General features: G+C 43.8%; 3 protein-coding genes and 2 long non-coding RNA genes across 5 annotated transcripts; 3 read left to right on the top strand and 2 right to left on the bottom strand.

The window, feature by feature from the left end:
- The first annotated feature begins 14,852 nt into the window (after positions 1-14,852).
- On the top strand, positions 14,853-16,237 carry LOC123989186. The gene is made up of 4 exons (XR_006830475.1): positions 14,853-15,221; positions 15,335-15,450; positions 15,544-15,717; positions 15,790-16,237. It is a non-coding gene; the product is annotated as an uncharacterized LOC123989186 (long non-coding RNA).
- Positions 16,238-22,459: 6,222 nt separating this feature from the next.
- On the top strand, positions 22,460-22,808 carry LOC123989182. The gene is made up of 2 exons (XR_006830473.1): positions 22,460-22,689; positions 22,770-22,808. It is a non-coding gene; the product is annotated as an uncharacterized LOC123989182 (long non-coding RNA).
- A 4,240-nt stretch (positions 22,809-27,048) lies between these two features.
- Positions 27,049-28,168, top strand: LOC123989234. Its single transcript, XM_046289940.1, has one exon. It carries the CDS (start codon positions 27,218-27,220, stop codon positions 28,166-28,168), a length of 951 nt encoding a protein of 316 aa, XP_046145896.1. The 5' UTR covers positions 27,049-27,217.
- An 8,776-nt stretch (positions 28,169-36,944) lies between these two features.
- On the bottom strand, positions 36,945-38,988 carry LOC123989233. Its single transcript, XM_046289938.1, is given in 2 exon segments — positions 36,945-38,625; positions 38,627-38,988. Coding segments are annotated over 2 exon segments (2,043 nt in total).
- An 8,332-nt stretch (positions 38,989-47,320) lies between these two features.
- Positions 47,321-48,523, bottom strand: LOC123989232. Its single transcript, XM_046289937.1, has one exon. The coding sequence runs from the start codon at positions 48,521-48,523 to the stop codon at positions 47,321-47,323; it is 1,203 nt and encodes a 400-aa protein (XP_046145893.1).
- Between the last annotated feature and the right edge of the window lie 23,566 nt (positions 48,524-72,089).

The raw sequence follows: 72,089 nt of genomic DNA, 5'->3' as shown, positions 1-72,089 counted from the left end.
GGGCTGACCAATGAAGGCAAGCCCCCCATTCCAACGAAACGGGACCACTGGGTTACGGTATCATCGCTAGGGCACTCCGGGTTCGCTACCCGCACCAGACCGCCACGCAGCCTGGCCCCTGTAGAACTCAACGACGCTGCAGCCACCTTTTCGCCTCTCCGACCCAGGCCAGACCGGCAAGGGAGGCCCCGCCAGGATCCGTAGATCCCACCGGCATCACCCCGGGTCATCTGCGAGGCTACTTCGACAGCAGCAAGCGCCCTCCTTTTAGTCGCCTCCTACGACAGGCAGGGGTTACCGTGCCTGTATTCTATCCCCCAGTCACAGGGGAGGTTTTGATGGGTTTTCCTTCCCTTGGTGTTTGGTGCGCGGGAGCTATTTTATTTCACTCCTACCCTACATGCACTCCGAAAAGTGCATGGCGAGCATTACCGTATCCGCCACCTGGGGACGCGCCACGTCGGGGTATCACCTCCCCGCCCAGCCAGTACACTTGGCCAGGTCCGTGGAACCTAACCTAACCTTTTTTTTTTTTTTTATTATTTTAGGAGAGGAAATGCATTTATGCACGCGCGGATGGTTCCCCTTTCGTCTATTCGGCTAGAGGGGGCCCGGGCAGTGTGGGACTCATACCCGCCCTGAGGGCGCAGCCTGGCGCCCGTTTGGTGGGGGCAAACCCAAGGAGGCAACCCCAAAAGGGGGCTACCTGGCAACCCGACCCCGAAAGGTGGGGCTTAGCCCAAGAGTAGGTCTCAGCCCAGAAGGGGCGACCTTGAGCAGGTAGTCCAGAGGGTCAGTCCTGTGGCTGGGTATACTACCCACTAAAACCTCTCCCCTGTGTGGGCCGCCAGTACCTATTCATCCTTTGGGATATATAACAGGTTACTAACGTATAGCCACAACGGCGCTTTGGCAATTCAATGCATTTCGCATTATTCCGTCCTCCCGCAGAAACGCCATGCGCTAGGCACCATGGGGCATCTGCAGATCCACGCCGTTGCACCTCCGATCTTGCGGCAGGACATTTCAACCTGAGCAGTACACGCAGGAATTTTTCTTCAGCAACGATTGGCACCGGGGCATCCTCCAGGATCGCGCCTTCCCGGCGTGACCGCGCCACCTCTTCGTCCACCTGGTAGGTTGCTGATGATGTGGCTTATCCTAGATGTCATCACGCCCACCTGTCCTGCCACGAGGACAGACCATTTTTCTTCGGCCACGACCAGGAACCGGAGCTCCTGCTCAACGGGTGATCGCGCCATGTCTTCACCAGCCTGCAAAGCGAGATCAGGGCTTCTTCTTCGGCCACGACCAGGAACCGGAGCTCCTGCTCAACGGGTGATCGCGCCATGTGTTCACCTACTTCAGCAGGGCTTGCTCTTCAGCACAGCCAGGGCCTGGGGAGAGTCCTTACCCCGGTTGACTGTGCCACGTCTCCATAGGCTGCTATCCTCGATGACTTGTCCCATACATACTCCACACACACACACACAAACGCTCACGACAAGCATAGCGCATTGAATACCCCAAAATGCAACAATAATAAGTAATAAGTGAATAAATGAAGAATAAGTAAATAAGTAAATCAGTAAGTCCATGAATAAGTCCATGAACAGAACCGATAAACGAACAGTAAATAATGATAAAATGATAAACATAATAGCTATAATGAACATAACTAAACGTGATTAAACGGAACTAGATCACAAAATTCAAAAAATTCACCAAAATCAGCGTATAATATGCATCTGATGCACGGAGCAGTTTATAAAATAGTTAAAATAAACGGGCGAAACAATAATAATAAACATGCGAACATGCGAACATGTGAACTAAACATAAGAAGCATGGTAAGCGAGTAAGCAGACGAGCAGACGAGCATATGTGGACTCGACATAAGCAGAGCAGAGCAATTAACCAACAAAACCTCAAAACCTAAAACGTCAACATCCAGCCAAGCAACCAAGCAGCAGGGAATAATAGTAAAGAGTATTTACTATTTAACCCTAGCACACAATTTGAACACACTATTCAAATAAAATTCAAACAAATTATAAAACTGAAATGAAGATGAACCTGAGCCCAGGATGTAAAAGGTGAAGTAAGACGCCAGACAATAGCAGATAGCAATGCCAGAAGAAGTAAAAATGTCAATAATTATTGTCAAAAATAAAGGTAAAGTATAAAGTATAACCATAGACAGCGGATTCTCATGCGAAGTGGGTACACGCATTACCACAAAATGAAGATCACCACAACAGAATGTACGCTATATAGTATAATAAATAAATGCATGTGCGACAGGGAATTCCTCATAATCATCTATTAAAACTATCAAAGTGACTGAAAGAAGAATTACAGATAATAAGAAGTGAACTGAGAGCTTATAAGAAGTGCTCAAACCAGCGAAGCTGAGAATCCCTCCTGCGAGGCCCACATAGCCAAGATAACCAGGATAATGTAAATGAAAATGAAAAGAGCAACATAAAATTGAACAGGCCAATCAATGGCGCTAACGTCAGACATTGTATACAATACACAATATATTCCTATCACATCAATTAATGGGAAAAGTACTAAATCTTCACAGAAGGGAAGATCAGCTGGGAATAAAAGCAAAAGAAGAAATCGATGGTAAGCATAATGTAACAGTGATAATTGGAATTATTGTTGATAATTGGAATTATTGTTGATAATTGGAATTATTGTTTGAATTTATTGAAACCGCTTAAATTTGTTTGCAGGAACATTTCACGCAACCACGACCTCAAATTCGTTTAATAAGCAAAGATGGTGGAGAAACAATCAAATCATCAAATGAAGGCAGTGAACAATAAATAAATTATTAATTATTGTTAGCAAATCATCAATAAAGATAAGTAGCAATATATATCTCATAACGTGAATGATGATGAATATAATAGAAAGAGATAGAACTATTAACATCGTAAGATACCATGATATTAAATATTAAACCGTAAATCATAATATTAATCCATTTGCAGAAAACCCTACGCCAGCCAATAGAAGTGGAGGCAAAACGTAACGATTAATAGGAGAGGAAATACCCACCTGACATAATATGAGGAGCAACATGAGACGTAAATCAGCATAAACCCAAAGCAAGTCAAATCAATTCAAATAGTTATAAATTGCGTAAATTGTTACTGAATTATCATATCGCTCCGATAAGTATGATATTAACGTTGATACTAATGCAGATACAAGTAAGTCAATCTAATACAACGTGTGATGAACAAAGCTAATCAAATAATAAACACCACATACCACCGTATTTTTTAACTGAACCATAATATAGAAATAAAAGAAAACTAATCCCTAATATGAAGAAAATAGGTCAAAATTATTATGAACATATGTATATATATAATATGTAACAAACACGCCAAATGCAATCAATTTAATTTAATAAAGTATACTAATGTAGATAGTTAATTAAACTCCTTATATTATAGTCAATTTGAATGATACAATTCCATTCAACCCCTTTTAATCCTGTTTAATAAAGAAGACATATGAGTGCTAAAACCAACCAGACATTATTATAAGAAAGTCAAATGAGATCCACGGTCCAGGAGATCAAGAATTTCAAAGAATTTAAGGAATCATGACGCACATATGTATGTATAGAAAACAATAAAGACATTGTATCATGCCAGAAAGACTACTGGAATTTGGAATTAACATTTCCAAATCAAAATCAGAATGGAATTGCAGTTAAGATAAGATAAATCAATGTACAAAAGATTGCATAAAGTACCGTAAATATCCAAAATTCACAGATCCACCAACCGTCACAGCTGCACCAGAATTGTGTTAACCATAATATACAAAACATTATCCCTAAAATTCTACATTCTACAAAATGAGCAGCGAGCGATATTATAGAAACGTGAAACGTAATACATAAATACACAATTGAAGAAAGAAATCCCTGAAACATGTCAGATGACCAAGAATAAGAATAAGAATAAAAATAGTAAGCCGCGAACAATAAACCAATAAGCCAAAGTTAACGCCATACGTATCTAGGAGTGCTAAAGATATATAATATATCTTATAGTCTACAATGAATTAACAATGCCCAGGAACCCAAACAACCTCCGAAAGCTTAGAAACAATGTATGATACTACAAGAGAAACTAAGAAACTAAGAACTAAGAACTAAGAAATGAAGAAATCATAGAAATCAAAATCAAACCCATCCTTAAAATATACAGAAGGATTATAAACGCAATATATGTGCACAATATAAACTCATTAAACCATCCAATCCATACAAACTCTACTAAATTCCATAAATATAAGATCCAAAGTAAGACAGATAGATATAATCACAGCAGGTACGGCGAAATAAAACAAACCCACATTAATAATCAGAGATCAAGTCATTTAATTTAGTTTAATTTAATTTAATATGTCATATGCCGCCACCAGCTACCCTGCTCATTTATTCACACAATTATAATAAAATAATAAGTAAAATAAGAAATATAAGTAGTAGGAAGTTATATATACAATGTCATACAATTCACAATTAATCTAGCACAGAATACTGGCTAGATATAACCTAATATAACCAAAATGACTAATAACTAATAACTGAATTATCCGAATCAACTGAGTAACTGAGCAAAAACTAAAGTAATAATATATAATAATATAATATAATAGCAAGTAAGGAATATATTCAATATATTCAATACATGAATTGATCATAACATAAACGTAAACGGAGACGTAAATTGAGCGTAAATTGAACATAATAAGCATGATAAGCATGGATAAGCATGAATATGATCGTAATATATAATAAAAAATAAAATAATAATATGATGCAATATAATATAATATAATATAAACAAAACACAAAACAGAGCCAATAGCACCACTTGAAACACATAACTTGAAACACATACACTGCAATGAAACACAATGCATCACGGTATAGTGCGCACAGCGCACACCCTCACCACAATCACCTCCGTACGAATAAATACAAAATTTTGAATTAAAATTCAATTAACTCAGTTTAAATGACCATAGATGACCGATGACCATGTCAACTAAGACTCAACCTAACCTAACCTTTTTTTTCTTTTGGTTCAGTTGGAAGAGGAAATGCGTTTGCGCACGCGCGGGTTGGTTCCCCTTTTCGTCTATTTGGCTAGAGGGGACCCGGGCAGTGTGGGACTCATGTCCGCCCTGAGGGGGCAGCCTGGCGCCCGTTTGGTGGGGGCAAACCCAAAGAGGCAACGCCAGAAGGGGGCAACCTGGCAACCCAACCCTTAAGGGTTGAGTTTAGCCCAAGAGTAGGCCACAGCCCTGAAGGGGCGACCTAGACGGGCAGCCCAGAGTGGGCACTCCCGAGGCTGGACATACTACCCACTAAAACCTCTCCCCTAACGTGGGCTGCCGGTACCTTTTCACTCGTCAGAATTTATAAAGTGTACCAACGTATAGCCACAACGGCGCTTTGGCACTTGAACGCATTTCGCGTTATTGCGGCCTCCCGCAAAAACGCCATGCGCTAGGCACATGGGGCATCTGCGGATCCACGCCATTGCACCTCCGATCCAGCGGTAGGACATTTTCAACCTGTACGGTAAGGAACAGGAATTTTTCTTCGGCCACGACCAAGACCGAAGTAAGCCCATTCCGGTGGTCGCGCCATGTGTTCACCTGCCAGGGCAGGAGCTTGCTCTTCGACTCGGCCAGGAACCGGGACATCGTATCTCCACGGCTGACCGTGTCCATCTTCGTCCACCATGGTTGGTTGATAATGATGATGTGGCTTATCCTAGATGTCATCACGCCCACCTGACCTTCCACGAGGACAGGCCATTTTTTTTCAGCAACGATCGGCACCGGGGGGACATCGTCAAGGATCGCACCATCCCGGCGTGACCACGCCACCTCTTCGCCTGCCTAGCACTATTGCCAGGACAGGGGTTCACTCTTCGGCCACGACGAGGAACCGGAGCCCCTGCTCAACGGGTGATCGCGCCATGTGTTCACCTGCTTAACAGGGCTTGCTCTTCAACACGGCTAGGAACTGGGACACCACATTTCCCAGTTGACCGTGCCACATCTTCGTAGGCTGCAATCCTCGATGACTTGTCCCATACATACTTTACACACACACACAAACGCTCTCATGACAAGCATAGTGCTTCGAATGCCCCAAAATGCATCAATAAATAATGAAAAACGAATAATAAATCAATAGGCCCATGAAGCCCATGAACAGAAGAACCCATAAACGAACCATGAATAACCGATGACAGATGAATGCAATAATAAAATAGACATAATAATAACATAATTGAACATGATTAAACGTAATTAAATCTCAAATCACAAAATACAACAGAGAATCAACATGTATATGCATCTAATGCAACAGTGCAATTAATGAAAAAGTTAAAATAAATAAACAAGTAATGAAACAGTTAAAATAAAGAAAGAAACAGTAATAAACAGTATGTTACATACTAATAACCCCCCCCCCCCCCGGTACAATCCTTTTTTCCTCGCTCACCCATATATTAATTGTTATATTATACTTATATTTCTCTATTATTAACCACGCTTTACACGTATATACACGTATACTTACCTTTGATATAACATTATATATATATACACATGCACTCACTGATAATGGGTAGCTCTGTCACATTATACTCACCTTTGTAAAGGGAACCACAGTAGATAGAGAACCCTGAGAAGAGCACCTAGAATTTTCTTATGCATAATCAACATCCGCTCCCATGCTCCTCAAGTAACGTCTGCCACTAATAAACTCGTGTGATAGCTGATGAGTTAGCACCAGAAGATGACCAGCTCTGAGAACGCTGACGGCCGATAAGCCCATCAGTTACTTACCTCAGCATTCTAATACAAATAGAGGGCCCAGGGCCCACTGTCAGTAGTCTTACCAGAGCTGTTCGCCTCGTGCACATCAAGCCTAAAAAGTGATCTACAGTAGTTCTCTACGAGTCTCACCATCTTATAACCATATGTCCCTTTGACGATTCGGCGGACCTACACGAAACGTAACATAAAATTGGTGACAGCGGTGGGATTCTTAAAATTCCCCAGGATAAGCATCATCCTACACTTGTAATTTCTTATTAATCTGTATATCCCTTTTGAGCAACATGCCTAAAGAGGATACACCAAAGCGATCGGCAGGAAACGCCGAACTAACCACAGAAGAAGCGCAAGAGATCCTCGATCAATTAACGCAAAAGGAACGAAGAGTACGTGAGTTAGAACAGCGAATTGAAGAGGAACACCAGGCTTTCGAAAGCAGAGTACGAGAGCAAGAGCTTAGGCTAGACCAAGAAAGGGAAGAATTTATTCAAGAACGTGCTGAAATGATAATAGAGCACGATAAATTAAGAAACATGGTCCAGAACCTAATCTCAGAAGTGAAGGAGTTACGAGCTCATCCGGTAGACTCCGACCGAGCTGGTTACCCACCAATTGCGAACGAGGCACGCGCACGATTAGAAGATCTCGAGCAAGACCCCCTACCTGGCCAGTCGCAATCACCTACCAACAGGGAATTAAATCACGGAATTCATAAGAGGGTAAAGGCGGCTGCGGACGGAATCCAAACGTTCGACGGCGCCCGACACCTAGTAATACCATTCTGTGAATCTTGCTACCGTGCCAGAGACTACCTTCCACACAGTGACGAGCCGTTATTAGTAAGAACAGTGCTTAATAAATTGCGCGGCCCCGCCTATCGAATCGTCGGTCGTTCTCAGTTCAACACGATCAACGAACTCTGTGACAAGATAAGGAAACTTTTCTCCCCTTTCAAAAGTGCCAATTATTATAGAAGTGAACTCAACCGAACCTTCCAGAATCATGGCCAACAGGTCTTAGATTTTGCAATAAAAATTCAAGAATTGCGCGACCTCATTATGGACGGAGATCGCCAGCGATACGGTTCCATTGACACTCGGACCGAATCCGACATACAGAATGAAGCGCTGGAAGCGTTTGTGCAGGGATTACTTCCTGACATAGCAACCAGACTCCGAATAGAAGGCTTCGACTCGCTAGATGATGCCATCGAAAGGGCAATCCGAGTCCATATCGAAATACAGGACGAGCGTGCACGATTTAAAAGATACGACGGATACAGCGACAAGGGGTCTCGATTTAGGAACAACGACAAAAACGCAGATCCGCGAACCCGTTCTACCCCTCCGAAACCCGGAGGGTACGCACCAAATCGATCTACTCCTCGCAACGACAATAACAACTACAGAAGCAGCACTTCGTGCAATCCAAGATACGGCAATCCCAACGAACGTAGACCTAGTAATGACAACTACTCTGGGAACAGACCACTCGAAAAATCATGCCGTTACTGCAAAACTCCCGGTCACACCATCGAGGAATGTCGGAAATTAAAAGCCCGCAAGGAATACGAACGGAACCAGGCACCTCAGGGAAACCGGACAGACCCGTCACCGGGCCGCGCGGAACGGGACCCGCCAGTACAAAACCGCGGGACATACGCAATCTTGAAAGGAAACAACAAGGAAAGCCCCAGGACCGAAATGAGGAAATCACAAGCCGAGAGAGAGGAACCGGAAGAGGAAGTCCTTCCGCCAGACGAGGGAATATTGACCTTGTTATTCGAAGAATAAACGTTAACAATATCAATTTCAACACGGTACCATCGATTAAACTCAGCACGCCCGATACAGTACGGACCACTCACTTTATGATCGATTCAGGATCTGAAATAAGTCTTATCAAGAAATCAGCACTCCTATCTACAATACACCTCGACACCGGCGTACGACCAGCCCTTAGGGAAATCGGTCAAGGGTTAGCCCCGACGCTAGGACGAGTCATTCTTCGCATACTCGGGTACTCAGTCCCATTCCACGTCATACAAGACGATTTTAGCATTCCACACGATGGGATCTTAGGAGCTGATTTTCTTCATGACCATGCAGCAAAGGTCGATTATTCGAATAAAACAATCAGATGGAACGAGTGGACCATCCCTTTTTACTCTCACAACGTTATTACATTGAAACGAAGGTCCGTAACTCCAATAAATATATATGTGCTACACCCGAATGAGAAAACGGGGTACATCGAACTGTACACTTTTAAAAAGGGTGTCTTTTTCGGGCGCTGTGTTGTCACAAATAACTAAGGTTGTACACATGTACTGTGCTACAACATAACTACCAAGGACGAAACTGTCGAGGTACCGGTCGTTGAGTCGATTCCATACACCACTATAGATCAGCCAACGTCTTATGTTAACACTTGCAACACCCGACCAGAAGCAGACGGAACTACGAGAATCGACCTGATCCTAGAACAACTACGTCTGGAACATTTGAACCCTTAAGAGAGGGACCACGTTATTAACTTAATAAGGAACTACCCAGAATGTTTTCACTTACCAGGCGAGCCACTCTCTCATACAAAAGGTGTTAAACACCGCATCGAAACTACTGACGACATACCGATTAACTCTAAGCAATATCGGTTTCCAATAATCCACAAAGAAGAAATAAACCGTCAAGTCCAGGAGTTAATACGTGATGGCATAGTAAAACCATCAACATCACCATATAATTCACCCATTTGGATTGTGCCCAACAAACCCGATTCCACTGGGAAGAAAAGGTGGAGGGTTGTAATTGATTTTAGGGCATTGAACGAAAAAACTGTGGGAGACGCCTACCCACTACCAAACATCACCGAAATTCTCGACCAAGTTGGTGGAGCAAAGTATTTCAGCGTTTTGGATTTAGCCTCTGGTTTTCACCAAATACCTATGGACGAGCAAGACGCCCCAAAAACCGCATTTTCAACGCCGTATGGTTACTACGAGTTTACGCGTATGCCCTTTGGACTGAAAAACGCCCCAGCGACTTTCCAAAGATATATGAATAACTTACTTACCGGCCTTCAGGGCTGGGAACTGTTTATATACATGGACGACTTCGTCGTCTATGCCTCTTCACTCCAGGAACACCAAATTAAATTTACGAGACTTATGGAACGATTAAAAGAAGGAAACGTCAAACTCCAACCCAATAAATGCGAATTTTTAAGTAAAGAGGTCGCATATTTAGGACACATCCTGGGTGAAGTTGGTGTAAAACACGACCCTAAAAAGCTGGAAGCGGTACAACAATTCCCACTACCCAAGAATCCAAAACAAATTAAACAGTTCCTAGGTCTCACCGGATACTATAGAAGATTTATAAAGAACTACTCCAAAATTGCAAAATCATTAACAGATCTATTAAAGAAGGACAGACCATTTAAGTGGACAGAAAACCAGCAAAAGGCCTTTAATACCCTACGCGACACACTATGTAAGGCACCCATCCTACAGTTTCCCGACTTCACTAGACCTTTTATTTTAACAACCGATGCATCTGGCTACGCAATAGGTGGTATCCTGAGCCAGGGAGAGTTAGGAAAAGACCTCCCCATCGCGTACACGTCGAGAGTTCTCAACCCGCACGAACAAAAGTATTCGACTATTGAAAAAGAGTGTTTGGCAGTAGTGTACAGCATCAACCATTTCAGACCCTACTTATATGGAAGGAGGTTTAAGGTAGTCACCGATCATAAGCCCCTAGTATGGCTAAATAACATCAAGGACCCGACATCTAGGCTCTGGAAATGGAAACTAAAGTTATCCGAATACGAATATGAGGTTTGTTATCGGCAGGGAATCACCAATCTCAATGCGGACGCTTTATCCCGCAATCCCCCAGAACCACGGATACTACCCATCGACGTATCTCCATCAGACGACGACGTGCTACACCCATTAAACTGTGAACCAAGACCTTTGACTCCATCTCCAGAATCTCATGGAAATCTTAACAAAAGGAAACGCTCAGAATCACCAACGTCTCTCGAACCACCCGAGAAAGAACCAAGACCTTTGACTCCATCTCCAGAATCCCATCGAAATTCTAACAAAAGGAAACGTCCAGAATCACCAACGTCTCTCGAACCACCCGAGAAAGAACTAAGACAAACTACAGAACCTGATATATCCATGGAAACACAGCCAGGCCCATCAACTTCAAATGACTACCAACCCGAAGACCAGCCACCTCGCGATAATATAGAAGACGAGGAAGAGGATCGAGATTCATCCGAATCCACTGATACCGTGACGGAACCCGAATCAGATGAGTCATTGTTCGATCCTGCATCAGAGCTCGAAGTTTTAAAACTTACTCGTACGAAGGAACCACTAATCCTCCAAAAGGATAACCTTGTCGTATTTTTGACTCATCAGGGCACACCGGCGTGCGAAGACGCTAAAGAACTACAAGCAGCGGGGTTACTTCCTGATCCCACTGACATTCTTCCGGATACACCCAACGTAAAACCTAACGGCAATCATTATATTATATCGGTCCCAATACAGGAAAGACCGACAGCACCGATAACAACAACTCAAGCACTCACCGGGTTACGTATTATTAAGTCCGTGTTGGACGAACTCGATCTCAAAAGCTTTTCGATTAGAGAATCTCATTCCCTTGGAGATGTTTCCTGGTATCTCGTAGATAAGAGATTAAGAGAATTGTTGAAAGATTATCGTATTATAGTTACGTATTGCTTGGGCAGTATTCGAGTTCCTCCAACTGACCAAAGACAGAAAATTATAGCTGAAACTCATGATTCTGTAATTAACGGACACAAAGGAATTATAAAAACGCTAGAAAGAATTCGCCAAAAATATACTTGGCCCGGTATGAAAAATCAACTTCAACAATACGTCCAGTCTTGCAAAATTTGCCAACTAAAGAAATTGACGCGTGTAAAAACAAGGCAACCGATGGTTATCACAGATACACCGAGGCGTGCCTTTGATAAGGTAGCGATCGACATAATGGGTCCTCTAATAATGGGAATATGTACATACTAACAATGCAAGACCTGCTTACCAAGTACTCCATTGCTGTACCCCTTAAAAACACATATTCAATTACTATTGCTGACCAAATTTTGAAACGATTAATTTGTGCATTTGGAGCCCCGAAGGTCATACTAACCGATCAGGGACCCAACCTGATTTCTTCCGTGATAAACTATCTTGCAAAGCGATTCAATATCAAGCAGTGTAAGACTACCGCGTATAGACCACAATCTAATGGCTCCCTTGAAAGATCTCATCATGTTTTAACCGAATATTTGAAGGTACAGACCAATAAGGGCAGAGAATGGGATACTTGGCTTGACCTTGCTATGTTTTCTTATAATACAAGCGTTCATGAGGAAACCCACTATACCCCACACGAATTAGTATTTGGCAGAACTGCCAGAATTCCGAGTTCGGAACCGGAACTTGACAATCGAATAGGGATCACTTATTTTGAATATTTAAACAATTTATTCGAAACGTTAAGTGAAATTCAAGATAAAGCACGCCAAAATCTGATACAGGCTAAGGAGAGATCCAAAAGATGTTATGACGCTAGACTAAATGTTCAAGAATTCCACCCAGGCGAATGGGTTTACGTACTAAAAGAACCAACTAGCAAATTAGACAATCAATACCATGGCCCACATCAGATTTTGGAAGTTTTACCTCCGCGTAACATAAAAATTAGGATTAAGAATAAAGATAAGATCATTCACCACAATAAATGTAAAAAGGCGAAATAAGATCATTACCCACAGGATGTATTCTTGCCTCACCTTTGTCTTCATCGTGCCGATGACACTGCAACCCACGGAAAGCCTCATCGGATTCGACTGTGGAGGACCAACAATGAATCATACGACCGTTTCGCTGCTAGACCTGGAGGAATGCCGTCCTCCCGGCCCCGAGATCAAGACCACCAACGTGTACATACAGTTACTCCAGCTATCTGAGTACGACCACGCTGACGTCACTCAATGCCAAGTCAACATAAAGAGAATTGTTTACTACTGCGGCATGCACTCGCATTTATCAGCCGTCCAGCCGAAAAACACATAAGGAACCAGCTCACGTCATTGTACCGCAGCATCGTTCTACAAAAATGTGAAGCCGAGAACCAAATTTTAAGAAATGCGCTTTCATTAGTCACTCTTGTCCCGGAAGAATTCGCGTACATAGTTACAAAGAAACCCGGCTACATAGCTGTTAACGCCGGCGAAGTCATCCACATCCTCCAATGCATCCCCGCAAACGTCAAAGTAAGGAAGACTGAGGAATGCTACAATGAACTACCAGTGATACACAACAACGAAACCTACTTCCTGGCACCAAAAACAAGAATTCTGACGAGATTTGGCACCAAACGTCAATGCAACCCATTGCTACCAACGATCTACAAGGTAGATGAACAGTGGGTTAAATTAACACCGTCCCCACTGATCACCGCAGCTCCGCAGAAAACTAAACCAATTTCTCAACTAAATTGGAATTATTTAACGCCAACGTCACTAGCTACTAGCGGCATTTATTCGCAGTCAGAACTACAACGTCTACGTGATCACATTATGTTTCCTGCTGAAAAACCTGCCGTCATCCATGAAATCGCACGAGGAGTCACCAACTCGGGTATATCATCAAGCTCCATCTCATTCGTCGATCTGCTCGACGAGCATTCTATAGAAAAGATAGCAAAATCTGCAATTGGCAAGATATGGAATGGATTCACTGAATTTGGATCAATAAGCGCTGCAATTCTCGCACTCTTCATTATCTTCAAATTTCTTAAAGCATTAATAGACACCTTGATAAACGGATACACGTTACACTCGGTATATGGCTGTAGTCTCGATATACTGGGTGCGATATTCTCATCCATCACGCATCTCCTTATCCACCTGGGTCGCAGTCCATCACGGGACACAACAGCGGCAGCAACCACAACAGCAACACCAACAAAACATAGTGAGCCCAGTGAGCCTGATCTAGAAGACGCTGGTCCCTCGTCAACAGCGATCAATCTACAGAAATTGAAAATATATTGTTCGGAGTGAGTGTGCGACTTTAAAGCGACTAGAATTACATTTTCTTCTCATATGGGAAATAAATTTTGGACATAGTGCCCAAAATTTATTTCTCCCGGGGAGGGAGGTGTTACATACTAATAACCCCCCCGGTACAAACCTTTTTTCCTCGCTCACCCATATATTAATCGTTATATTATACTTATATTTCTCTATTATTAACCACGCTTTACACGTATATACACGTATACTTACCTTTGATATAACATTATATATATATACACATGCACTCACTGATATTGGGTAGCTCTGCCACATTATACTCACCTTTGTAAAGGGAACCACTGTAGATAGCGAACCCTGAGAAGAGCACCTAGAATTTTCTTATGTATAATCAACATCCGCTCCCATGCTCCTCAAGTAACGTCTGCCACTAATAAACTCGTGTGATAGCTGATGAGTTAGCACCAGAAGATGACCAGCTCTGAGAACGCTGACGGCCGATAAGCCCATCAGGTACTTACCTCAGCATCCCTTCTAATACAAATAGAGGGCCCAGGGCCCACTCTCAGTAGTCTTACCAGAGCCGTTCGTCTCGTGCACATCAAGCCTAAAAAGTGATCTACAGTAGTTCTCTACGAGTCTCGCCATCTTATAACCATATGTCCCTTTGACAATTCGGCGGACCCACACGAAACGTAACAAGTAATAAATAAATAAGTAAATAATAAATAAATATGAGAACATGAGAACATGTGAACGAAACATAGGAGGCATTGTAAGCGAGTAAGCAAACAAGCACATGTGAACTCGGCATAAGCAAGGCAAAGGCGTATAAACAAAACCTCCAAAACCTCAAACGTCAAACATACAACCAAGCAACCAAGCAGCAGGAAATGAAATGAATAGTAAATAGTAAAGAGTATTTAATATTTAGCACCAACACACAATATAATCACGTAGTTCAAAATAAATTCAAGATGAACTAGAAATTGAAATGAAAATGAATCTGAACCAAGGATGTAAAGAATGTAAGTAAAGTAAAAGACGGTAGACAACAGACAGCAAATATCAGTCATAAGAGAAAAAGTAAACATAGAACGCTGATAATTATTGTCAGAAGTAAAGGGCAAAGTATAAAATATAACCAGAAACAGCGGATTCTGTTGCAAAGTAGGCACACGCATCACCACAAATGAAGAAACAGGATCACCATAAAGAAAGAAAGGGTACGCCAAATATGTAGCATAATGAATAAATGTATGTAATGAATAAATGTATGTAATGAATAAATGCATGTGTGACAGGGAACTCCTCATAATCATCTATTAAAACTATCAAGGTGACTGAAAGAAGAATTACAGATAATAAGAACTGAACTGAGAGCTTATATGATGTGCTCGAGCCAGCGAAGCTGAGAATCCCTCCTGCGAGGCCAAGATAGCCAAGATAACCAAGGTAATGTAAATTCAAGTCTACTAAGATTATGATTATAATTATTTAAACTACTAGACTGTGCCACGTGTAACCAAGCAACCCTGCAATGAACAGATGTACTTAGAGGACGAGCAACATAAAATTGAGCAGACCAATCAGTGGCGCTAACGCCAAACTTCGTATACAATACATAATATATTCCTATTACATCGATTAATGAGAAAGGTATCACATCTTCAAAGAAGGGGAAGATCGGCTGGAAATAAAAGCAGAAAGAAGAAATAGATGGTGAGCATAATGTAACGCTAATAATTGAAATTATTGTTTGAAATTGTTGAAACTGCTTAAATTTGCTTGCAGGAACATTCCACAGAACCACGACCTCACACTCGATTAATAAGCAAAGATGGTGGAGAAACAAAATGATCAGATGGAGGCAATGAACAATAAATAGGGGACTTATAGCAGTCGGCAGGCCAAGAGACAATAAAATAAAGCAACGACAGGTGTGACACAAATTAAAATAATCAAGTAAGAGTAGACAGTAATTACAAGAATAGAAATGTAAAGAGAAGAATGAAGGAAGAACAAGAAGAAAACAAGAAAGAAAAGAAAGATCAGTCTCGAATGACAATGAAATCAAGATAAAGTATAAATGAAATAAAATCATTGAAGTGTATAAATACTGAAATCATTAACAGGAACCGTATACTCTCACGACCACTATCATTCCTTAAAGGAACAGAAGAACAAACAGAGCATTGTAGCAGCCCAGAAGAAAATTAGTCAGAAAACGACTCAAATCAGATCAAATCAATGTATAACTTTAATCGATCAAATCAAATGAATGAATGAATAGTAAATAAATAAATGAATGAATGAATACTGAATGCGAGTGAAACAGTTAAAGATATTAAAAGGAGAAAATAGAGAAAATGTAGAAAATGTGAAGCGCGTAACAGCATGACCCACATAATGTAATATAATGTAGAAGTGAATAAATGAATACAACAAGTGAGTTATATTCCAACCAATATAGCCGTAAAGATTATTGTCTCAGCCACTGTAACTTTATAAACTATAAATTATATATTATAAATTACAAATTATAGATCAAATTCATAAATCATAGATCGCAAGTTGTAACTGATTATATCCATGCAAATGCAAATAGGAGATAAAATTGACAACCGGATGGTGTATAAAGGTAAGTAAATAAAATGACAAATAATCAAATCAAGCATAAGCTGCGTGGTTCAGTCAACACCATACTACTACATAATATAAGAATACAAGAAAAAATAAATAAATAAATAAATAAATACAGTATTTAAAATAATATTTTAAATGGTGAGATTACAACAGAAGCCACGCGCCATCAAGCATTTGAATAGACAAAATCACCTATCCTTACAGGAAAATTAACCGTACCTAAATCCAAGTGAATAATGAATGATAAGCGAATGAATGAATGAGTGAGCAATAGAGCCATAGAGAAGTTAAGGCAATTTAAGGCAAATAAAGAGAGTAAAGAAAGTGAAGAAAGTGTACAGCGTAGTATAAAGGCCAACGTAACCGACATAATATAATGTGACACAAAATAAAATAGAATAAGGTACATTGAAGTGCATTCCGCCAACAAGTGTAACCATACAATTATTCATCCATCTCATATTAACGCAACCATCCAAGACTAGATCAAATAAATTTACAAAACCCATTGCGTTGAATATGCAATGAGGCAGATTATATTATACTAAGCAGAAATCATATTAAAAGGTATGGTAGATAAAACAATACACTCAGCACTCAACAAGGCAGCCAAGTGTTTCAAATATAGCTATCAATGATCTTTATTCATTAAGTGTAGAACAGATAATACAATACAAAATATTACACAATACTCACTGAATTTATTGCAGATAATATGTAAAGTATAAATATGGGTATGGGAATATGTATAAATACAATAGTAATAATAATAATATAGTATAAGTGTAAATGTAAATAAATATGTAAATGAATAAATGAATAAATGTGATATAACAAGAAACGGAGCACAATAGCACACACTGCCATTCATCGCAATGGGTACACGCACCAATCACAAACAGACATGCACCGATATTCAATATTCAACATTTAATAGTTTAATCAACATTCAGTAATTTAATGATTTAATCAATAATTCAATATACGGTCCTACTCCATGTCTCAACCGAGTATATGGCACATGGAGATGGAGAAAACCAGTGCCGCCGATGATCATGTCAACCAAAGATAAGAAACCGAGTGAAACTTAAGCCATAAACCCTACGCCATGTAGATGCGTAACCTTCGAGAAATTTCGTAAGATTTTACAATTCGTCCCGTTATGTCCGTTGTCTATTAAATTAGCTATCAAATTAACTAATTGATTATTACACGGAATGTACACGCGCCCGTGATCAAATACATCAATAAAATACTTCCAATAAATTACAATGACCGAAACCAAGATAGAAATAGAAATAGAATGTAACGGAAGGTAACGATAGCGGAGAACATCCCAGTATCTCGGTAAATAAAGTACACAACACTATCCGTTGATAATAATTACAAATTATCCCTGGTTGGTAACCATCCGCGGCATGAGCAGACAAATATTACCGGCCACAAGCATTCTACCTACCATATAATACTCGGCCGTTCACTCCGTAACGGTTATCGACAGACAAGTTATCTGCCGCGCAGTGGTTACCCACCACGCGCCGGTTACCCGTTAGACAGTTGCCGACTATAGAACTGTCCATCGTGCAGCCGCACAATCCTAGGAAACCATACTTACCATCAGACTTACCATCAAAGATAAGTCTGATATACAACGCTATTCGCGAAAGGTAAAGGTAATTATACTGAAAGTAAAAGGTAACAAATAAAACTTCAAGACGGGCCAAAGTCAAGAATAAATTTATTAATAAGTAAGTCAAAGCTACGATTATCATTTATTATGTAAATCATTTATATTTGTAAATAAAATGAACTAAAATATATAGATATAAATATGAATATGAATATAAATATAAACATAAATATGAATACAAACTATAAAGAAAGTGAACCTACCATAAAGCTAGATTAATACAGTATTGATCCGTAATAAGCAACAGTTTTCTGGCTCGAAATAAGCAAATCTCTATCCCCACCTTTTCGTTTAATGTCGCCCGCAAAGTGAGAGGTCCAAGAAATGAGTGAGAGGTCCGTAAAAGAGAGAAGCCGATGTTTTGGGTAATAAATTGTCACGCTCGACTGAGCAGTGACATCGGCTAGTAGAAGAAGGATAGAATATATATAATGCTTTCTCAGTCTAGCATATTTGCCTTGAAATAAGCGACATAGTGCGAGAATGAGAGGGCATGCTATATTCTAGCCTTATTCAAAAAATAACATCCTTGCTCAGCCGATCACTTTATGATTTGCCGCTACCTCGGATCTCTCACTCGTTTCTCGTGTTCTCTATCGTCCCGTTTCGAGAACAAAGTCGATCCAAATAGCCTGCCTGCTCCGTAATAAGCAACAGGCCAGACCCGAGCGAGTTGCTTATTACGAGGCAATCCTGTAACAATTATGGAAGAAATCAACCCGTATAAAACCCGCAGATTGCGCGGAGTGCAGGACACACTGCGCTAGCACATTATCGCGGTGCAGAAAACAAATTGTGCAAAAGTACCGAAAATAAAGAAAAACAACCGCCAAGGAAAGAGAGGCCGAATAAATAAATAAACTAGAATAAAACAAATAACATAAGACACTTAACCAAATAAACCAAAATGAAAATGAAAATGAAAATCAAAATCAGAATCAAAATCAAAATAAAATAAAAATCAAACAACGCATGTAATCAAACAAATCTCATACAACCAATCAAGCACACAATTAAATAGTATTAACTGATACTAATTTACGGAATAAAATAAAATAAAATAAAATAAAATAGATCAAATCAAACAAGATCAGATCAATTAACAGGGAAGGAATAGGATGTGAGCCCAGCATAATGCATGACATAATGAATAATAATAAATAAATAAATAAATAATATAACAACGCGGTCAAGAAAATCGCATAATTTAAACATTATACTGCCGTACCGTTTAGAAAGAATTGAATTCGCCTCAAACTCTTCCCTGCACATCCCTGCATGATAAGTCCTCGGAACCTCGAAATGCTTGACAAGGATGTACAAGGTCGAGGAGGAATGAAAATTAACAAATAAATGTGTAAGATAAATGAAATATATAAGACAATACTTATAATCGATCAAACCAAAATTGTAAGTACATGAATTATGCAAGCCCACCAAGAAGGTTGAATCATCCAAATAATTAAATTTAAAATAAAATACAGATAAAATACGAATACAAAGCAATAAGAAAAATAATGAAATAAAATAAACGTAAAGTAGAATAGGCCATAGAACGGCCATAACCCTAAAGTGTCAGAGCCACCAAGTGTCAAACCAGTGTGCAAGGACTTGTTAAAAGAAGCAAGTTAGCAGTTAAGAGAGCTGAATTGCAACTGAAAATGAAAAAGGGAAGAAAAGAAGGGAAACAGGGTAAGATAATAACATACTATAAAATAGCAGGAATAAGCCCATCCTGATGACACGAATATTAATTCACAGGAACAGCACACCGTCACATCATCAGAAAGAACCTTACAATTACCAGAGAGAGACGTCGTGCATGAGTTGAATTAAAGAATATTAAAGAAGAATGAGAATAATATGAAAATGTCCAAGGAATATCAAGGACGTACAGGCAACAAATCAAGAAGGCGATAATGAAATAAAATAAAATAGCGATAAACAGTGATGGCGTGACACAGATAAAGTATAAAATATAAACCGAATGGAGGAAACCATAAATAAATACATTTAACATATTAATACCATCCACGACACTCCGTACCATCATGAAGATCAAAATAAGCTAAATCATATCAATTACTTTAATTCAATTCAATTCAGAATGAAGAACAAATGAGAGAATGGAAGAATGAGCGACAGAACAGTAAAGTAGTTAATTAAAGATATTAAAGAAGAATGAGGTAAATAATAAGACATAAATTATAAATTGAAGGCCGTAATCCAGCAACATAATGTAAAATAATGCAATGTAATGTAATGTAGTGTAATATAATGTGAAGAAAATGAATATAATGTAAAGAAAGAGACATAATGTAAAGAATATGAAATGTAATGTAATAAAATAGAATACAAAATACAGAAATTGAACTGAACGTATACCATAACCGTAAAGATTATCATCCCAATTACCCTATTTCTTAATCAAAGCAGACTATAAGTCAGATTGTAAATGATAAATAATAAATGATCATGTCACTGCAAATGCAAGAAGAACCGATTATTAAATGACATATCAAGATAAATAACTAAAGCGACAAAACAAATCAACAAATCAACATTAACTGCGTAGTTCAAATAGGAACTAGAAAGTAGAATGTAGAAACTGATCACCATATGAGGTATCAAGATAGAATAAATAAAACAACAAAATCAAATCAAATATAAAGAGCGTAGCTAAATTAAACACCACATCATTGTACAATCGAACAAGTAAGTCTGATATTAAACAATCAAACCACTATCAATCAATTGTGAATAAATTATGAATAGACATTTGCACAGACAAAACCATTCATCATCACAGAAAGAACACATCAAATCCACTGGCCTTGATCAATCAAAATAAAAATGGATAAATAAATAAATAAACAATAAATAATGAATGAATATTGAAGGGAGCCAACAGTTGAAAGGATTGTGAAATTATAAATTATAAATTAAGAAATCAAGAAAACAAAGAAAATGTAAAGTGTAAACTGTAAAGTGTAATGTGTAAGCAAAATAACCAGCACAATATACTGTGATATAAAACAAATAAAAGAATAAGATACAGTGAAGATACAGTAAGATACAGTGAAGATACAGTAAGATACAGTAAAACCTGGATAAATGCAACGAAAGAATGCTTGGATAAGTGCAACATCGCTATCCCCTCCACTTGGGGGGATCCCCCTAGGTGAACCGAGCCGCTCGACGAGGAAACCGTGTAATATGATCCGACCGTAATATCGGTGTGACTAATACTAATTTAACGATAAAACTTTTTTATTTTTAACTTTTTCTTAATAAAACTTTTACTAACGCATTTGTGAGATTTTTCTGATTAAAATGACACCAAACACGATATAGTTTGAATTATATTTATAAACAATAGTAATAGAATAAACAATATAGAATTGACACCACGACTGAATACAAAAGATGTGTACGGACACAGAATCGGCATGTCGGCTGAATAGAAAACATGTGTACGGACACAGAGTCGGCATGTCGGCTGAATAGAAAACATGTGTACGGACACAGAGTCGGCATGTCGGCTGAATCGAAAACATGTGTACAGACGCAGAATCGACACCTCGCTTGGATAAATGCAACATTAAATGCCCAGAATCGACACCTCGCTTAGATAAATGCAACATTAAATGCCCAGAATCGACACCTCGCTTGGATAAATGCAACATTAAATGCCCAGAATCGCCACCGTGCTTGGATAAATGAAACCTTTGAAACCAGAGCCAACACCGCGACTGGTTTTGATTTCGATCTCTGTTGCTTTTCGCCAACCTTTAACATCTATTTTAGCAAGTAATTATAATTGAAACTATATCGTGTTTGGTACCATTATAATCAGAAAAATTTCACCAATGCGTTAGTAAAAGTTTCAATAAAAAAAAGTCAAAAACAAAAAAGTTTTATACTTCAATTAGTATTAGTCACACCGATACGTTTCGGCTCTTTCCTTTGATCATCGGACCTCTCTCTTTCCGCCACTGTCTGTCTCTTTCTACGCTTGGCTGGTCGTCGCGTGTAACCCGAGATTCGACACCTCGCTTGGATAAATGCAACCACTGGGTCCCAATGTTGGTTGCATTTATCCAGGTTTTACTGTACAGTGAAGTGAATTTCAAAATAATATAACCATAGATAATATAAACCATAGAATAGACACCTTCAAAGATGTCGGGTGACAGAATTTACAGAGATATAACCTTAACCCTAACCCCTAATGTGTCAAAACAAGGATTGTCAACAGGAAGCAAGAACAATGTAAGAAGACTCGTTAAGAATAGGAACAAGAACAAGATTACCAATTAAAAAGCCTGATAGTCAACTCAGAAAAGGAAACAGGCAAGGTAAGATAATAATTGTAACAACGCACCATAAAATAAACAGGAATAGCACAACTTAATAACATGCATATCAATTCCCACAGAAAAGCACACTGTCAACCTGTTATGACAGAACTATACAATACCAATACCAGAGAGAGACATCATGAATTAAGTGAATTAAAGAATATCAAAGAAGAATCAGAATATCCAAGGATATATAACAGGCGACAATGAAATAAAATAAAATAGTGATAAACAGTGATAACGTGGCACAAATAAATTAAAATATAAAATATAAGTATATTAAATATAGAATAACCGCATAAAAGTAAACCATAAATATGTTAATATAATCTACAAAACTTTGTACCACCATGAACATACAATTAAACTAAATCATAACAATAACTTCAATTCAATTTAATTCAGAATGAATGAACCATGACGGAATAAAGAATGAACAACTGATCAGTGAAGTCATTGATTCAAGAAATTAAAAGAATGAAGTAAATAAGAAAGTGTAAAGTATAAAGTGAAAGCCGTGGCCAGCATAATGTGAATAATGTAAAGTAACGCAGTGTAATATAATGCATTGTAACGTAATATAACATAAAACAAATGAACTATAATGAAATAGAATACAAAATACAAAAGTGGGCTCACTAAAATATAACCATAAAGATTATTAACTAAATACTCCATTCCTTTACACAAGTAAATTATAAGTTAAATTGTGAATGGTAGATGGTGAATGATAAATGGTCATGTCAATGCAAATGCAAATAGAACCGATTATTGCATGACGTCTCAAAGTAAAGTGAGTAAACAGCAAATAAATTAAATAAATCAAATCAAATGTAAACTGCGTAGTTCAATTAACACTATACTACTGTATAGTGTAAAAATAAATAAATAACTCAACAAGTAGAGTATTTTGAACTAACATTTAAATGGTGAATTAAACAGAAACCATACACTATCAAAGCATTTGGATAGACAAAACCATTCATCATCACAGAAAAATAACAAAATTAAGATAAATCAAATCAAATCACTAACTTCAGCTGATCAGAGTGAATGAATGAATGAATAACGAATAATGAAAGAGTGAATGAATGAATGAATGGATCAAAGAAGGAAGAGAGAAACAATAGAATACCAGCAAGTACAAGTTAAAGTTGAATAGACCATTGAAAAGTAAAATTCAGGGATGAGATAACGAATGACAAATGACAATTATTTACAGAAACACAACCCCAATGTGTCAAAGCAGTGTCAAGACCAGCATGCAAGGACTCGTTAAAGGGACAAATATCAAATAAGAGAGCTGAATTGCAACTGAAAAGGAAAAAAGAAGAAGAAAAGAAAGGAAACAAGGTAAGGTAGTTGCAACATACCATAAAACAACAGAAATAACCCATACTGGTGGCATGAATATTAAATTTAAATTTACAGAAACAGCCCATCGTCATGAAAGAGCAACATTATGACCAGAGAGAGACGTCGTGGATAAATTGAATTAAAGAATATCAAAAGAGCATCAAAATGTCCAATGAATATCAAGAATGCACAGGCAAATCAAGAACCAAATCAAGAAGCGATAACGAAATAAAATAAATAGCGATAACAGTGATAATGTGGCACAAATAAATTAAATATATAAATATAAGTATATTAAAATATAGAATATAGAATAAAGAATAACGAATAACCGTATGGAAACAAATCATAAATATATTAATACAATCTACAGAACTTTTGTACCATCATGAGTTAAAATAAACTAAATCATAACAATTGCTTTAATTCAATTCAATTCAGAATGAATGAACAGTGACAGAATGAAAGAATGAACAACTGAATGAAGTGATCAATTAAAGATACCAAAGAATGAGTTAAATAAGGTAAATAGTCATAAGTCATAAGTATAAAGTGAAGGTAGTAACCAACATAATGTAAATAGGGTAAATAATGTAATGTCACGTAATATAATGTAAAACAAAATGAATTATACTAAAATAAAATACAAAATACAAAATACAAGAAGTGAACTCAATAAAATATACAACCGAACAGATTATTAGCCACGATACTCCATTTCCTTACCAGAATAGCCGATAAGTTAAATTATAAATTATAAATGGCAAATGATAAACGATGAATGATTATATCAATGCAAATGCAAATAGGACTTACTATTGAATGTTGTATCAAAATAAAATAACTGAAGCAACAATAATCAAATCAAATATAAAGTACGCAGTTCAATAAACACTGCACCAGTATATAGACTGAATAAATAATTAAATAAATGAGTAAATAAATAAGGATACTTAAATAACAAGGTTATAATAAAACCACGCACAATCAAAGCATTTGAATTGACAGAACCACCCATCATCACAGAGAGAGCAAAACTAAAGTAAAAATAAAAGTAAAATAAATCATATTCATTAACTTTAATTGATCAGAATGAATGAGTGAATGAATAATGAATGAATGAATGTATGGAACCATTAAGAAAGTTAAAGATTAAGGAAAATAAAGAAGGTAAGGCATGATTGAAAACAAGAAGCAGGAATGTATCAGAACGAATGAACAATGATAGAATGGAAGAATGAACGACTGAACAGTGAAGTAATCAATTAAAGATATCAAAGAAGAATGAGGTAAATTATAGGGTAAATAATAAGGCATAAAGTATAAAGTGAAGACCGTAACCAATATAATGTAAATAATGTAATGAATGTAAAGTAATGTAATGTAATATAATGTAAAACAAATGAAATATACTAAATAGAATACAAAATACAAGAAATGAATTCAATAAAATATAACCATAAAATTTATTAACTACAACACCCTATTTCCTCAGCAAGGTAGATTATAAGTTAAGTTATAAATTATAAATGATAAATGGTGAATGATAAATGCTTATGTCAATGCAAATGCGAATAGAACTAATTATTGAATGACGTTTCAAAATAGAGTAATTAAGGCGACAATTAAACCAGATTAGTTATAAACTACGCAGTTCAATAAACACTATACCAATGTATAGACTAGAATACATAAATATATAAGTAAATAAATAATAAGGATACTTAAATTGTAAGATTATAACAAACGCACAATCAATCAACGCATTTGAATGGACAAAACCACCCATCATCATAGAGAGAGCAAAACTAAGATAGAATAAAATAAAATAAATAAAATAAATCATATTCACTAACTTTAATTGACCAAAATGACTGAGTAAAGAATGAATGTAACGATTACAGAAATTGAAGATTGAAGATTGAAGATTAAGGAAATAAGGAAAGAAGGCGTGAATGAAGCAAGAAAGCATTAATGCATTAATGTAATACAATTATAAGTAAAGGGAAGGAAAGTAAGTAAATGAACACCCACCACCCAACGAATATTACACAACAAACTACACCAAGAGCACAAAAGCAATCAATCACTCCTCGCACAGCACCATTAAAACAATCATTAAAACAATCATACTGAAACTGTAACAAAACTAAAAACAAAACTGAAACTATAAGAAAACAGTTAATAATACAACCCGGATTGTGCAATTCATTTATTTAAGCATATTACACTGCTGCATCGTCACAAATATAAAATGAAATGAAAATTGATGATCTTTATTATAAGAATAGATTACACAAGTAGACACTGTTCTCTCGTTGAACGCTTTTATCAGTATCGCAAAAAACAAAAAGGTAACGGTTTTATTACACATCCGTATATCTAGTAATTTTGGGGAACAAAAGAAGAAGGTCGGGGGTAATACGCAGCACCCTGTATCACTTGGTAATAGAACCCAAAAGAAAAAAACTAGATAGAAAGCGTTACCAACTATTCTCAACAAAAATAAAAGAAAATGACAATGAAATATGACAGAAAATGAAATGATAATGAAAATGAACTTGAACTAATCTAATCAACGAAACAGCAATGCAAGTGTTACGACCAGCCGCCTAAAACGTACATTAATCGAATTCTTCCCACGTTCGGACAAACATCATGTTACGGCCACCCGCCTAAGCGATCGATATTCGAACAATCGAAGTCCTCACGACCGGACACCTAAACATCATATTACGACCACCTACTTAAGTATTCGATAAGACGCGTTCTCACGGACATCCCACCTAGTCAATCATCGGCCCCTTCTCCATCACTAGCGACATTATAAAAGACCTTACCGGACATAAGCGGGGTGAGTCGAAATCATATTATAAAAATAAAGTGCCAAACCTTTAAAAGTGCTGTTCATTTAAAAACCTGTGAACTTTCCACGTGACATTTTGGCGATCCTGCCAGGATCCATTCAACATCACGAAGAGAAACTTCAAAAGGGGGCTTTCTACGGAACTCCGGACGAAGGGACTACGAGTGCCACTCTGTCGTGATACGTAAGGATCCAACGAACCTAAGGTAAAAGCTGGCGTTTGAACATTACCGATTAAAACCACCCAGCATTTCCTCTCAAGACTCATCCTCCTTATCCTCTGAGTCCTCAATATCTTCAATAATGACTGCCTCCGGACCTGCTGCACAAGAGAACATGCTACGGCAACTCTTGGACAGGATGCAACGGATGGAAGAAGGAATCAATCAACAATTGACAACTCTAGGAGAAGAAAACCAAAACCGTGCAAAAGAAATCCAAAATATTGCAGAGCAGCTGAAACTGGTCACCCTCACTGAAGACGCGTCTACTATTTCGAGGATCACCAGACGAAGCGGCGGAGATCAAGATAATCAACAAGAAGATGAAATGCATACGGCCCGTCAACCACCCCAAAATTCAACAATCAGGCCAAACGAACTGATGAAAGCAGTTGACGCCATTCGAACCATCGAGACCTTACGAGGACGAGATGATGTAGGAGTTGAAGATTTTATCAAATCAGTCAGGTATGCCAGGAGTAATTGTTCTGAGAAAACATTATTACTAAAATTAATTCTGATCGAAAAAATTACGGAAAACGCAAAAAGAAGCATTCGATACACGTCAATTGAAACGTATGAAGAACTTTATGAAGTACTCCGTCAGAACGTTTCAGTACCTAATACTGTTAGTAGTTGCCGTAATAAGTTACAACAAATACGGCAAGGAGCAACGGAAACAGTACAGTCTTATAACCTACGATTTAGACAACAACTCAATGAATTAATTTACGCCGTTCAAAATAAACACCAAAATCCAATTTCAAGAAGGATAGCTATAGAAGAAAAAGAAACAGAAGCTACTCGAACATATGTGCTCAATCTCCGCAGGGACATAGGCATGCTCGTAATACCAAGTAAACCGAAATTATTAATAGAGGCACAAACAATGGCAGCCGACATGGAACTGTGGACTCGCGACGCGAATCGTGCCATGGAGCGTCGACAAGTGCCATCCAGAATTCCTCCACCTAAACAACAAGGGCAACGCCCAAATACACCGAGTGATCGGCAAACCATTCGATACCTTTGAAGTGTACAAAGTGCGGAAGATTAGGACACACCAGTGACAAGTGCTACGCGCGAAATTTTCAAGTGGCCAACCAGGGAAAAATTCCACCACCAAGAGTGAACAACCTCAATTTTCAAGAGAACAAAGTGACAGAAACAACATCCGAATCAACTGCACCACCGGAAAATTACTACAAATTTGCTGCAGAGTTCCAGGAATGTCGAGAATCGGAAGACTACTCGTGGACACGGGAGCAGGAATCAACATCCTCAAGCGATCAGTAGCTGAAAGAATAGAGCCGACAGAAAGCAAAACATTCTTTATGGGTAATGACAAACATACTACTCACGAGACGACTATAATTCAGATACAACAAATACCTCATACCTTTCACATAGTCCCTGATTCATTTCCTTTAATAGAAGACGGCATAATGGGCCTACCATTCTTAGAAAAATATAAATACGAAATCAATAACGAATCATTAAAAATTAACGACAAAATTATACCGTTTCAGAAAACTACTCCTCACACACTGTCTCCGGGAAAAACAACAAAACGAACACAATATCTAGACGGAAAACCTGTTCAAATATGCTACATCAACACTGGTAAGCAAGACCATCAGATTACAAACGAAATAGAACCAGATGATAAAATCGATCAAATTAACAAATTTGCAAAAATTATTAGAACTAAACATATTGATCCAAGTTTACGAGACCCTTTAGAGAAAATCCTTATTAACTATCTTGACGTTTTTAATTTAGAAACTGACTTACTTTCTTGTACATCCCTTACGGAACACGCTATTACGTTAAAATCCGAAAAACCTATTAATATAAAAAGTTATAGACCACCTGAATGCCATAAGCAAGAAATCGAACGACAAATTAATGATATGCTAGTTAAAAAAATCATTGAACCATCAGACTCTCCTTATAACGCGCCGGTTTGGGTAGTTCCGAAGAAATTGGATGCTTCAGGTAAACGTAAATGGAGGATAGTAATCGACTTCCGTAAACTCAATGAATTGACAGACCAAGACGCGTACCCATTACCTAATATAGATGAAATTCTGGACCACCTAGGCAAAGCAAAATTTTTTAGCGCGTTAGATCTTTCTTCAGGATTCCATCAGATCTCTATGAACAACAATTCTAAAACGTATACAGCTTTTTCTACACCACAAGGACATTTCCATTACAATAGAATGCCATTCGGTCTCAAAAATGCTCCAGCAACGTTCCAAAGAATGATGGACACGGCGCTTCGCGGTTTAATAGGAAAACATTGTTTTGTTTACTTAGACGATATTATCATCTTCGGGTCGACGATACAAGAACATAATCAGAATTTAGCAATCGTATTCCAAAGGCTTAGAGATCTTAAACTTAAAATCCAACCCGACAAATGTGAATTCCTCAAACCGGAACTAGAATATTTAGGTCATGTAGTAACTGCGGAAGGAGTTAAACCAAATCCAAACAAAACTAAAAGCAATAAAAGACTTCAAACAACCTAGAGATTCTACAAATATAAAATCTTTTCTTGGACTAGCCGGATACTATAGAAAATTTATCCGTAACTTTTCAAAAATTGCAAAACCACTAACAGACTTAGTAAAAAAAGACGTCCCATTCCATTGGACAGACAAACAACAACTCGCTTTTGACACATTAAAACAAAGACTTTGCGAAGCCCCAGTACTACAATACCCCGATTTTAATAAAACATTCATTCTAACGACAGACGCGTCAAATGAAGGATTACGAGCAATTCTCTCCCAAGATGGTCATCCTTGTTGTTACATCTCCAAAACACTAAATTCTCCTGAAAAGAATTACAGTACAAGCGAGAAAGAGCTACTTGCAATAGTTTGGGCCACCAAAAGACTTAGACAATACCTATTAGGAAGAAAATTCATAATTCAGACTGATCACCAAGCGCTAAAATGGTTAAAGGATGTAAAAGATCCCTCTTCTAAACTCATGAGATGGCGATTGAGACTCGAAGAGTATGATTATGACATAGAATACAAAAAAGGTAAAGAAAATACCGCCGCAGATGCTCTTTCACGGCTGTACCTATCACCTCACAAGAATCCAACCTTCCTATATCATCTCCAGAAGAAACGGAAGAAGTCCCAACTGAATTTTCCCCAAATCCTGACTATTTTAATGAATATGAAAATTGGAAAATAGACATAACACCTGCACCACTAACACAAAAAATTAATCGACCACACTTCTACCAACTAACAAAGGAATTACTAGGTGACTACGACGAACAAACATGGATAAATAAATTAGCAGAACTAATTAACGACAATAGACACAAAACTACTTTCCCAATAGGAATAGGAGACGAGAAAATAACACGACTAGAAAAGGTTTACATTCAAATGATGATACGATTTCTTAGTACAAAATTTAGAAACGTAAAAATTATATTCGGTTCAGAACCTCCGCGGGATTACACCCTGGAAGAAAAAGAAACAATCCTGAAGGAAAATCACAATGAAATAGTAGGACACTTAGGTATTAATCGTACTGTAAAACGAATTCAAGAACAATTTCACTGGCCTAACTTAGAAGCAGACGTTACAGAATTTATAAAAAATTGCGAAACCTGTCAACATGAAAAACTAGTTAGAATTAGGCAAAGGGAAGAAGCTATCATAACCGATACACCTATAGAACCTAATACTAAAATCGCCATGGATATTTTCGGCCCATTAACAAAAACAAAAAGAGGAAATCAATTTATCCTATCAATCCAAGATCAATTAACAAAATACCTTGTCCTCGTTCCCCTCAAAAATCAGCAAGCCACTACAATTATCCCAGAGTTATTGGATCATTATGTATACATATTTTCTGCATCTAGACAAATTTTAACTGATCAAGGAACGAATTTTGTTTGTAAGCTTATGGAAACGTTTGAACAGGCATTTAAAATCCAACATGTTAAAACGACCTCCTTCCATCCACAATCTAACGGTTCCCTTGAAAGAACACACGCAACGATAAAAGACTTAATTCGTACATGTACAGCTGAAAGACAAAACGATTGGGACGAAAATCTTAAACTTATTTGTATGGGTTATAATACCTCAGTTCACGAATCGACAGGTTATACACCCTTTGAACTAACATTCGGACACAAAGCTAATCTACCCTCAACAATTTCCGCAACTCCTTCGATGACAAAAGAACAGTTATTTAAACTTTGGAAGAGACGACACGACACGTACATTTCTGAGGCAATAAAAACACTCAATAAAAACGAAGCTCGCTATAAACGGGATCAAGACAGAAAAATTATAAAATTACAGACTATATTCAAAATAGATGATCGAGTTCTTCTACATAACGATCATAAACGAAATAAACTCGATCATGAATGGTTAGGACCTGCAGAAATAATACAGGCCTCTCCTCCAACGTATACTATTTATTTTCCGTCGGAGAATCGACAATTAAAGGTACATGGTAATCGATTAAAACTTTTTATTTCAGGCCGACAACCCTTACCCTCTTGTTCTACTTCATCGGAACAATCCACTGTAAATTACATATTGAACCTTTAAATAATTCGACAGTATTTTTAGAACATATCGATAATTGTTACTTATATACTAATCAAGTATCTATATCTATTATTATTAATCCACACTACCTACTAAAACAACCCGAAGTTATTGCAGAATCATTAGAAGGTCTATCAAAACATTGTAATAAATGCGCGTACAAAACAGAAATTCAAAACTTAGTAAAGGAACTCGTAACAATAAAAAAAATGATTGCTCAATTGAAATTAACATTAAGAATTATTCATAAACGTGGTTTATTAAATATAGTTGGTTCAGTATCCAAATCTCTTTTCGGTACTCTAGATGAAAACGACTTAACGATAATTAACGAAAACATGGACAAACTATTTGACTCGAATAACAAATTAAAAATCATCGTTTCTAATCAATCAGCCCTTATTAAACAAGTATTAGACGATTCTCATATTCAATCTATCCATCAAATTCAAGTAAAACTTAGCGAACTCCAAGACAATGTACAAAACGAAGAAATAATCAGCTCTTTAATTATACACACAGAATTTGTTCTTTCCGAACTACATGTAAATCTCGATGAACTAATCAACACGATTATACTAGGTAAACAAGGAATAATCAATCCACAGGTTGTAAAGCCACAACAATTTTTGGAAACATTTGATAAAATCATTAAAACCCACTTTCTTTATAATCATATTCAACCAACTCTCGAAAATTTTCAAACCCTACTTGATATTAGTAATTTAAAACTTTGGATCAACAATGGAAAAATTGTATATACAATAATAACTCCTATTTTGGATGATACAGAGTGGAAAGTCACTAAAATTTATCCAATTCCCTCAAAGAGAGACAAAATTTTTGTGGCTCCAGTAATCGAACATGAAATTATATTTACTACGCAAGAACAATATATTCCTACTGACTATAGATATATTCAAAAATTCTGTAAAAGGACGCCTTTAGTTCATCTTTGTAAACTTAATCAACCCACGCATAGTAAATTAGGAACACAAGATTGTCAAATTGAGCTAGTTAACAACAAAAACAAAATTAACACGTGCCCATTCTCCGTATTCAAAATTATAGACGCTACATTTATACCTCTTGAACAACCAAATGTTTATATATTAATACCAAATAAACCATTAACACTAGACATTCTCTGCGATAGACATGAAACACGAACTATACAAACCCCTAGTTTAATTAAAAGCGATGAACCTTGTATAATAACCTATGAAAACAATGTAATGAAAATTGGAGGCACCACCCAAGAAGTTACTTATGAAACTAAATTCAAAGAGTTCTCTTTCAACATTTCACAAAGTGATCTAAAACTATTAGAAAAAAACATTGATTTTACTCCAAAGGTTACTCCAAATTTCAACCAATACCGAACAACTTTAGGACAGATCAACAACCAAATAGATCAAATTCAAATCGAACACCGAATCAAAAACCTAAAAGAAATAGCATACTCTGTATTACAAATTATGGGATACATATCTATAGCCGTAATCACAATTTATACACTATACAAATGTAAACTATTTTCTCGATGTATACCATCCACATTTATTTTTAATATCTGTTGTCCCACTGCGACTGCAAATCAAGAACAACAAAATACTACACTCCCACCAACAACATCAGCGTCAATCTATGACGAAGGTACCAGGTCATCAACCAAAGATTTGCTACCTGCACTAGAAGAAAACATCGTTCATATTCAACCAGCCCGGAAAATTGTACGTTTTGTGAGACCAAAACAAGTCTAAAGAGGGGGAAGTGTTACGACCAGCCGTCTAAAACGTACATTAATCGAATTCTTCCCACGTTCGGACAAACATCATGTTACGGCCACCCGCCTAAGCGATCGATATTCGAACAATCGAAGTCCTCACGACCGGACACCTAAACATCATATTACGACCACCTACTTAAGTATTCGATAAGACGCGTTCTCACGGACATCCCACCTTGTCAATCATCGGCCCCTTCTCCACCACTAGCGACATTATAAAAGACCTTACCGGACATAAGCGGGGTGAGTCGAAATCATATTATAAAAATAAAGTGCCAAACCTTTAAAAGTGCTGTTCATTTAAAAACCTGTGAACTTTCCACGTGACACAAGTCACGTAAACCATAAACACACCTTATACACTGATATAAACCATTGATAATTAACCGATGAGATTCACAAAACAAAGTAAAAGAACAACAACGGTAAATACATAAAACAATGGAACGATAAATGAATTGAACAATGAAATAACGTAACAAGGCATAGATTGCGCAGATTTATTAAGCTCATTATACAATTACAGTAAAACCTGGATATATGCAACAAAAGTTTGTCTGGATATATGCAACATCGCTATCCCCTCCACTTGTGGGGATCCCCCTAAGCCGAACCGAGCCGCTCGGCGAGGAAACCGTGTAATATGATCCGACCGTAATATCGGTGTGACCAATACTAATTGAATGATAAACCTTTTTTATTTTTAACTTTTTCTTAATGAAACTTTTACTAATGCATTTGTGAGATTTTTCTGATTAAAATGGTACCAAACACGATATGATTTGGCTACATATGTATAAGGCAGGCCGTACACCAAAGATACATGAAACACGCAACATGCAACATGCAACACGTCGCATGTTGTGTACGAACGTAGAATAGGTAACGTGGCACGGTACAAACGATTTGTACGGACGCAGAAACGACACCTCGCTTGGATATATGCAACATTAAATGCCCAGAATCGACACCTCGCTTGGATATTTGCAACGTTTAAATGCCCAGAATCGACACCTCGCTTGGATATATGCAACGTTTGAAACCCGAGTCGACGCCGCAACCGGTTTTCATTTCCAATCCTCCTTTGCTTTTCGCCAACTTTTAACATCAATTTTAGTAAGTAATTATAATTCAAACTATGTCGTGTTTGGTATCATTTTAATCAGAAAAATTTCACCAATGCGTTAGTAAAAGTTTCAGTAAAAAAAAGTCAAAAATAAAAAAGTTTTATAGTTGAATTAGTATTAGTCACACCGATACGTTTCGGCTCTTTCCTTTGATCATCGGACCTCTCTCTTTCCACCACTGTCTGTCCTTTTCTACGTTCACGCTTGGCTGCTCGTCGCGTGTAACCCGAGATTCGACACCTCGACTGGATATATGCAACGGCTGGGTCCCAATGTTTGTTGCATATATCCAAGTTTTACTGTATATCGTTGCGAATAAATAAATAATAAATAAAATAAACTTCACTTCAATGAGACAAAATAGAAATACGATAATAAGCATTAACAATATTACGCGAGTTGCATAAATCAACGAGGCACGTCACCCCATCGTACTTTAGTAAATAAATAAATAAATAAATGGGCTGAACTTTGATTCCAGGGACATAAAATTATTGCCCTTTTTTCTTGCTCTTTAATAGTTTTTGACACGTAGAATTCATAAATGTACCCAGATAGCAATTTGCATGCAGATTGGCAGCAGATTAGCAGCAGACTCTGCTAGAATCTGTCTACAAAACCATAGCCATCTGTTTCCGCATTTGGCTGCGTTTCTGCAAACAGAACCTGCGTACAGAATGATATAGCAGATTGGCGTCAGAAACCGAGCAGATCCTGCTAACATAACCTGTTGCCAAATTGGCGACAGAAACAAAACAGAGTCTGCGCGCAGACTGTAATGTCAGATTTGCGGCAGATTGGCAGCAGATCCTGCAACTTCAGCCATTTAAATTTTAAATGGACGTGCATATACTGGCATTTAAATGAGCTCTTTAAATTCTTATTATTACTTATTTTTTAAGGGAAAAAAAGAAATATTACAATATTTTTATTTTATTATTAATATACATATGTGCTAGTTATTATGAATGTGGTATAAGTCAAAATGTATCAGTTCTATTGAACGGCATAATACATAAGAACTGACAAGTTCAATGTTTTTTACATTTCTATTTACACCACTTTCATAAGAACTGACAAGTTCAATGTTTTTTACATTTCTATTTACACCACTTTCATAATAACCGACATATATATATGTATTTATTAATTTAATATACATATTTATAATTTCAGTGTTCATTTGTATATTAACAATTTCTGTGAAGTATACTGTCAGTCAAAAATTTGAAATCAGGATTGTAAGTACTGCAAACAAAGAGAAGAAATGTGAAATTATATTACTTCTAATCGAATTCCAAAATTGTGACTGCTAGTATTTTATTTATTTCTTCTTTGTTGTGGTGATTCCTCTTCTCCACTGCATTTGGGCTGAAGCGAGCGTGCTCGTGTATGCATCGCGTATCCAGTTGCTTCTTCTTGAAACCTCTCCGTTCCCGTACATGAAAAAAGAAAGTATACAATTCACTAGTATTAATGCTATGAAGAAGTTACTATGAACAATGAAATATTTTAAAACGACAAAAGTACATATGTTAGTAAATTCATGTGTAGAACTTCTCAAAAAATCTCGTCGTTTGGTCCAATTTTAAATGAGGTGTTTCCAAACTTTTTGACGAGGGTTGGTTAGGTTGAGGTTAGGTTAGGGTTAGATTAGGACAAAACATTTTGACGACGGTTGGTTCCTAGGTTTTTTTTTTTTTTTTTTTTTTTTGGCGAGGAGGGGGAAAATGCTTTATGCACACCGGGCAGGGACCGCAAGCCCGGTAGTGTGGGACTCCATATACCCACTAAAAACCCTACTCCTCGTACTTACCTATATATACACCAGAACCGCCTGTGTCAGCATTGCTTTACCCTGATTCGTAGGGTAGGTTGTAGCTTCTGAAAATTGGTCAGAAAAAGTAGTTAATTTTCAAACCTGTCATATAGGATAATGGTAAGAATAATACTATAATAACGAAAACATTTAGTGGGTCATACCTTAAAATTAAAGCCGCTTCATCCTGGATATATTTCTTATTTAAATGCCATCTCCTTCCCGCGTCTTTAGTGTAGTCTGTAAAACCAATAGCAATATTGAAAGAGATGCAGAGAGATGAATACATGTTGCATTTATTTATTTATTTAATGATTTCAAATAAATACTGTTTGTGTTTGAAAAGTTGGCAGTACGGCCGAAAATGCGTATGAGCCTAGATGGGGCACGACCGATCAAGCCCGCGTTCCTTCTCACTGCCAACACTCGAAACGCTTCAGTAAGAAAATACATATATATACATATCGATCTTACATGTTGTCGGAATGTAGCATCACAGCCACGGCGTATTCTCTTCTTTCTTGTTCGTCCTCTTCATTGTCGTCCATGTTGTCTCCAGGAAACGGCATTCTGAAACACTTTGAACAAATATCGTGTGGACTAATATTAAATTCGGGGCTCAAATATCGACATTTATACAGACCTACCGCAGAGGATTTTATGCCGATATCAAAAATATCATCGACCTCTGTGAATTTCTTCACACCTAAGCGAAATGTATTACTGTGCTCGGCAATGGAGGACAGAATACATATGGCACCGTCGCGCAAGATGCAGCAATTATCGCGTACATCAAGACTGAACGACATGCCATTAAACTGTATCCTACGATACTGGAGGAAATCAGTACCGCAACCAAGAGGCACAGATACTTCAATATGAGAAGATGGAACGACCCTCACCCTATTTGCTCCATGAGCCTGAATCTCCGCCATTCTGTTCACAAATTGTTGAAGAGGTAAGCCCGGCTTTCTACAATACTTTCTAAAAATTCGCATGTTGCTTTCAAACGGAAAAGCAGAAAACGAATCTAAAGGACCAAGACGTCTTACATCATTAGTCAAATGCAGAAGACCATGGACATTATAGGAACAAAAATTTGGGCCATACAACTCTTCACAACGATGGACAAATTTTTGCAGAGCAAGCTCTGCAAAATTCAAAAAGTGACTCGACGGAGATTGTGACGCTAAAATTCGAATACCGGTGTGAAGGAAAAGGAAATGAGTATATAAATTGTCATTGAGGAGCCCATATGCCACAACCGGCCCTGTGTATAAAAGAAATTGTCTAAACTCTGTTGCTTTATACTTGGTATAATACACCAGAGATCTTGGGCGTCTTCCAAACTCAGAGGGGCAAAATTCTCTGAGTTTGTCCAGTCTTGCAGACATACAAGCAAGATGGCTACCTGACAATTTGGACAAGCGTGAAAATTTTCCACTTATCCATGCAGATAATATTTTTTTCGTGACGCCCAAGCATACCAAATGCATGTATTCAAATGGAACCTGGGAAACCATTCCGAAAGGTAGTAATGATAATGGACTGCAACCTTCTTTATGATGATCCTCATCTACACATTGAGAGTATTGGTTGTCAGTCCTAAGCAAATGCTTTATGCCATTGAAGACATATCTACCTTCGCTGTGCGTACCAGACACTTTGCATTTGGAACAGGGCCGGCTGGATGTATGTCCACGGTGGTTAAGGATGAAAGCTCTTGCTGGTGCATCAGCAATAAAGCACCTTAATTTTATTGGTATCTTAGTACCATCAAGATCAACACCACCGTTGGAAAGCATATGGGTAATGTTCATGATGAACATATTGAAAAGCCTATTAGGATCACTAGGCTTTTGCAATCCTCTATAAATGCCGACAACTATTGGCCTTGCATCAGGTATATTCCTAATCATACACTGAATCGGCCACAGATGGATTGTTCCCGCTCTATCTAAAGCACATCCATCTGTGCTGAAATCTAATTCTAATTCACTATCTGGTGAAAAAGAAGCATTCCTGATAGATTTTACAATTTCAGCTTCGACATCAAAATGCACATACTCTCCCGGTTCTACAACATATGTTGCAACACAAGTTCGTGGAGTACCCAGGACAGTCCTAATATCCTTGGGTAGATGGCTGAACATGATTAATGTTGTTATCCACGCAATAAGAAGCCAAACTTTCCTGAAATGAAGTTTCAGGAACCGCTTCAGAACTACACAACAGTGAAGAAGACAAAGAAGAAGAAGAGGAAGAAGAATTGTAATCCACATCTACATCATGGATGGCATCAATACCATCTGCGTAATCTGTTGAGGATGAAAGAACATCCGCCAGATTAACAGGGGCATTGATCTCTTGAATACAAGAAGAAGAAGGAGAAGTCAACGAAGGGACAACACTATTGGATCCTACCTCATTCCTTATGTTGCGTCTCTGTCTGGTCGATGATATTTTAAATATCGGTTTCCTCGACACAGATAACTTAAAATTAAAGGAACTCATAATTAAAATTACTAATTAAATGAAATGTATGTTAGGAATAAAAATGTAAATATATGTATATGAAAAAATAAATGTAAGTAAAAATAATTTGTGGTTAATGTATGAAAAAAATCAATATAATTGAAAAATGGTTAGTAGATAATAGAAAAATGGTAGTTAGTAGTTATAATAGTAAATAAAATATATGAATAATTTATATTAATTAATATGCGATTCGAATAAGACACCTGTTGCACTGCACTCTCGTTCGTTCAGCGACACAAAGCGAATTATATAAAACGGTTGGACGCTGTCTCTGGTATAAGTTTTTGCGGGAAACGCGTTTATTGGATGCGAATTTTCGTCACCTTGATTTCTGCAACCAATGCAAATACCTCCCGCAACAATTGATGGATCGTCTTTTGTTTTATAACGGAACGACCGCAGAGATGATTGTTATCCGTTGTGAGGCTCGTCGGAGACAGTACAGACTGCGAAATTTGGATACATTTCAGTGCGATTTTTTTTTCAATTTCTTTATAGGGACTACAGGAGAGAAGTGCAATTGCCAAGGATGAATTCAAATGTAAGTATGACTTTTACTCATTGCAATTACATGTCTCGCGGATATGAATGTATACATATTTCAAATTTTCTTACAATATTCATTTATTACAGATGGAAATGGAACACCGTCCGAAGAGGATGGCCAACAAGCCGGCCCGGTATCAAACCACGTCCTCCGACGAAGAACCGCGAAAGCGTTTAAAGGTGGCCCCCGGAAGTATCGCCGAGGACATAACAGACCTGAGGGCTACCTTGGAGGGCGCGGACGATGAATTTGTATCTAATTATAGACAACACGAACACACGAACACATACACATCACTAGACACATACTCGCCATACACAAGCACATACACACCACCAAACATAAACATATACTCGTCATACACAGCACCAAACACATACAGGCCACCTCCAACAGTATATGCACCATCAACGCAAAGTTTTCATATTCCAGATGCAGCGGAGAGCAGGCCTGAACCAGGGATGCAGCAAGGTCCGGAACCTACAAATTTACAAATAAGGTAAGTTGCATGTTCATTCTTCTTCTATACAATATAGGGAATAAGAATATATTCCTCAATTTGTTACATGTTTAAGGACATTTTCTTACAAATATTAATGTTTACAGGGATCTATATACAAAAATTGGCAACCTGGAGTCCATGGTGACGTAAGTATTGATTGCATGTTATTAAAGTATATATAATTATCATTTATCTTTATAGGAAAACCCATTCATTATTGGAGAAGGTGGCGAAGCAGCAGCAGCAGCTGCTGCACCAGCATCATGGAATTCCGTCAAAGCCAGCGTTTCTACCAATTTCATCGCTGGCTGGAATGACGGAATTCCAAAATATTGATGAAGACAGCTACACGGAAGTTGTAAGTGAAACAGAAGTCTCATTTTATTTATCTTTATGTAACAAATGTTTGTGTCAGTTGTTACTTACTTTGTTTAGGTACACTATTTGGAGTACGTGGGCGGCTTCAACCTGAAGGAAGCAGTCACCCTCTCTTTTAAAGAAACAGTGAGTGACTGCTTGCTAACATCTTATTCCTGGTTGGGCCGCGAAGATAACAATCTCGCACTTTGCGAGACAAGAATTGTTCGTGCTATACACGGTAAGAATCACTGTTTATATAATTGTGATACTATTACTTCATATGGTATTCAGTATTCATATTATATGCTTACATTTGATTTTTAGATGCCGTGCTCCGGAATAGGCACTTCCCAAGGCCGTCCCGCAAGGATGTAGCGGAACACTTGAAAGCGGCGCTTCGCACTGCTAAGGAAAGAGTGCGAAGCAAAAGAAGAGGCCCCCGAAATTCTCAGCATGAAACAGTGGATAACTTTTGGACCGCTGAGGAAGAATCACGTTGAAACAGGAAGAGGTTAGTTTCGTATTATATTACATATATAATCATAACCTTGAAACACATGTACTTACGTATGTACTCGCAAGTACCTTCATGCCTTTTTTCATTCACTGCCATAAACTCACTTGTTGGATAAATAACTCTAATCCAAACACATCTTTTTCAATGTTTCTCTTCTCTTTCGCTTTCTCATAGCGAGGAAATCATCTATGGCACGGCAGCTCTAGCACATCCTCTAGCGAGAATGTACATATGTACATAAACATTTATACATATGTATAATATTTATAATTTGCAGCAGCCTGGGGTCAAGCCGTGAAGAGGAACTGAAGAAGAACTGAAGAGGATCTGACGAGAAACTGAAGAGGACCTAAAGATATAATTATTTTGTACACTTGTTTTATTTTTATGAATTTATATATATTATTTATATCAACATTTATATGCTGATTTGTTATGTATATTGTTGACATTGTAAATGTACATTTTTTGGTTGTGAATACTGGTAAGGTGTTGGCAGTTTTCCTTATCCTAGCAACAAATGTTGGTATTCTTGTATTTATTCTGCCAAATAAAATATTTTCTTTTTTGTTATATATTCTGTTCACAGTTCTTTTAGTATCCGTCCCTTTCCTACCCCCCCAGAAAAGGACAAGTGTGAATGTATTGTATATATGTTATACATTCATTTTTCACAATCTGATCATGACAATTTTTCAGAAGATTATATATAAATGTACATATACTGTATACATGAAAAATTTATAATGGTATCTTTCATTTTTCTTATTGAATAAAGTTAATGCATTATCAATTAATTGCAATTTATTAATTATCAATAATTTTATTTTATAATTTATAATTTTCTTTTTATTTCGTTCGTAGTATTACAATTCATGTTATTGAAAAAAAATATCCTGTGCTCCTATCAAATTTATAGCGTTCTTATTCCTCAACACTCGTAGTTCGGAAAAAGATTTTAAATACCACTTATATGTATAGACACTGTTCCGTTTAAAATTTAAATGGCTGAAGTTGCAGGATCTGCTGCCAATCTGCCGCAAATCTGACATTACAGTCTGCGCGCAGACTCTGTTCTGTTTCTGCCTCCAATTGGGCAACAGGTTATGGTAGCAGAATCTGTTCGGTTTCTTACGCCAATCTGCTTTTGCAGGGTTTGTTACATTTCTGCCGCCAATCTGCTTTTGCAGGGTTTGTTACATTTCTGCCGCCAATCTGCTTTTGCAGGGTTTGTTACATTTCTGCCGCCAATCTGCTGCAATAACTCTATTTAACAGATCCTGCATCAAATCTGTAGCCATTCTGCTTACAAAACCTAGTAACAGGAATCCGACAGAATCTGCTATGCGCAGGTTTGGCTATCTGGGTAGGTCGTAACTTTAGGAAATTAGCGGTTCAAAAGTTATGAGTATGTAAAGTTTCGCGTTTTTAGGGTATTTTACACGCTACTTTGACGCCATGTTGCTTCCATCTATTATTTGATTGGCCCGCATAGATGAGCATTCGGCGGCCATTTTGGCGGGATAAATCAAATGTTTCATTTGAATTTGTTTCGCACGTATCTTGTTTTAACAAACAACAATTATTTTGTGTTCTGTCTATCGTTTTATCTACCTGCTTCGTTTAGTTTTGTGGTTTTTGTGTTCTATTAATGGAGGCAATTCGGAAATAATATATTTTTAAATAAGGTAAGCGGAAGTATCAGATTAGGTTAGGCTATATATTTAAATCCGACCGCCGTCAGGCGGTCGGCAACGCTTTCGTGAAATAATGATACTGTTGAAATGTAATAATTTCTTTCAAAGGGCCCTCTTTAAAATTTTTAGGTTGGTAGTATGATACATAGGAACTCTGAATGCTCGTCTATGTGGGCCAATCAAATAATAGATGGAAGCAATATGGCATCAAAGTAGCGTGTAAAATACCCTAAAAACGCGAAATTTTACACACTCATAACTTTTGAACCGCTCATTTCCTAAAGTTACGACCTACATTTATGGATTCTACGTGTCAAAAACTATTAAAGAGCAAAAAAAGGGGCAATAATTTTATGTCCCGGGAATCAAAGTTTAACCAATAAATGAAACAAATGGCACAAAACGCACAAAATAGAATGAAATATGAATATATAATATGACCGGCGAAGAAACGTAAAATAGATGTAGAACACCATGAACAATGCAATAATAAGACGAAACATGAAAATAATATGAAAATAAAATAGATGTAGAATAAACCCGTTAAAATGACTAGAAATTAAATGAATAAATGGGTAAATGGATAAATAAATGAAATGGAAAGACTATACCGCGAGCAAACACCGAATAAACACCGGATAATAGAACAATCGATTGATCGAATAATCGAACAATCGAATGTGTTAATAAATAAAGAAATAATTAATAATACATCGGGATAACGTGCCAATCAGACGTATGCAGCAAAATAGTAATAATTAAGTAAATTAACACTAATAATAATAAAATATCGAAAAATATCGAAAATATCGAAAAAATATCGTTGCACTTTCACACAATCACTTAATAAATCGACGCAATCAATGAAAAACAATGTAAAACAAAATGAAATAAAACGCAATAAAGGAAAAAACTAATACGTCACCAAACCGTTGACCTAATTTCACATCGTCTGTCCTCTTCTATCCAAGGCCCTGGCCGCGCGTGCAACCGTCTGTCCTTCTTCAACTACGGCGGCCATCTTGAGAACCTGTCAGCTCTTGCATGCTTTCGTTAACCAAATTAATCATAAAAAGTCTCAAAAAACGCGGAATTTCACTACGGAACGTTCACAATTAATCAGAATTATCCTTAAATAATGCCTAATGTTTATAATTATCACTCCGAACACCGAAAACACGACGTCGAAATGACGCGTAACACGCACACCACGTTTCCAATGATTATTAATAAATTAATACACTATTTAATCAAAAAACGACACAATAGCACTTCCGAACAAACAATAAATACAATTTTAACAAAAACGCGAATATCTAAGCCGCTATCCACCACGTTGCAAATCTGACCACGGAGCGACCACGAAACACGTCCGCTCTCCTCGACGCGTCGAGCGGGAATCCGACCTAACCTGACCTTTTTTTTTTTCTAGAAGAGGAAATGCATTTACGTACGCGCGGGTTGTTCCCCCATTCACTCTATTCGTCTGATGGGGGCCCGGGCAGTGTGGGACTCATACCCGCCCTGAGGGGGCAGTCTGGCGCCCGTTTGGAGAGGGCAAACCCAAAGAGGCAACCCCAGAAAGGGGCAACCTGGCAACCCGACCCAAAGGGTGGGGCTTAGCCCAAGAGTAGGTCTCAGCCCAGAAGGGGCGACCTTGTGCAGGTAGTCCAGAGGGAACAGTCCTGTGGCTGGGTATACTACCCACTAAAACCTCTCCCCTGTGTGGGCCGCAGTACCTTTTCATCCTTTGGGATATATAAAGAATACAAACGTATAGCCACAACGGCGTTTTGGCAATTCAATGCATTTCGCATTATTCCGTCCTCCCGCAAAAACGCCATGTAACATGGGGCATCTGCGGATCCACGCCGTTGCACCTCCGATCTAGCGGTAAGGACATTTTAAACCTGAGAAATGCACGCAGGAATTTTTTTCAGCAACGATCGGCACCGGGGCATCCTCCAGGATCGCGCCTTCCCGGCGTGACCGCGCCACCTCTTCGCCTGCCTTTCACTATTGCCAGGACAGGGGTTGTACTTCAGCACGGCCAGGACAGGGACATCATATCTCCACAGTTGACCGTGCCCCTCTTCGTCCTCCTGGTGGGTTGATAATGATGATGTGGCTTATCCTAGATGTCATCACGCCCACCTGTCCTGCCACGAGGACAGGCCATTTTTCTTCAGCAACGGTTGGCACCGGGGGGATATCCTCAAGGATCACACCATCCCGGCGTGACCGCGCCACCTCTTCGCCTGCCTGCCATCAGCGAGGACAGGCCAACCTAACCTAACCTAACCTAACCTAACCCTTTTTTTTTTTTTTACGTGGAGGAAATCTTCGAAAGACGCCCCCAGCCCCCCTGGGGAGGAGCCGGGGGTAGTGCCGGATTTTTACCGGCTAAAACCACCACGGTGACCTGCACAGGGCTGTGGTAAGGGCCCCGGGACCTCTAACGAAAAACACCGGGACCCCTCCACCCTTGGCGCATAGCGCCCCATCTCGGGGGAGGATCTAACCTTTGACACTCCCCCTAAGTGCCTGCTCCACCAACGTCAGGGGCCACACCCGACGCCGGCCACTCCTCGGGCCGCGTGCAATGGCGACCGGGGCTCTAGCCCCGGCCACCGGCGGCCCAGCGACTCCAAATGGGAGCCGGTAGATCTGTGATGGGGGGAGAGGGCAAGTCCCTCCCCCATGCAATCCCCCTGGGGGAGGCCGGAGCCTCCCCCCACTACATCTGCCTTGGGGAGGAGCCAAAACTCCCCCCCAACCTATCACCCTGGGGGAGGCCGATGCCTCCCCCCACTACATCTACTTTGGGGGGGAAGCCGAAGCCCCCCCCCCCTCATCTTGTTAGGGTCCTCCTCAGCTCACTGTGCCGTCGGGGGGCCTACCCCGACGGCGCCGTCTCCTACGGGCGGGGTCGGGGTCGGCTCTCTGCCGACCCCGCTCCGCCTCCTCCTTCAAGGCGATGACCTCCTCACAGAAGGAGGTCATCGCCTTCCATTGATCCTCGCCGGCGAGCATATTTCGTACCACGCTCGCCGGCGAGAGATCCACCCCCAACGCGCACTGCAGGGCGTGACGGGCCCGCGCAAACACTGGACAGTGCTCCAGTGTGTGTTGCGCGGAGTCCCGCCCCGCCCCGCAGTGATGGCATATAGCCGTCGCCGCGCTACGAATCCGGGTGGTCCGGAAGGTGATCCGACCAAAGCCGCGGTCCCGCCATTTCTTGATGACGGGCAGGACCGCCCCGACCGCTCGCTGGCCGGCGGCGCCACTCGCGATTATCTCGCGACGCCACCGGTCCAGGGCATCCTATCGGGCCTGGCACCTCCATTCCCGCTCGACCGCCCGCTCTGACTTGTCTTCTCCAGCCTGGCGGAGGCCGCGCAAGCGCCAGAAAATCGTGGCGCAGGCCTCCGCCTCGTACTTGAAAGGTACGAGACCCGCCAGAGTCATCGCCGCTGCGTGGGAGATCGTGCGGTACCCCTCACGACCCTGATGGCCATCCTCCTTTCCACTCGCCGCAGCACAGTTTGGCTGCGGCGAGACGCCATCAGGGCCTCAGCCCATATGGGCGAGCCATATAGGGCCACGCTCCGCACGATCCCCGTGTAAAGGCGGCGAACCTTCTCGCTCGGCCCCCCGATATTGGGCAGCACCCGCCCAAGGGCGTTTGTTACCATGTCTAATCGGGGGGCAAGGCGATCGAAATGCCTTTCGAAGTGCCAGTGGCTGTCCAGGTGGAGGCCAAGATACTTGAACCCTTCACCCACCTGGACCCTGGTGTCACCTACCCGGATCCAAGACTGGGGCGGCGGTGCAACCCCACGCCGAGGCGAGTAAAACCACATCGCCTCGGTCTTGTGGGGCGCTATCTGTAGCCCCAGCCTCCGGATCGCCGCTGCGACGGCAGCCACGCCAACCTCCTCTAGACGACTGGTCCTGCCCCAGTCCCGGTCGGTGGCAAACATGTGTGTGTCGTCTGCAAAACACGTAATGCTTACACCGTCCGGGACCACGACCCGCAAAGCTGGGTCGTACCCCACATTCCACAATGGGGGCCCCAAACGGGACCCCTGGGGTACACCCTCATCGACGTCCCTCCGATAGACATGTCCGTCCCGGCCCACATACTCGATGAATCTATCCCGTAGGTAGTCCCCGATCATCCTTCTCAGTACTGGGAGCACTTCATGTTCAGCGAGTGCCCCCATTATCACCCCATGGGGCAGGGTGTTAAAGGCGTTCACTATGTCGAGTGAAACGCCCAACGCCACCCCACCCCGGGACGTGGCCGAGTCGCATTGGGAGCGCAGCGAGTCGATCGCATCGATGGTGCTGCGCCCCCGTCTAAAACCGTACTGCGACCCGGCCAGATCAGGGCCTACCCGGGATAGGTGCTCGGCGAGGCGGTCAGCTATAACGCTTTCTAAAAGCTTCCCGATCTCGTCGAGCAAAACTATGGGCAGGTACGCGGAGGAAATACACCCTCCTTAAGACAGGCGCTGAAGAGGCGTCTCAAAAAAGAGGCGCAGGGCCAATACCCAGGCCCGGCCGGGGACGCCGTCGCGGCCCGGAGCGGTGTTCCGAGCCCCCATGCGCCTAACGGCCTCGGCCAGCTCCCCCTCTGTGACCCCCATGTCGTCGGTCCATTCCACTTGGACCGGCGGGGGCTAGGGGTGGCTACCGTCGTCACGAGGAAACAACGTGTCCACCACCTGGCCCAAGAACTGGGGGTCTAGGCTCTCCGTCACGGGGGGCGCCCAGGGCCTTAGTTTGCCCATTGCCCACATATAAGGGCGCCCCCACGGATCGGCATCAAGAGAGCCGAGGAGCTCCTGCCATGCCCGGGACTTGGCCTCCCTGATGTCCAGCTGCAGAGCTACCACTAATACACGGTAGCACCCGTACAGCTCTTCCTCCCCCGCTGGGTCGCGGTTCCTTCTCCGACGGGCCCTTTGCCACTGGCGTCGGGCGACGTTGCAGTTCTGCCGAATGTCTGCGATTTCGCCCGACCACCAGTAGGCGGCCCGTCTGGGGAGGCATTTGGCCCGGGGCATGGCGACGTCACAGATCGCCTTCATCGTGCCCCGGAACCATTTTACCTCCTCCCCTAAATCCGTGACTGGACCGACTGGTTGCTCCGGCCAGGTCACAGCGAGGGCTGCGGCCATCAGCGCGTCCCTGTCAAGCCTCTTCAGCGCCCATCTCAGCGGCGGTGGGCCGCTCGGCGGACGACGTTCGGGGGTGGAGAATCCGAGGCGGATGTAGCGATGATCGCTAAGCGTCTCCGCCTCCTCCACCACCCTCCAACTCTGCACCATGCGTGCAGCCGAGGGTGTCGTGAACGATACGTCAACTATCGACTCCCCCCGAGCGCGCACGCAGGTGCTGACCGAGCCCCGGTTCAGCAGCCGGAGCTCGAATTCTGCCGCCCACTCGAGTACCGCCTCACCCCTCGCGTCAGTCCTCGGGGACCCCCACGATTGGGCATGGGAGTTGAAATCCCCGAGGACGAGTGCCGGTCGGGGGTAGCAACAGGAGACTACATCTCCCCCCCGACCTAAACACTCTTCGAACGCCGCGAGGGACCAACTGGGCGGGCAGTAGACGCCCACCACTGCGGTATCGCACCAGAGCACCGCCACAACCCCCCGCCCCCGTTCTATTAGCATAGGGGGCGGGGCAAAGGCCGTGCCAATCACTGCCACGGAGCCGCCGTCATGCCCGAACCAGTCATGTCTGTCCGGGACTCGATACGGCTCCGCGGCCACAGCCAGCGCTATTTTCCACTCGGCCAGGTGATGGAGAAGATGATCTTGCGCCCTGGCCGAGTGGTTCAGGTTGCCCTGTATTATGGGCCCTTTGAGCCTCATTGCCTTTTGGAGGGAGAGGCCGCCTCCACGGCCTTACCTCCTTTTGGGGTGGCGGACCTGCCACCCCTCCTCTTAGGCGCAGCAGCCTTAGTTGGCTGCTGCTGCGCCTGTTGGGGGGGTGCTAGTCCCCCCTGGACGGCGCCCTTCTCCTTATTGGGCCTCCGGGACTTGGGGGCGCACGACTTCGCCCCCAACCGGTGCTCCGCGTTTCGCCCCAAGTCGGTGCACAAGGGGCACCGCGGGGAGGCGCTGCATGTGGCGGCCTTATGGTCCGACTCGCCGCAAACATAGCAGCGATCGGACCGATCCACCACGCACGTGCACCGCTGCCTCACATGGCCTTTTTCGAGGCAGCGGAAACACTGCAAAGGCCGCGCCGGCAGCGCCTCGACCCTGGCTGACGACCAGCCAACCAGGATCCTCCCGGAGGCGACTATTTTTTTAAGCGCCGTCAGGGGGCATTTTGCCCAAACAGTGCCTAGCCGCGCCGGGGAGATTCTGATCTCCCCGACCTTTAGATCGGCTGGGGCACAACCCCCCACAGCGGCCAAGGCTGCCGCAACCTCCACTGGGGTCACCGAGTCATCGAGGCCCGAAATCCTCATCTCGCCCATTTTCATGGGGCGAGACACCCGGACCTCGGTGCCCTCGAACACCTCCTGAAGGCGACCGGCTAGCGCAGCCGCCCTCTCGGTGCGCTCCTTGCCCGGTATTTCGAGTACCAGGCCGCCAGTGACCGCCCGGCGGGGTCGAATCTCCGTTATTCCAATGGTCCGGAGATCGACCCTTTCCCGGGCGGTGGCCATCACCTCGGCGTACGTGGCCTTGGCCTCTGGGGCCAAAGTCAAGGTGACAGCCGCTGTTTTAGGCGACATGGTTACCTTCCTGTTCGGTGCGGGGACTGAGGCAGCTGGTTCCTTGGGGGGGCCCTGGCACTCTGCTGCGTCCCTCGCAGCGCTGAGCCACCGGGTGTCGGAAGTGGCCCCTCCTTCTTCTTCTCTTGGGCCCTCTTGGCCTTGCGGCCGACCACTGTGGCCCAACTTTCCCCCTGAGAGACAAGGCGGGTCTCCTTCTGAATGCCCCGCATCCTCGCCTCTCTCTTCACCTGGGGAGGCTGGCCTCTCCCCACCTGCTGGCCCTTGCCGCTGGTTGTACAGGACCGGGGGGTGACCTTAGCACTCGCAGCCACTTCCCCCTTCTTCTTAATGGGCGGGACTTCCTTGCCCCCTCTGGACTGCAGAGCCCCCATAAACTCTGCCCTGAGGGAGGAGACCTGCTGCATGAGGGCAGCAAGGCACACCCTGATGTCCCCCCCTTCGGGGTCGATCGCCTCCACCCGGGAAATCCTGGGCACAGCCTTGGATGGAGCAGGGGCAGCCCTCTTGGCACGGATGGGGGCGGGCGACGCCACCTCCATCCAGGAGGGACCAGCCACTGGGTCGGGCATAGCCACCTCCTGTTCCGGCCTCCTCTTCTTGTGTCCTCCCTGCTCTGCCAGGGGGGAGGCCGGTCTAGCAGCCTTTTCGGCGCGGGCGGGGGTAACGAAGATGAGGGCCTCAACCGCCAGCAGGCGACCCCGCACCTCCGCCAGGAGGTCTGCAGCTGCTCACCCTGTTTGCTGATCTGCTCCTCTCGCTGGCGGAGCTGAAGCCTCAATCGTGCCAACTCCTCCTCTCCGCTGTCCGGCGCCGTTCTCTTGACCATCTCCACGTTGATGGCCCTTATACGCCGGGCAGCCAGCCGGAGGGACCTCTGAAAGGTCCCTTTGAGCCCTTTGGACACGGAGGCAACCCTCTCCACATCCGCAGTCAGCTCGAGTGTCTGCGCTGCCAGAGCCGTCATAGGCTCGTAGCGGAGCTCCAACTCGAGCTGCTCCTGCTCCGGTAGGGGAATGCTGCTCTTACTTGGGGCGGGTGGAGGGAGAGAGCGGTCCAGCACCCTCTCCTCATCCGACATGAGGCCAGCATAGTTGACGGCGGTCGACGGCCTTCCTCTCCTCGACGATCTGTCCAGCGAGGTAGCGGACGCGTACGACTCATCAGAATCATCCCCGCTGTCAGTGCGGGCAGAAGATACCCTCCCCGATGCCGAGGACCTCTTTCTTCCACGGGAGTGCGAGCCTCCCCTTTTCGCACTCTGGGGGCGGGGTGCGGCGAACAAGTTCGCGTTACCATCGGTGCTAACCTGCACCGCCTGCTCTCTATCCGTATCCGTGTGCGTAGCCGCTTCCGTTATAGTAACATCCCATCCAATTTGTTTTTTGTTTTGTTTAACGTCTTCCATAATGTTCCCACGAGTGGGTCGGTCCATGGGTCCACCCGGGCAGAGCCGCCTTACCCGGGTAAGGCTAAGTACACCCGGGGGGTCGCCAGGTACCCCGGGGATGGCCGCTAGGGACTGATGCACCCATCAGCCATGCCCGGCGCTTACTCCGGGCACGCCCTCCTCACCGCGCACCGCAGCTTGGGGCTAGGGATTTTTTATAGAGGTTGTCATCCTCGCGGGCCGGCCAATGAAGGCAAGCCCCCCGTTCCAGCGAGACGTGACCACTGGGTTACGGTGTAATTGCTTGGGCACTCCGGGTTCGCTACCCGCACCAGACCGCTACGCAGCCTGGTCCCTGGAGAACTCAACGACGCTGCAGCCACCTTTTCGCCTCTCCGACCCTGGCCTTACCGGCAAGGGAGGCCCTGCCAGGATCCGTAGATCCCACCGGCATCGCCCCGGGTCATCTGCGAGGCTACTTCGACAGCAGCAAGCGCCCCCCTTTCAGTCGCCTTGTACGACAGGCAGGGGTTACCGTGTCTGTATTCTATCCCCCAGTCACAGGGGAGGTTTTGATGGATTTTCCTTCCCTTAGTGTTTGGTCCGCGGGAGCTATTTTATTTCACTCCTACCCTACTCGCCATGCACTCCGAAAAGTGCATGGCGAGCATTCCCCTATCCGCCACCTGGGGACGCGCCATGTCGGGGTATCACCGCCCCGCCCAGCCAGTACACTTGGCCAGGTCCGTGGAACCTAACCTAACCTAACCTAACCTAACCTAACTTTTTTTTTTAATATTTTGACAGCAAGAAAATACATTTACGTCAGCGAGGAACCCGCCGGGTTAGGAGGGGTCTCGGGCAGTGTGGGACTCAAACGTACATACCAAAACATGTTTCCCTGAGTTGGATCGTTACAATACCCCAATACCCACTAAAAACTTGCTCCGTATCGGCAAAAGATACCTCCGGCATCCCCAGAGGGCTTTAATGGAGAGCATTCTGTGTAGCCACGATGTTGCTTACACATCGACCGACTCGGACGACCTAAAGGCGTTCAGTCGTCCAAGAACGTCGCGGGTAAGCCCCAGCGCACCTCCGCTTATAACGCAGGCTATTTTGACCGACGGTGATTTCATTTAGCCACAGAAGGTATAGAGTGCGTTGGTGGACACTCTACAGCCGCTGTGCGTACACACCACCGGAACTGTGCATTATCCTTGCAGAATCATTTTTCCCTACCCGTATGTTTCCGCAGGAGATGTGTAGGATTGAGCTGAGCCGCTTGTTCACCAGAAGCCGCAACACACATTTGGGCGAGCTAAGCCTCTCGATGGGCGGATCTCAGCCTGGGAGAGGTCACGAAAACGAAGGAGTGCTCGCATGAATGCGAGAGAGAGGAGAGCCCGAGCCGCCGGGACACCAGCGACCGCTTCACACGTTTGGGTGTGGTAAGCCTCTCGATGGGCGGATTTCGGGCCTGGAATTGGTTACGCGCACTGAGGAATGCACGCATGATAGCGAGCGAAAGGAAGTCTTGGGTTGCCTGGACACCATCGACCGCAACACACATTTGGGTGAGCTAAATCTCTCGATGGGCGAATTCCGGGCGTGGGAGAGGACGCGAAAAATTTTTCGAACGAAGGAATGCTCATGCGAGAGCACGCGGTAGGGATGGAAGGCTCGTGTCGTTTGTCACATGCATTCATAGATCCATTCAGTTCATTCAATTCTATACTACATGTGTGTAAGGGCACCGTAAGCGGAACGCCACGGATAGTGCGGATGCAATCAGAGAACCTAAGGGGAAGAGTAAGAAGGGTCGCGGTTCGTCGAGAGTCGGCCAGCGAGAGGAAGGTTCAGGCCGGCCGGTCTCGATCCACTGATCGGCAGGTACAGTGAGAGGGGAAGATCGAGCTCGGCATGCTGTGAAGAGCGAGCGCGAGAGAGGGGATCAAAGAAGAAGCCGCGGGTCGGAATCCGGGAGAGAGCCGAGACGCGAGCGTAATGCGTCCGAGATTAGAGGTCACTGATTGGGGATCGCGCGTCATGTTAATGCGATTTTAATTGAATTTAATTAAATTGATGTAAGGAAATTTAAAATGTAATAAAATTCAAAATTTATCAAAATCTAAAATTTACAGAAAACTAGAATTGATGTTTCGTGTTTGAAGAACCACATTAATGTTATAATTAAGAATTCATACGAACCAAAACCTTGAATTTTAAATTTGCCATGAAAATTAATTTTAAAGGTAATTAAATACAATTTTTGCGAAAGAAAGTTGGTGCAGATTGCTTTCAAGATTAATTGTCGGAGAGATAGGTAGATGTTCGGGAAATGTAGCATGTATTAAAATTGGATTTTCGAAATTTGAATTTTAGATTAGGCACGAAAGCTAGCAGTTTTAAGCGCCTCGTTGGGCGGGTGGGAGGCGCGTACTAACGGGTGATGATCGGATTACGTCACCCGCGCGGAGGTAGCGGCCGAAACTGGGTCAATGGGTCAGCCGTCGGTCGGCGTCTAAAGGGGGTGCGAACGAATCGTGTTCATGTACAAAGGGTCCGATACTGCCGATCTGAAGGGGCTTCGCGCGCGATTCCTTTTTAGTCGCCTTTTACGACAAGCCAAGGAGGCTGGAGACGTATTCTGTAACCCCCCGCCTCCAGGGGAGGATGGGATGTAGTCTTCCACAATAAATGTGTTAGAGCTAGAAGTTTCCAGGATTTAAGATTAGTGACAAATTAAGCTTTATGATTTGGGGTTGTAAAATTGTGTTGATGTTAGACTTGAGAGCCGGGAGGAGTTCTGGATTTGGATTTTAAATTGAATTTAAATTGAGGGTAGAGTTGATCGCGGGAATCGTAGTCTAAAAGTAATTAAATATAATTTGTGCGGATGCGATGTAGATGAATAAATGCTCGTTATCTTAGAATTAAAGTTATGGAGAGGCTAAAATGGGTGATCAAGGAGAAGAATTGTACTTGAAATTAAGGGGGTTCTGAGAATCTTTAATTAAGATAACATAACACATAGAAACTGAAAGTTTAAAAGTAAAAGCAGATGTGTACAGTAAGAATGGGTGTGGATCCTGAGCAGAATGTAAAAGGTGAAAATAGTGGAGAAATAAAAACATAAATAAAGAAATAAATGGAGAAGTAGGGAAAAAGGACGGTAGAGAACAACGAAAAACAGCCAGAAACAGCTGTAAGCGGAAAGTTTGTAAAGCGGCATACGGTACATTTGGAGTTAAGCTGTACCAGGTGTCGGGTAGGGTAGGCGATAAAGTAGGTGATGGGTAATAAACGGGCAATGAGGAGCAAGGCGCTAAAGGAGGCGACGTAGGGTAAAAGCGGTGCGAGTTCGCAAGGAATAATAGAGTAATAGAGTGAAAGTACAGTGAAGCAGTAAAGTAGAGTAAGGCAGTAGCATAAACTAGGAGGCCTGCTCGAGCGACCAGAAGGAGACAAAGGAGAATGGAAACAATAAGGAAAATAAAGAAGTCGGTGTTTTATTGTTCACGTGAAGCGTAGCTGACAAAAAATAAATATGCAGGGGCACGCTGACGGGCGCGGGAGTCATGTCGGAAAAGTACCCGTGCCTGACTATCAAGGTGTAGTGGGTGTGTAGGAGATGCCGCATGGAGGGAGCTACATATTCGCGTACAGCAGGAGGGTCCAAAAAAATAGAATAGATAGGGTCATGGTTCGTCGAGAGTAGGCCAGCAAGAGGAAGAATCGGACCGATCAATCTCCCTCCACTGCCCAGCAGGTACAGCAAGAGGGAAAGATCAAGCACGGGATGCCGCAAAGAACGAGCGTCGGGGGGGAGATCAGAGAAGAAGCCGCGAGTCGGGATCCGGAGAAGAGCCGAGACGCGAGCATAATGCGTCCGAGATTCGAGGGCGCTAATTGGAGATCGTACGCCGCAGAAAATGCGATTTAAATTAAATTTGATTAAATTGATTAAGATGTAATTTGAAAAATGTAATAGAGTTCAAAGTTCAACAAAATCTAAAATTGGCAGGGAACTAGAATTGGTGATCCGCAGTTGAAGACCGCGATAATATTATAATTGAGAGTTGATACGGGTCAAACCTTGAATTTTAAACTTATCATTAAATACGGAGGTAATTAGATACAATTTCCGCGAGAGAAAGTTGGTGCGGATTGCTTTCAAAATTTGTTTCCAGAGAGAGAAGTAGGTGTTCGGAAAAAGGAGCATATATTAGAATTGTGTTATCAAGATTGGAATTTAAGATTAGACGTGAGAGCTAGAAGTATTAGAGCGCCTCGTCAGGCGGATGAGTGGCACGTACAAGCAGGTGATGAGCGGATTACGTCACCCACTCGCAGGTAGCGGCCGGAACCGGGTCAACGAGTCACTTATCGGCCGGTGTCCGAAGGGATGCGAACGCGCCTCATCCGTGCATGTCGGCTTGTTGCTGCCTATATAGAGGGGCTAAACGCGCGGTGCCTTTTAAGTCGCCTTTGATGACAGGCTTGGGAGGCTGGAGGCGTATTCTGCAACTCCCGCCTCCAGGGGAGACTTGATTCTATACTTCCACAGCAAATAGGATCTGATATAATCGAAAGTCTGGTCTATGCTTTATTAAGTCAACACCTTTGACCGTTATTGATCAGTGAGTGCAATTGATTTAATTGTAATTTATTCACGTTATTAATGTTGACTTGATTAGGTCCTTTCATCGAAGGCTTGGTAAGTTTTGGGTTGCCGGGCTTTGTTGAAGACGACCACGAGACCCCTGCTTCGATCAAGGGGAGGCGAGAAAGCGAGGGGAGTGTGCCGAAGCGCGTGTCTCGAAAGCGGGGCTCAAGGGTGAGGGACTACCCCTCGCAGGTTCCCCCAGCCACAACGATTGCCGGCCGCTCTGGATATAAATTGGGGCACCTCGTAGGGGCCTTCATTTAGTACATTTCTAACTGGGGAAGTCGCTAGTTCGCGCTGTTTGTAGTGCTCTGAATCGAAGCTTGGAGCTATACGCGTGTGTCGATACGTGCGCCGTGGTGCAGTGAGGGGTTATTGTGCATAACTAAGCGCAGCAGATCAGCAAAGCACACCACAGCACATTGCTCATCCTCGCAGCGAAAAGGACCCGCTGTCGCCGACAACGCCCACACGCCAACGCGTGTATAGCAGAGGCGGGTGAAGAAGAAGAGGAAGGAGGAGTAAAACAGAGGAAGAGCGACGCAGCCGATCACTATCAGTCATCCTACGACAAGCATCGCTGAGTAAGTAAGTATTGAGTGATCATTTGTCGATTAACGTTTATCGCGCCATTCTTGTTTGTTCAGCCTGTCCGTTTAAACACTACTATTGTTGCTGATGTTGGTGTTAGTTCCACTGCCGTTGCTCCTATTGTAGGAGGCAGGCGGGAAAAGAGGCCACGAATTCGTTAAACCCGATTTCAAACAGCTGATCGGTGTCCGTGACCTCTTTCCCGCCCGTGCGGATGATGGTGTGCGTGCGTGCGTGAGAGGTAATGTTATGATCGCGGAAAGGTACACGCGCACCGCTACGAAATAGATAACCGTCGGCGCTCACAAAAACGCGTAGCGGGAGCAGAAATCCGTTTGCACCAACGAACAAAGTTTAAAGCAAAAACACCGAGAATGTTCGACCACCGCGGGGATATAAGGACGCGTCCGCGGCGCGGCCGGCAGATCCTACGAAACCACGACGCGATTATAACACGATACGATTACCGATTACAATACGATATTATACGACCACGATTACGCTAACGGATTACGATTACGAATACGATACGGTACGGTACGACCACGATCACGATAACGGCTTGTGAACACGGACTACGATTACGGATTGCGATATTTCTTTATGTGCTGTGGCGTGTGTGTGTGTGTGTGAACTGTCTGAACTCTGCATCGTTTACCTCGTCTCGTTGTCTTATAATAAAGATGTGAGGAGCCCGAGGCCGCGAAACCGCGGGCCCCGCCAGCACGCTAGTACCGACGCCGCCGACAGGTGGCGACCGCGCGTACCGCGAACTCGCGAGGCAAACGGCCTCGCGAGTATTGATATACCGGGCCGCGACACGGCAGAAATCAGATCGACACTCGGAAGCGAACCGTCAGGCAAGCGATAAAGAGGCGATCAACTACGATTTTTGGCTCCTTGCGAATCCTCCAGCAGCGTTCGGCAGGACGGGTTGTCTTCACGGCCGTCCTCCGATACAGTCCGCTGTATCCCTGGCCACAGCCGAGAGCTCGCTCTCGGCGGCTTCCTGACCGCCGCGCCGGCTCGGACGTATTACGTCTCTACGGCGTCCACCGGAGCACGGTCCCCCTAACTGCCTGGGTATAGGACGGGTTGTCTTTACGGCCGTCCGCCCATGAAGGCATCGAACGCCCGATCCCCTAAACACTCCCGCTACCTCCGCCGCACCGAAACGCCGCGATAAAGACGGCCAACACCCCGTCCCGCGACCGCGACCGCGCCGCGCCATAGATATAAGTCCGCGCTATAGATGTAAGTCCGCGCCGTAGAGTATAAGTCCGCACCGTAACCGCTCCGCGACCGTAGGCTAAGACCGTTAGATTGATAGGAACCCAGGGCCGTAGCATTAAGTATTCTTGTAACTAGGATTAAGAAAATATATTTATTCTTTTACCCCCTATACCACTGACTTTCATTTCATTCGTTCGCCTGAACCCCGGACTTACCGGCTGAGCCGGCAACCCCCCGGCGGTTACCCGTTACAAAGAAATAAATACATCAAACATTTTATTTCCTACAATTGGGGGCTCGTCCGGGATTTAGACAACGACCAGAGGACACGCGGCGGGTATAAACGGTACGTGAGACAGTGATTTTTGGAGTGAATAGTTTTACAGTTCACAATACGATGGAAAAAAAACTACAAGACTACACCACGTCGCGTTTAAAGGAGATCTTGCGAGAAAGAACTCTTTCCACCAGCGGGACGAAGAACGAGCTAATTGCAAGACTGCTCGAACACGGCACCGAGGTGGACGACGTTTCCGACGGAGACGAGGCGGCATTCGAGGACGACACGAAAGCTGGGCCGGCGTCCCACGCCCCAGCCCAGGCCACCGAAATGGAGCTAATGAGGCTTCGCCTCCAACTCTTGGAGAAAGAAAAGGAGATGGCCATTCGAGAAGCAGAGCTGGCGAGACGCGAGCTGGAGTTGCTGCGCCCAGCACCTGCCATCGACGGACGGCAGCCATCGAGAGCAGAGGTCGCAGGCACGACGTCCGCAACGAGAGCAGAGGTTGCGGGTGCGGCACCCGAACCACTCCGCATGAGTATCACGGCCATTGCGGATCTGTTGAGCCACTTCGATGGTTCAAGCGACGCTTTCGAGACGTGGACGAGGCAGTTCCGACTCCTACGTGAAGTTTACGGGTTGCGAGACGATGCGTGTCGCGTCCTCATCGTGTCAAGACTCCGGGGAAAAGCGCTGGATTGGTTCCATTCTCGGTCCGAGTACATGGCGATGTCGATCGAGACCCTGTTGGAGCATCTGGGCTCCATGTTCCACCAACGACCCAACCGATTGATGGCAAGGCGGCGGTTCGAGGAGAGGACGTGGCGCCGCGGGGAGACATTCGCCGATTACCTCCACCAGAAGGTAATCCTGGCGAATCGGATCAACATAGACGAAGAGGAACTCATCGACTGTGTCATCGACGGGGTACCCGACCCTGTTCTCCAGGACCAGGCGCGCCTTCAGAGGTTCAGGACGAATGCGGATATGCTGGAGGCGTTCGGAAAAATCACACTCAGGCCGAAAACAACCACTGCAACGGGTAAGGGAGGAGAACCGGCGTCCAAACCCAAGGGTGACAGCACGGCGAGCTCGACAACGGCAACGAAAAGGTGTACCAACTGCGGCGATCGAGGACATCCTACATCGAAATGCCCCACGCAGAATAAAGGTCGTAAGTGCTTTCACTGTAACGAGTATGGTCACATCTCACGCGATTGTCCGACAAAGAAACAGGCCGCGAAAAACGTCCTCGCTGTCGCGGAGTCCGCCAAGACGAAATGCCGAAAAGATGTGCGCGTGAACGGACGCGCCGCGGTAGCCGTCCTCGATACGGGCAGCGACGTGTCCCTGATCCGCGAGAACGTATACCTCGACATCAGGGCTCCGCCGTTAACGAGCGAAAAAATACGTCTCCGGGGAATAGGCTCTCAAGAATACCGAACTCTCGGAAGGTTCAACGCGGAGATTTTAATCGACGACGAGATACACGAGGCTACACTACACGTCGTGGAAAACGCGGTCTTAGAATACGGAGTGTTGCTAGGCTACGATTTCATAAACGCCGCGGAGTGGACGGTAAAAGACGGCACGATGACGTTGACGAAACGATCGAGCGCGCAGAATACCACGCCCGAAATTTTGTATGTTGACCCCGGGCGCGAGCGCGACGCGATCGACCTCTCTCACGTGAAAGACGAGAAAATGCGAGAGGAAATCGAGACGGCCGTTCGCGAGTACAAACCCGACAAGAGCCGCGATGTCGGGGTTACGATGAAAATCATCGTCAAGGACGACGAACCGGTGTACCAGCGACCGAGACGCCTATCCCCCTCCGAGAGAGAAGGGGTCAATCGCCAAATAAATGAATGGATACGCGACGGCGTTGTGCAGCCCTCTCTCTCGGAATACGCGAGTCCGGTAGTGCTCGTAAAAAAGAAGGACGGTACCACCCGTCTGTGTGTCGACTACCGGCAGTTAAATAAGAAAATCGTCCGTGACCGATACCCCCTTCCACTGATCGAGGATCAATTAGATTTTTTACGGGACGCGGTCGTTTACACCACGTTAGACTTGAGGAACGCGTTCTTTCACGTCACGGTCGAACCGGAAAGCAGGAAATATACGTCTTTTATAGTACCGGATGGGCAGTATGAATTTTTGAAGGTACCATTCGGCCTATGCAACTCGCCCGCTGTTTTCCAAAGATTCGTGAATATCGCGTTCAAAGATCTCATCGCGGCAAAGATTGTCTCGACGTACATCGACGATTTAGTAGTACCTGCGACGGATTACGAAAGCGCCCTCCGACAATTGAAAGACGTCCTTAAACGAGCGGCGGAGTGCAGACTAGTTATAAACTGGTCCAAATGCGAATTGTTGAAAACGCGGGTGGAGTACCTCGGACACGTAGTGGAAGGAGGCACGGTGAGCCCTTCGGAAAACAAAACAAAGGCGGTGGCCCGTTTCCCAACCCCGACAACGATCAGACAGCTGCAGAGCTTCCTTGGATTATCTGGATATTTCCGAAAATTTATTCAAGGGTATTCCGCAATGGCGCGTCCACTAACGCGATTACTGAAAGCCGACGTGTCCTTCCGATTCGGATCGGAAGAGCAAAGCGCGTTCCAATCACTCAAGGAAGCTCTGCTCAGAAAACCAGTGTTACGAATCTACCGGCCCGAGCGGGAAACGGAGCTGCACACGGACGCATCCATGCACGGCTACAGGGCGATATTGTTACAGCGCGATAGCGAGTACGGCGCGTTCCATCCCGTGTACTACGCGAGCGGAATGACGACGACGGCGGAACAACGATATCCGAGCTATGAGCTAGAAGTCTTAGCAATTGTAAGGGCTCTAAGAAAGTTCAGGGTTTATTTACTCGGTATCCCTTTTAAGATCGTGACGGATTGTCGGGCATTCGCGTTGACCATGCGAAAGAGAGACCTCTGCGTTCGGGTGGCACGCTGGGCGTTACTGCTCGAAGAATTCGAATACTCTATCGAACACCGACCCGGAAATTCGATGAAACACGTTGACGCGCTTAGCCGTAACCCCACGTCAAATTGTCTCGCGATCGAAAGTCAGGACAGTGTCACGGCGCGAATCCGCAAAGCCCAAGAACGCGACGATGACCTACGAAAAATAATAAACGGCGTTAACGAACGAGGGATCGACGGTTACGTGACGAAACGGGGGCTACTATTACGCGAAATAGACGGCGAATTACGTATCGTAGTACCCAAGGGGATGCAAACACAGGTCGTTCGCAAGGCGCACGAGAACGGACATTTCTCTATTGCGAAAACGGAGGCGTCACTGCGACGCGACTACTGGTTCCCCGCCATGCGATCGAGAGTCGAAAAGGTTGTAAACAACTGCGTGGATTGCATCCTCGCGGAACGTAAAAAAGGACGGCAGGAAGGGTTGTTACACGCAATCGAAAAGGGGGACCGGCCGCTCGAGACCTACCACATTGACCACCTTGGGCCCCTGCCCTCCACCAAGAAACAATACAGCTACATCCTCGTCGTAGTAGACGCGTTCTCGAAGTTCGTGTGGCTGTACGCCACAAAAACCACGAATTCCACGGAGGTCATAGACCGATTACAGAAACAGGCGATAATTTTCGGGAATCCGCGGCGGATAATCTCCGACCGTGGCACGGCATTCACGTCACAAGCGTTCAAGGGCTACTGTGACGAGCAGGGAATCGAACACGTCCTTATTGTCACAGGCGTACCGCGCGGAAACGGGCAGGTAGAACGGGTAAATCGAACGTTAATACCGCTGTTGACGAAAATATCCGCCCCGCACCCCGCGGAATGGTATAGGCATCTCCGCACAGCACAACAATTCCTAAATGCAACTACCCATCGGAGTACGGGAGTGCCCCCTTTCACCCTACTGTTCGGCACACGAATGCACCTCAAGGATGATCCGCAAATAAAGGAAATGGTCGAGGCCGAATTAACGAGCATGTTCCAGGCTGATCGGGACGAGATACGTCGGCACGCGAAGGAGAGGTTGCAGCGCATCCAACAGGAGAATCGGAAGCAGTACGACAAACGACGGAAAGGGGCCAGAGTCTATCAGGAGGGTGACCTAGTCTCGATCCAGCGGACGCAGTCCGCACCCGGGATGAAGCTGGCCGGGAAATTCCTGGGTCCGTACGAGATAACGCGAGCACTGCGCAACGACCGCTATCTAGTAGCCAAAGTCGGCGAGCACGACGGACCATGCGCGACTTCAACATCAGCGGACCATCTGAAGCCATGGGTTGAGCCTAGCGACGAGAGCGAAGGAGAGACCCAAGATGAAGGAGGCGCCTGAGGCCATACGCCCCTTCAGGGTGGCCGAGTGTAGGAGGCAGGCGGGAAAAGAGGCCACGAATTCGTTAAACCCGATTTCAAACAGCTGATCGGTGTCCGTGACCTCTTTCCCGCCCGTGCGGATGATGGTGTGCGTGCGTGCGTGAGAGGTAATGTTATGATCGCGGAAAGGTACACGCGCACCGCTACGAAATAGATAACCGTCGGCGCTCACAAAAACGCGTAGCGGGCGCAGAAATCCGTTTGCACCAACGAACAAAGTTTAAAGCAAAAACACCGAGAATGTTCGACCACCGCGGGGATATAAGGACGCGTCCGCGGCGCGGCCGGCAGATCCTACGAAACCACGACGCGATTATAACACGATACGATTACCGATTACAATACGATATTATACGACCACGATTACGCTAACGGATTACGATTACGAATACGATACGGTACGGTACGACCACGATCACGATAACGGCTTGTGAACACGGACTACGATTACGGATTGCGATATTTCTTTATGTGCTGTGGCGTGTGTGTGTGTGTGTGAACTGTCTGAACTCTGCATCGTTTACCTCGTCTCGTTGTCTTGTAATAAAGAAATAAATACATCAAACATTTTATTTCCTACACTATTAATACGTAGCTGGTTAGTCCTTGATCGTCAACCATGCTGGATATTGGCCGAGTGCCGACTGTAAATAGCTGTTCGGTTTGCCGGTGTCCTGATACTAATTGCTTAGTTCTATCCTTACTCTTGATGAAGTTGATTGAATTAGTTCGATCTTGACTAGCTTGATTAATTAAATATATTCAGTTAAATCCTGGCTTGGCTTGACTTCGCTTCACGTTGTCGAGTGGTTCCATGACTTGTTTCTAAGTCGGGTCAGGTCAGCCTGCTCTCCCGCTTCATCCTTGGATTGGGTTGCGTGAGTAGAATTAAGTTGATAGGGCAGGGCGGAGAGGGAGGGCGATGCACGCAGATTGATGAGAGTCAGTTGAAACAATCCCTTCCGTGCTACAGTTGTTCCCTTTTCTCCCCCTCTTTGCCCCTTTTTTTGTTCCCTTCCCTTTTTCCTTCATTTCTCTTATTCTCTTTCCCTTCCTTTCTTTTCCCCCTTTTGATTCAGATTTAAGCTATAGACCATAAGTCACTTGCTTCGCTTTCCGAACCCATGTTACTCATTGCTTGCTGTGGTTTAGGATCCTTGTACCGTGAGGGTCATAACCGGGGTTGTCATTGCCGTTACAAGTCGCAGTGAGTGTTGATCACTGCCTTGTCAGTTCAGTTCGACTTAAATGTAGATCCTTGTACTTAAGAGTGCCCGTTTCCTTTTGTTCCGATAGCTACGTTACTGTGCTGCTGAATCTCGGAGCCGAAGAAGAAAGAGAAGAGGAAAACATGTCTGCGTACAGCGTACTGCAGATCAATTTAAACAGATGCCGCGCGGCACAGGATCTGTTGTGGCAGGCCGTGAACGAGTTTCGCGCGGATATAGTCGTCATCAGTGAGCCATTTAATCCTCATCCGAATTGGCATCAGGACAGGAGCAGCTCAGCCTGCGTGTGGTATACGAATCGTAGCTGCGACATGGGGTGACTAGAAAGGTGTTTGAGACAGACGGATGTGTGGCATTGGAGACTCGCGAGTTTGTGATAGTGAGTTGTTACTTCTCACCATCACTGACTATAGAAAGCTTTGAAGGTCAATTACGGGGTCTTGCGACATGTCTGTCAAGTGTTAGGAAACCGATTATAATCGCCGGGGATTTCAATCCCCGCTCTCCGCACTGGGGATCAGATCGCGTGGAATCACGCGGTCACCGTATGACGAATTTGATCGAGCAAGCAGGGCTGATGCCCGTGGCAGGTCAAGGAGGCCCGTCATTCGAGGGTGGTGGCGTTGGTTCTTGAATCGATGCCCTTGCGTGTAGCCGCAGCCTCCACGGTCGAATATCTAGGTCCACAGTGTCCACGCGCTATTCGGGGTCGGATCACCGCTATCTTATTCATCGATTTAAAGCGAGGCCGGAGGCTATTGGTTCGCCCGAGGATTCTCTTTGGGAGGCGAGACTAGGTCGCCCGGACATGGAGGCGTGGAGGGAAATAGTGAACGGCCAGTTACCGATGCCAGGATCCCTGGATCCAACCGTTCAACGTAGTCAAGAGAGAGGAGCAGCAGCAGCCGGTCCAACGGAACAGTCCGCGCTACCGCCGCTGTGCACCGTGGCCGAAATTGATGAAGTGATTGAGGAGTTAGAGACGCTCTTTCAGTCAACCCGTCCACGATTGCCGACCCGCAAGATGAGGAAAATACAAAATGTACCATGGTGGAGCCAGGAGATAGCAGATCTTTGTCTCAAAGCAAAGCGTCTCCGCCACCGCTGGCAGAAGGTGGCTCGCCGGGACCCGACGGCAGCACGACAGCAGGCGCACCCGTATCGCATGGAGATGCTGGAAAGCCGACGTGCCTTATCCTTGGCATTGCGTTGAGCTAAAGAGGCATCGTGGAGTGAGATGGTCTCGACTATCGAAGAAGATCCGTGGGGGAAACCCTGCAAGGCGGTCATGAATCATCTGAAGGGGAAGTCGCCCCTGGTTCGCCTCAACCGAGAGGAGTTCCACGCAACGGTGTCCGCGCTTTTCGTGGTGGAGCAGGAGCGACAAGAAGAGGCTGCCATCCCAAGGAGTAGTGCAGCAGAAGAAGAGGAGGAAGACGAAGCAAGAGGAGAAGAAGCAGCGCAGGATTCATTGATCTGGCCTCGTCAGGAAGGAGCGTCAACGTCGTCAACGCGGGGGTAGCCGCACGGTCAAGCGCTGTTCCTCCTAACACCAGAAAGAGATGCTGAAGCCCAGGGGAGGGCACCTCGCGCCAGGGGGACGTGTTCACGAACGAAGATGTGAGGTACGCAATGTGGATGTTGAAGAAAGGAAAAGCTCCGGGTCCAGAGGAAATCCCTGGCGAGGCCGTTCACGTTCTGCGTAACACTGCATCCGGCGGGGTTTGTGCCCTTTTCAATTCCTGTCTGAGGCTAGGATACTTTCCAAGGGCTTGGAAAGTAGGGCGTCTGGCTTTAATACCGAAGGCCAGGAAAGCCTGTAATTCTCTTTCCGACCTTCAACCGCTTTGCACGCTGTCAGACATGGGGAAGTGTTTCGAATATGATTTGCGCGTGTTAATGCTAGAAGCGATTCGCCTGTCTGGAGGGCTGTCGGTGCGTCAATTTGGGTTCACGGAGGGCAGATCAACTCATCAGGCGATGAAGGTGGTCATGTTGGAGTGGGATCGTGCGCGCAGAGGGCGAAATCACTGTCTGCTATGTCACGTCCTGTGACGCATTCTTTAAAATTTCTATTTCGCCACCCAAACTCTTTAAGCCGCTATTTCGCCACCTAAATTCTTTAAACTTATATTTCGCTATACAGATTCTTTAAACTTACATTTCGCGATACAAATTCTTTGAACTTCTATTGCACCATCCAAATTCATCGCTCCGCAAAAATTCTGAGTGAGCAACTCAGCCGGGTCGTCGTACGGCGAGAACGCTGACGATCCGGACGAGGTGGTTCACCCGAATTGCCAAATCAAAAGTCGACCTCAGTAATCAATATATAATAACGAGACCAAACCGCCCGCGTGCAGACCAACTATAGTACTGTAACCGATCAATGTCTCATCAATCGGCACATAATGTAGGGGCCTAAGGCGCCGCCCTTCCACCGTTCCAAAAAGGTGAGAGCGCACGCGCAGGATCCCCTTCGCTGCCTAGAGCACTGAGCGAGGTGCCTGCCGATCGGCGGAACGAGCACTTGTCGTCGAGACTCCAATGCGAACACACGTATCTCCAGCGACCGTAGAATTACTAAGATTCACGCACTCACCGCAAGCGAATCAGCAGCTACGAGTATCGTGCTCTGATCTCGCTTTCGAGATTACTTCCGCGCCCATGAGCAACCTTTATCAGTGTCTCTAATCAACCGAACTCTGAGGAATTCGCGAGAGAGGAGACCCTGAGAACGCGAGCCATGCGACGTGTGGAGGAGTCGGTGCCCGCGTTCAATCAATCATTTAAATAGAAAAGAGAGCTCGACAGCAGGTGTTACGCTGTGTCTACGCGTGAGACAAGCTGTGTGTGTGTGAGTGTGAGAAAGCGGTATGATAACACGCGTTCGAGCCACGTTTAACCTTCGTCTCAGAAGTCGAGGACGATCGAGCCGTTAAAGCCGCTAATACATATTTTCACTATAACTAACGGTAATAGTTCCGGGAGAGGGACGCTGCGCGTCCTTGAGATGTACCGAGGTATCCGATACAAAAAGGAAAATAAATGCAATTGTTAAGTTTTTCCTCTCTTAATATCTGAGTGTATCTCTCTTATTTCTTTCCCCGTCTCTATCCAACGAATTCGTGCTCTCGAAGCAAGAGCACGGTTACAGTACAGAACTCGTATCAGATCAAATTTAGTGCAGACTCAAAGTCATCGCGACCCGATCACTTCCGTGAAACTCGTTCAGAATCGGCCAGTCCGTTAACGCGAATCCGGATTTTATTCTAACACGCGTACAAAATCCGCAAAATACGACTCTGCTACGGGACCCAGAGACCCGACAGAGCAACTCGTCAATTGTAAAACACGCGCAAGTTAAGAACTGTACGAAATACCAATAAACATTTGTTGTGCTCGGAAGTGTGTGAACTTCAATTAAACGTCTACCCTACTGTCTACATCCACCAGGACGACTTATTTCTACAGGTATCCTCGCCCAGCGAAAGGTAAGTAAGAACCTCTACCTAACTAACAACGTAGATGTTCAGTAATAGCAGACTCCTTCATAGTCAAATGAGCCGGGTATGTGAGAAGGCAGTGAAAGTAGCGCAGCACCTCTCGTGGCTGCTACCGAATACACGAGGATGCTGTATTACCGGGTGCTAGAATCTATAGTTTTGTATGCGTCTCCGGTATGGAGCGAGGCGGTGGAGTACGGATGTGTGAGACAGCGGTTGACATCAACACAGCGGTTGGGGTTACTGCGTGTGACACGCGCGTATCGTACCGTTTCATCAGAGGCATTGTGCGCGCTGTCAGGTTGCATGCCGTGGGACTTGTTAATAAGGGCCAGGGCCGCTTTGTATGGGTGCGGGGAGGCGGAGGACCCGGAAGAGCGCGTGAATCTGCCGCAGGTGGTGGAATATGACACCTTTGATCGCTGGCAAACTCGATGGACAACCTCGGAGAGCGGCGCCTGGACACGCAGGCTGATTCCCAACATCGAGGCGTGGGTGGAGAGCAATGGAGCACGTTACCTAACCTATAATCTGGCGCAGGTGATGACAGGTCACGGATGCTTTGCTCATTATCTCCATCGGATAGGAAGAAGTCCGTCCCCGAGCTGCTGGTTTTGCGATCCTCCAGTGGACGATGATGCGTGCCACACAGTGTTTGTGCGTGATCGTTGAGCAGTGCAACGAACACTTCTATACCTGGAGGTAGGGGAGCTGACTCCAGAGTCGTTTGCAAGCTGTCTTCTGAATAGACGAAGGCGACGCTCTCTTATATCGTTTGTAACCGAGGTGATGACCAAAAAGGAGAGTGTGGAGAGAGCAAGAGAACGCGCAGGGTTAATGGTGCCTCGTCGAGTCCGCCGGCGAGGCTCCCGTCACTCCCGCGGCACACGCGGATCCCGGGCGAGGGGTGGCCGCGGGCGCCGGTGAGGCCAGACCGGCGAAATTAATGGCATTAGTGAGGGCAAGCCAAACGCACGCACGTACTCAACCCGACCACCTAATTATGTTTGCGAGTATGTGAGTTAAGTATGTGAGTTTAGTATGTGTATTATTGTATCTGCGAGTTTATCTGTGAATTTATATGTCAAGAAAACATTTGTAAGGGAAGGTAAGGAGTAACGTAGAATGTTATTAATAAATGGACGCCTTGCAGTGTAACGTCGCGAAGTTCTCCCTCTCACTGAGTTCTCCGCGTACTTTTTGTATGATTTGTATCTACGTTGTTAGCTAGGTAGAGGTTCTTACTTACCTTTCGCTGGGCGAGGATACCTGTAGAAATAGGTCGTCCTGGTGGATGTAGACGGTAGGGTAGATGTTCGAGTCAAGATCACACACTTCCGATCACAACAAATGTTTATTGGGTTTAAATACAATCCTTAACTTGCGCGCTCTTTACAGATGACGATTTGCTCTGTCGGGTCTCTGAGTCCCGTAGCAGAGTCGTACTTTGTGGATTTCTGTACGCGTATTTGAATTGAATCCCGGATTCGCGTTAAACGGACTGGCCGATTCTGAATGAATTTTACGGGAGTCATCCGGTTATATACTATAATTGATCTGTGACTATACTATAATTGATTGTGAACTGTTCCTGCAAAAAATTTGATCTGATACGCGTTCTGTACTATAATTGGTCTGTGTTGTTTCTGTAGTATAATTTTGTCTGAACGCGGGCGGTTTGGTCTCGTTATTATATATTGATTAATGAGGTCGACTTTTGATTTGGCAATTCGGGTGAACCACCTCGTCCGGATCGTCAGCGTTCTTGCCGTACGACATCCCGGCTGAGTTGCTCACTCAGAATTTTTGCGGAGCGATGAATTTGGATGGTGCAATAGATATTCAAAGAATTTGTATCGCGAAATGTAAGTTTAAAGAATCTGTATGGCGAAATATAAGTTTAAAGAATGTAGGTCGCGAAATAGCGGCTTAAAGAGTTTGGGTGGCGAAATAGAAATTTTAAAGAATGCGTCACAGGACGTGACAGCAGGCATTATTGCTTGATCATAACTTAATGTTTGTGTTTACCCAGTCCAGTAATAGGAATGCTGTACTTGCGTCATAAAATAGAGTACATACACAGAAGTTCGAAGGTAGGGTTCACTCATTGAGTTGATCATTACCGGCACAATCGATGCCAAGTATATTATTCGCGTGGCTGGAAAATTGAGGCGAAGTCGTACTCGTGAGGCCACGCTGAGCGAGAGCAGGGAGGAAGGGGAGCTGCGAAGTGCACTTCCGCACGGGCAACTTGCCAAGCCATACAAAATCCGACTTAAAAATTTTATGGGTGCAGTATGCAGGCCAGGCAGTCCGAAGCCGGGTTAACGAGTTCCGTCACCTTTGGCAAATAGCAGTTGGGAAGGGCCCACACGGGGAGTACGGTAAGGAAAATCAACCGCAGATCGGAGTCCGGGAGAGGGCCGAGACGCGAGCTTAATACGCCTGAAACTCGAGGTCATCAATTGAAAATCATGTTGTGCAAAATGCAATTATGATTAAATTGATGAAACGCAATCTTGAAATAGTCAAAAATTCTAACGTTGACAAGGAACCAGGGTCAATGATTCGTAGTTGAAGGACTATGTTAGTATTATGATTGAGAATTGAGAAGAGTCGTAGATTTGAATTAACTTATCATAAGAATAAAATTAAGAGGCAATTAATACAGTCCCGCGAAGGCAATTGATGCGAATCTTTCTCAAAATTAAGCGTTGCCAGGGAGATAGGTAGGTATTCGAAAAATGAAGCATGTATTAGAGTTGAGTTTTCATGATTGCATTTAAAATTAGGCGTGAGAGCTAGAAGTTTTAAGCGTCTCGTCAAGCGGGTGAAAGGCGCGCACCGGCGAGCGATGAGCGTATTAAGTCGCCCACTCGCACGTAATGTCCAGAACTAAGTCGATGAGACGACCATCGGCCGATGTAAGAAGAACTGCAAGCGAGCCGCGTCCGTGTACGACGGCCTGAGGGCGCCAATCTGGAGAGACTCCGCGCGAGGTCCCTTTTTAGTCGCCTTTTACGACAAGCCAGGGAGGCTGGAGACGTATTCTGTAACCCCCGCCTCCAGGGGAAATTCAATTCCATATTTCAAATCATAGCCCAGCAAAGAACCAGGACTCGAACGTGATGAGCCTGGAGTTTGAGGTTGCCGATTGACAGTCGTGCAGCGCAGGAAATGCAATTATATTTAGGTTGACAGAATGTAGTTTGCATAAAAGAGTATGTTATAGTTCAACATTTCCAAATTAAGGACAACAGGGAGCTAGAGTTGATAATTCATAATTCATAATTATGAATCTATACTAGTGATTAGAAGTTGAGAGGGATTCGTAAATTGAGTTTTGTATTAACGTGGGAGTTGAAGCTAAGGGGCCATAAATGTAAGTTCACAAAATAGGCTGCTGATCACTATTTCAGGATTTAGGATCAGCAGAATGCTAGAAACGATGTTCGCAGAGTGAAAGGTTACATTAGAGTTATGAGAGGTTTCGTACTCTGGTTTTAGGTACATATGTGAGCTAGAAATTAGATTTAAGATTGGATGGATTCAACCGTTGATGAGCCGGTAATCGCAGTTGGTTATTTCCCTAGCTGCTTGCCCAAGCAGTTGCACAATTGAAGTTAGAGTATAATTGAGACTTCAGCAGGTCAGAGATCACCCGAACCGCGTGAGCCACTCGTTGGAGGCGAAGCGCCTCATCGAGAGATGGGAGAAACATGCGGACGAGCGACGAGCGAATTCCGCCGCCCGCTTGCGGGTGATGATAAAAACAGGTCAGTGGATCAGCCATCAGTCAACGTCCAAGGAGTGTGGCCAAGTCGCGCCCATGCACGTGAAACCCGCCGTTAGCTATAATAAGGACTTCGCGCGCGACCCCTTTTGCTTCATTTTTAACGACGTCGGGCCAAGGAAGCTGGGGACGGGTTCTACAATCCCCGCCTCCAAAGGGAGTTCAATTCAATTAATACAGTTCTCTACTTTGCTAGTTGGTCGGACAGACGAGCCATAGTGCCACAGGAGATATAAGAGATATGAAAGAAGCATTCATAGATTTAGGCTATACTTGGTTACATGAGGGTTTAGCACAATCGTTTGCATATTTCTGACAGAGAGCCCGATACTTGGTGAGCAGACGACAGCTTCCAGAAGCCATCGCCGGTTTGTAATTAACAGAGAGCAAACTATGTTTGAATTAGGTTATGCAATTGTGTTTGCGTTTGATTAGTTTATAATGTATGAAGCTGAAATTGAGACTAGGGTTGAGGCTGGGATTGAAATTAAAATTTCCTGGTTCAAACTTACCCTTCCTTCGGTTATTTGTGCGGGAGTGACATACCATTATGACAACCGTGGGCGGCTCGCAATGTGTGTTGCAGTTGCCCTTTCGTAAGACAGGCTGAGAAGGTGTCAAACTTGATTGATATGCCAAATCAGGGTTGATTAGCCGTCCAGATAAAAGGCAGCATCAACAATGGCAGCAGTGCACGTAACCTTCCTTTGGTTCTCTCAAAACCTCATGTCACAGTTCTCATCTCGTGAGTCGGGTTGGGTAGATGTCAATTTAGATTTGGTGAGGCAGATCAGGGTGGACCAGTCGCCAAGATAAGGAGGCTGCATCAGCAATGCCCATAACACTCGAGGTCCTCGATGAATGTACGTCGCAGCCACGAAATAGAACCGCAAAGCACGCTTGCAGTAAAACATTAGTGAAGCGAGCTCGTATCACTGGTACACTTCCGTAACACTTATAGAACCGCACAGATTACGGGGAGACACAAAAAGAACGCGCACACACATGCACCAAAGAAGATAACCTAGCACTTAGTATCCACATAGTCGTGAGGCGCCGCGAAGCACAGCAAGGGCCGCAGAGGTCGCGAAATCGCAGGAATTACTGATGTTGCAAAACCGAAGAAAAACCGAAGAAGTTGTAGAAAATCAAGAAAAATCAAGGAAATAAAGAACGATGCAACCCCGCAGCGCCAGATGCCTGGCAGGCCACGGGACCCTCGAACGACACGTCCGACCAGCTCGGCAGCCAGCACGAGACTCCAACCTAACCTAACCTAACCTAACCTTTTCTTTTTTTTCGTGGGGAAATCTTGCATAAGACCCCGCGCGCCCCTGGGGGAGGGCAGCGGAGGAGTGTCAGATTCCTACTGACTAAAACCCCACGGCGACCTCCTCTGGCGTATGGCAGAGGCTCCGGGACCTGATTACTATAACTCCGGAGCCTCCCCCGCCGTGCGCTGAAGGCGCACCTCACCGGGGATGTAACAACTCCCCCAGCCGGCACCAGGGGTCGCACCCGGTGCCGGCTCCATCGCGGGGGAACTGCGTGCAATGGCGGCCGGGCCCCCCAGCCCGTACCGCCTGCAGTCCCCGCGCCTCGATCTCCTCACAGGCTACGGGGA

Source organism: Osmia bicornis, unplaced genomic scaffold, assembly GCF_907164935.1.
Source record: "Osmia bicornis bicornis unplaced genomic scaffold, iOsmBic2.1, whole genome shotgun sequence".
NCBI lineage: Eukaryota > Metazoa > Arthropoda > Insecta > Hymenoptera > Megachilidae > Osmia > Osmia bicornis.
This window is presented reverse-complemented; position numbering and strand designations above follow the sequence as displayed.

Bases quoted from the DNA above. Each gene is read 5' to 3' on its own strand.
- LOC123989232 (XM_046289937.1), bottom strand. From the start codon at position 48,523: ATGAGGCTCAAAGGGCCCATAATACAGGGCAACCTGAACCACTCGGCC.
- LOC123989234 (XM_046289940.1), top strand. From the start codon at position 27,218: ATGACTGCCTCCGGACCTGCTGCACAAGAGAACATGCTACGGCAACTC.